The sequence below is a fragment of the Musa acuminata genome, chromosome BXJ2-10 (genome assembly GCF_036884655.1).
Source record: "Musa acuminata AAA Group cultivar baxijiao chromosome BXJ2-10, Cavendish_Baxijiao_AAA, whole genome shotgun sequence".
Classification (NCBI taxonomy): Eukaryota; Viridiplantae; Streptophyta; class Magnoliopsida; order Zingiberales; family Musaceae; genus Musa; species Musa acuminata.
Genome location: NC_088347.1, coordinates 20405448 through 20477536, shown reverse-complemented (window position 1 = coordinate 20477536; position 72089 = coordinate 20405448). Strand labels below are relative to the sequence as shown.

The 72089-nt window shown below is 40.5% G+C and overlaps 4 protein-coding genes and 1 long non-coding RNA gene across 5 annotated transcripts; 3 read left to right on the top strand and 2 right to left on the bottom strand.

Moving 5' to 3' along the window:
- Positions 1 to 11613: 11613 nt before the first annotated feature.
- LOC135624361 (polygalacturonase-like) lies at positions 11614 to 13619 on the top strand. The gene is made up of 4 exons (XM_065127875.1): positions 11614 to 12293; positions 12374 to 12663; positions 12737 to 12965; positions 13103 to 13619. Exons 1-4 carry the CDS (start codon positions 11688 to 11690, stop codon positions 13319 to 13321), a joined length of 1344 nt encoding a protein of 447 aa, XP_064983947.1. The 5' UTR covers positions 11614 to 11687; the 3' UTR covers positions 13322 to 13619.
- Positions 13620 to 24060: 10441 nt separating this feature from the next.
- Positions 24061 to 26066, top strand: LOC135624294 (polygalacturonase-like). The gene is made up of 4 exons (XM_065127750.1): positions 24061 to 24740; positions 24821 to 25110; positions 25184 to 25412; positions 25550 to 26066. The coding sequence occupies exons 1-4, from the start codon at positions 24135 to 24137 to the stop codon at positions 25766 to 25768; spliced, it is 1344 nt and encodes a 447-aa protein (XP_064983822.1). The 5' UTR covers positions 24061 to 24134; the 3' UTR covers positions 25769 to 26066.
- Positions 26067 to 53690: 27624 nt separating this feature from the next.
- On the top strand, positions 53691 to 55684 carry LOC135624300 (polygalacturonase-like). Its single transcript, XM_065127775.1, has 4 exons — positions 53691 to 54363; positions 54444 to 54733; positions 54807 to 55035; positions 55173 to 55684. Exons 1-4 carry the CDS (start codon positions 53758 to 53760, stop codon positions 55389 to 55391), a joined length of 1344 nt encoding a protein of 447 aa, XP_064983847.1. The 5' UTR covers positions 53691 to 53757; the 3' UTR covers positions 55392 to 55684.
- An 11072-nt stretch (positions 55685 to 66756) lies between these two features.
- Positions 66757 to 67974, bottom strand: LOC135624189 (uncharacterized). The gene is made up of 2 exons (XR_010491605.1): positions 67698 to 67974; positions 66757 to 67123 (listed from the first exon to the last, which is right to left on the bottom strand). It is a non-coding gene; the product is annotated as an uncharacterized LOC135624189 (long non-coding RNA).
- A 1500-nt stretch (positions 67975 to 69474) lies between these two features.
- On the bottom strand, positions 69475 to 70002 carry LOC135626038 (protein ASYMMETRIC LEAVES 2-like). Its single transcript, XM_065131228.1, has one exon. It carries the CDS (start codon positions 70000 to 70002, stop codon positions 69475 to 69477), a length of 528 nt encoding a protein of 175 aa, XP_064987300.1.
- Positions 70003 to 72089: the final 2087 nt, after the last annotated feature.

Sequence of the window (72089 nt, the reverse complement as noted above, 5' to 3'; positions counted from 1 at the left end):
GTTGTGGGTATTGCACTATCCCCTACAAAGGTCCATACAAATCTTTACAGTACAAGAGATCTTCCATTCTTGGTTTTCATATCATCTAATTATTTCTATTCAAACTAATCATGCAAGAAACATTACTGGGCTAATGTTCAAATACAAAAATTAAATCACCAAAACCCCTTTTTGCTCTGATACTAGTTGATAGGGATATAAACAAGAATAACCTTTGTATATGAACAAATACTAGAAGACCATAATACGCATCGGAATTAAATGGAAGCACAATCAAACAGAACACTAAGATATACATGGAAAACCCCTCCAATGTGATGGGTAAAAACCACGGGGCAAACTAGAGATAATCCACTATGAGAATAATGAATATACAAATCTCAATCTCTTGCCATAAACTCTAGCAATAATCTCAAGAGAACAACTGGGATACAAGGATCACGTCACTGCCCACAATATCTAAAACCTCCCCAAGTAATCACAGCAAGAGTCTACTGTAGATTTGATCTAACCTGAGATAGAACACTACTAGATGATTTAGAATAGCCTCTCTGTGTTGTCCTTGTCTTCTTCCCTTTCTTTCTCTTCCTTTTTTGTCTTGTTTTTCTCTTTTTCTTTGGAATCTCGTGGTTGTTTCCTTCTCCCACGTTGCTGTCCTATTTATGCCTTTTTCTGCCTCCAAAACGTAGCCACCACCCCCCCCTAATATTAATTAGGGTTAGGTTAAAAGGAGGGTGAGCTGTGGGCTGCCCAAGCTCACTGTGGGCCGAATTTGTGGGCTGCCAGCCCAACAGCTTGAACTGATGCCTCTTTCATAGTGCTAGTGGTGCTCTCTGCTTGGGCATTGATGCGAGTCTTTGAAGCTTACAATGTGCGAAAAAGAGCACTACTGGTCTTGATGAACAAAGCTGATTGGTTGAGGAAAATATGGTTGGTTCTAATTCCTCCATGATATATCAAAGCCATCATCACCCCTTGATCGCCCGATATATTTATCCCACCACCAACAAAAAGCTTCAAGCAAGCATCCCACCTAAAGAAAGCAAGAAAAATCTGAGAAAATTCTAAGCAAGAGAATAGCTTCAGAAAAATGCCAAGCATCCCTCTATGTTATATATGTGTTTAATATAGAATCGAAGAATAGATTGTGAAAGAGATTGAATTTTATTAGTTGAGGTAATTAGTGTTTATACAAGTTTTGATCGAGAGATTTTCGTCGATTAATCACTCAAATCACACATCAGTTATTCAAATATACGATTGATCCTTAATTATAGATTGATCGAGGATATAAGGAAGCATGGATGCTATTCAATGTGTGCCTTTGTCATGATCTTCTATCATGCTCTCGTAAGATTGAGCTTCTATGAAGGATGTTAATATTTGACCAATGAAATTGAATATCTTATGGGCGAGAGACTTTGTTGAGGAAGTCTACTAATTGAATATCTCGTGGGCGAGAGACTTTTTGATAGCACACATGTATCATGATTTATAAAAGAATGAGATGGTAAATGATGATATCATGCAAAATTGTGAATGACAATTAAGCCAAGAAAGGAACATTTCCTATGGTTTACGGAAATGTTACTTCTTTGACTTTAACATTTGGTGGCTTGTGACTTTGGGGTATACCGATTAACCAAGGAACAAAAAACCACACTAAGAGGCAAATATTATCTTCTATTCTTTTCATCACTTGTGCCACGAAACTAATGCGAGAAGATGGGCACGACAGATAAATACTAATTCATCAAGCTTTTCAACTTTTGTCAGTTCCCTTCATTTAATTTATCAGCGAGGATTTCGTTCAAAACCGAGGTTAAAACTTTAAAACCATATTCAAGACAGAGGTTTTCAACCGAGAATTACAGCAATTTGAACCAGAAATCACAAATGATATACAAAGTTTCGCAAGGTACACATCTATCTTGTTTTTTAATGTTTCAGCAGTGCTAGTATTTTAGCAGTTATTTTTCAAATCAAAAAGTTGTTTCGTGTATAATCACAAATCGTAAGTTATCACTTGTTATTTAACAAAAAAAAAAAAACTCTTAAACAGAGTTGAAGACGTACATGTCAGAATTTGATGTAAAAGGAGACGGCTGCATGCATTAATCGAGCTAATACATGGATTTCAAAAGTATCCCTTTAAACCAATATTTATAAGGCCTATCACATGTCCAGACACACGTCTCATTGCATGTGGAACACTGTTTTTGACTTGAAATAATTGTTAGAACATGCCTAGCACTCATCCTCGTCTACTACTACATAAGAAGCAAAAAAATCTAAAATGGAAACAATTAAAGGTCTACTACAGACAATTGAAAATAAAAATAAATTGTGTAACTGCTTACAATAAAAAAAAAAAGCATTAACAAGCGCTATCTATTCAGAATTACTTTTCATGGGATTTCATGGAATAATGAGGGTTCAAAAATAAATATCACAAGCCATTTTAGTAACCTATACATATGTTAGCATGTAAGCACATATAAATTGTTATGTGTCTCTGTTTATCTTTCTTTATTATAGTATATTAATTTTGTTTAGAAAAAATTTGTAGTGTAACCCTGTAACTTTATGAAATATCCTATATACCCATGTAAAATTGCATGTATTATATATATTTCTACAAAGTCAAAAACCATGTTACTGTACCACTGCCCTTGAATTACTCGGTCAGTGTGAGACTTAAAAGAGTGTTAAGGCTGGATTAATGCTGGTGAAAGAGTAGGTAACCAGTATTAAAATAACAGGAGTTAAATTGGTAAAAAAAAATGCTCCTGCATGGTGAAATGTTGACCTGTTGCAAGGTTACAACTACTTTTATCTATCGATGAAAGAGAAGAAAAACCCCGGTCAACACTAGATGACAAGGACTCAGAGTTTTATTTATATGAAAGACTAATAGTAGACCATGTGGATTATGAAATAAGCAAATAGCACCTTTGTTCCAAAATTTGATTGTCCTACTAGACGGACAAAAATATTTACATCACAACGAAGTGAACCTTCCTGCATATTTCCAATGCTTATTCCAAGATACCTAACCAGCCTCTCTATCTCTACAACATATTCTACAGCCTCAAGTCCACTCCTCATATCGGGCTTAGAGACAATCTCCAGTAAAGACACCCCTGCCCTATTCAGATCCACCTGCCAAAACAACCCCACAAAGCATTTGATATCACCATGCAAATATCATGTTAGCAAACTACAAATAGTTTAAGTATAACAAGAGAAACTGACCTGGGAATAACTCCCCATTTCTGAGTAAATTAGTTTTCCTGCATCTTCTTCCATATGAACTCTAGTTATGAAGATCCAAATCAATGAACCCTTTAATTGCTATCGGGATGTCAAATTGTGATATTTGGTATCCTTTAGGGAGAATCTTGGAGGTCATGGACAATCTGTAGTTGAGTGCAAGGCCAAGTTTCATAGCAAATTCAATGACCTTGGAGTTCAAAACTGGTAGAGTACCAGGATGTCCCATGCAGACAGGACAAACAGTAGTGTTTGGTTATGATCCATAGAGGTAAGGGCTGTTGCAGAGTGCTTTGGTAAGGGTTAATAGTTGCACATGGGTCTCTATACCAATAATAGTTTCATATCTATGAATTTTTTGTTCTACACTTGTTTTAGTTATCGTTTGTGATGGGGATATAAACAGGAATAACCTTTGTATATGAACAAATACTAGAAGACCATAATACACAGCGGAATTAAATGAAAACACAATCAAACAGAACACCAAGATATACGTGGAAAACCCCTCCAATGTGAAGGGTAAAAACCACAGGGCAAACTAGAGATAATCCACTATGAGAATAATGAATATATAAATCTCAATCTCTTGCCCTAAACCCTAGCAACAATCTCAAGAGAACAACTGGGATACAAGGATCACGTCACTGCCCACAATATCTAAAACCTCCCCAAGTAATCACAACAAGAGTCTACTATAGATTTGATCTAACCTAATATATAACACTATTAGATGATTGAGAACAGCCTCTCTGCGTTGTCCTTGTCTTCTTCCATTTCTTTCTCTTCCTTTTATGCCTTGTTTGTCTCCTTTTCTTTGGAATCTCGTGGTTGTTTCCTTCTCCCACGTTGCTGCCCTATTTATGCCTTTTTCTGCCTCCAAAACATAGCCACCACCCCCCCCTAATGTTAATTAGGGTTAGGTTAAAAGGGGGGTGAGCTGTGGGCTACCCAAGCCCACTATGGGCTGAATTTGTGGGCTGCCAGCCTAACAACCTCCCCCTTCAGCCCATAAGGGAGGATGTCCCATGACTCCTCAATGTGACGCCATGCTGACCTGTTGTAGGCATATCTCCTGTCCTTCTGAAACTGCAACTGCTTCTCTTCAAATACATCTCGAATCCTGTGGTATCTGACATCTATATGCTTTGACTTAGAATGAAATATTGGGTTTTACACAAATGAATGGCACTCTGGCTATCACAATGCACCACATACTTTTTCTATTTCAGCCCCAATTTTTGTAAGAATTCTTTCATCCATAACATTTCTTTGCATACATCTGTAGCAGCAATATATTCTGCTTCTATGGTAGAGAGAACAATACACCTTTGCAACTTGGATTGCCATGACACAGCTCCCCCTATAAAAGTAAGTACATAACCTGAAGTAGACTTTCTCGTATCTATATCTCTTGCCATATCTGCATCTGTGTAACCTGTCAACACATGTGGTCCATCTCCAAAGCTTAAACAAATCTTAGAGCTCCCTTTGAGATATTTAAAAATCCACTTCACTGCTGCCCAGTGCTCTTTGCTTGGATTTGCAAGAAATCTGCTAGTAACACCCACTGCATATGCGATGTCTGGCCTCGTACATACCATTGCATACATTAAACTTCCAACTGCTGAAGCATAAGGAACCTTCTGCATTTTCTCCTTCTCCTCATCACTCGATGGACTCTATTCTGAGCACAACTTGAAGTGACCTGTAAGAGGAGAACCAACTGGTTTTGCATTGCTCATACTGAATCTTTCCAATATCTTCTCGATATATTTCTCCTGTGACAACCAAATCTTCTTATTTTTCCTATTAAGGGAAATATGCATACCTAGTATTTGCTTTGCTGGCCCTATGTCTTTCATTGCAAAAGACTCATTCAGTTCCTTCTTTAACCTGTCAATTTTAGACATATTTTTCCCAAGAATAAGCATATCATCAACATAAACTAAGAGAATAATAAAATACTCACCAAACCATTTGATGTATACACAATAATCTAAAGCCATTTTTTGTATCCATTTTCTATCATAAATGAATCAAATTTTATGTACCACTGTCTTGGAGCTTGCTTTAGCCCATACAAGCTCTTCTTCAACTTGCAGACAAAATTATCTTTACCTTTGTCTTTGAAGCCTTTTGGTTGCTCCATATAAATTTCCTCCTCCGAATCACCATGAAGGAAAGCTGTCTTCATATCTAACTACTTAACCTCCAAGTCCTGTCTAGCAGCAATACCAAGAGCAACACGAATAGAAGACATTAAAACACCAGGAGAGAAAATCTCTTCAAAGTCAATACCTTTCTTTTGACCAAAGCCTTTCACAATCAATCTAGCTTTTTACTGCTAGTCATAGGTGCCCAGCAAGCCAATCACGTGAGTGATGGCACGTGTGACTTGATACAGAATCTTTTTGCTTATTATATTTTGGCGTATATCACTTTATAACTATTGCATAAATGCATATATAAATTGTGATGTCCTTGGATTTGTGCAATGGGAATCGGATCGTGATGAGATCACGATAATGAGATCGATTCACCTTTAAACACATATCCTAAATAATCCCGGTCATAGGTTACTCGAGAGGGACATCGTGATAACCGGATAGACAAGTGTGCTGTATACCCGTTCATATGATGGATGCAGCTAGTCTCATAGCTGCTCGTGTAGGGACACTAGGGATACAGTACAAGTGCTCATTGGAGAATGAGTTCACTGATTGATCCGCTTACGGAATGCTAGATGGTTGATGATGCCTTATTGTCAGACAGCGATTCCGTAGTCCTAGTGGTGTATCTGGTCCTTAGACTTGATACACCAAGGATGTCCTGTATGAGTGCTCCACTCTTTGATACCATACTTATAGGTTTGACTGTCCCAGATCTAGTACAGCTGGTCATTGGGAGTGGTAGTCGACCTTACTAGGGCTATTGAGTGTCGACAAAGGATCATCCACTCTCGGCGTCATGAGAGGAATATCCCATGTATTCTTGCTCAGACAAATCCCTGGCCAGGGTCATTCGGGTTGAGAGAGAAAGAGTTCTCCGGGAGAATCCGATTAGAGCGAGACTTGAGTAGAAACCGTATGGGTCTGACAGCACCATGCTCGATATATGGTCTCTAGGATATTAGATGGATGAGGGACTATAGGTACATGGTAATTGAGGACAGACAGGTCCAATGGATTGGATTCCCCTGTATCGTCTGGGGACTACAGCGTAGTGTCCTAGTACGTCCGTAGTCGATGAGTCGAGTGAATTATTATAGAGATAATAATTCACTGAGTTAGAAGGAGTTCTGACAGGTATGACTCACGGCCAACTCGATATTGGGCCTAGAGGGTCACACACATATGGTAGGCATTGCGATGAGTAGAGGTTCGGATATGAGATATCGGACGGAGCCCTTATCTTATTGGATGCAGATCCAATACCCACTAGGGAAGGACCCATTAGGGTTTTGACACAGGATCTCTATAAATAGGAGGGATTCACAGCCTCATAGGCTAGAGTCTTTGCTTGCCCTTCCTATTCTCCTCTCCCTCTCCACCTCAGAGTAGGCCTGGAGTTTTGAGGAGCGTCTTCGTAACCCTGCTGTGTGGATCACCGCTAGAGAGGAGGACGCTTGACCTCCTTCACCCTCTCCTAAGGATCTACAAGGAAACAGGGATATACGATCTCCCTAGGTAACACAATCTCTATACGCAGTTTTGTATTTTGCGGATTTTTTGCACACCAATCTTCGCACGACGACGAACATCTTTTTGGGAATCGGGGATTTTTGTTTTCTTGTTCTTCCGCTGCGCATATGATGTCGCCCCCCATGATTTCCCAACATGTACTTCGGTTGAGAACAATATTCTTGAGTCTTCAAACTAAAAACCCACTTGTTCTTCAAGGCCTTCATTCCATTTGGTAGTAGCACCAAATCATAAGTGTGGTTCTTTTGAAGAGCATCCATCTCTTCCTGCATAGCAAGTAACCATTTCTCTTTCTACTCACTTTCAACTGCTTCCTGGTAACTCTCTGGTTCACCTGCATCAGTAAGCATCACATACTCATCTGTAGAGTATCTTTTGGAAGGTTGACATTGTCTAGAAGATCTTCTCAATTGAGATTCTGTTGGAACTTGCTCTCTTACTTCTTCTTGCTCAACATGTCCTGTAGGTAGATCAATATCAAGCTCTACACTATCTTCCTGCACATCTCCCCTATCACCGTGATATACTAGAGGAATAACTGGGTCACAATCTGCTAATCCTTCTGTAGAAGTCTTGGCCGGTGTCTTATTCTTCAAATCTTCAAAGGTTTGATCCTCAAAGAAGACTACATCTCTGCTTCTAAACACCTTCTGCTTTTCTGGATCCCAAAGCCTGTAACCAAAATGATCATGTGAGTAGCCAAGAAAAATACATTGTTTAGTCTTACCATCTAGCTTGGACCTCTCATTGTCTAGAATATGTGCAAATGCGCGATAACCAAACACTCTTAAATGATTGTAGGAAACATCTTTCCCTGACCATACATGCTTGCAATATCACCATCTAGGGCTGTACATGGTGATAAGTTGATCACATCAACTGCAGTCCTCAAAGCCTCATCCCAGAACCTTTTGGGTAGCTTGGCCTGTGAAAGCATACATCTGATATTTTCCATGATGGTGCGGTTCATCCTCTCTGCAATTGCATTATGCTGAGGTGTACCAGGAACTGTCATCTCATGTTGGATCCCATACGACCTGTAATAGTCATTAAACAATCCTGTATACTCACCACCATTATCTGATCTTATGCATTTCAATTTCCTTTTTGTCTCCCTTTCAATCCTAGCATAAAACTCTTTGAAGACATTAATCACATGATCTTTAGTCTTCAAAGCATATGCCCAAACTTTTCTGAAAAAATCATCTATAAAAGTGACAAAATAAAGTGCACCACTTATACCAAGAATATTAACAGATCCACTAGAAGTTTTTGTTCTCAAAGGACCACATACATCTGTATAAACACGGTCTAAGGCATGCATTTTTCTAGACAAAGCAGCACTAGCAAATGAAACTCTATGTTGTTTACATGCTAAACAATCATTACAAGGGTTCAGATGTATACCTCTAAGGTCTGATAATACCTCTCTCTTAGAAAGAGCTTGCAGCCCCTTCTCCCTCATGTGTCCCAGTCGCCTATGCCACAACTCCATGCTGAAGCCTTTTTCTTTAGCATTTAACTGCTCACCATAAGCTTTAGCCTGCAACTTGTACAAAGTATGACATTTCTTTCCATTAGTTATAACAAGAGAACCCTTACTGATCTTCCATTGCCCTTTGTGAAATATGCTATCATAGTCTTCATCATCTATCCTTCCAACTGAAATTAGATTTAGCCTCAAGTCAACCACATGCCTCACATCTTTAAACACCAACTTGCAGCCAAGGTTAGTCTTTAAATAGATATCACCCATGCCTATGGTGTATGCTGTACCATAGTTGCCCTTCTTGACAACACCAAAGTTTCCAGACCTATATGTAGCAAAAAACTCTCTCCGTAGTGTAGCATAATAAGAAGCACATGTGTCAATCACCCACTCAAGATCCTGACACACACAAGAAAAAATATCATTAGAAGGAGATAAAATCAAATAATCACCAACGTAGTTGTGATATTATCTTTTGAATCTATAGACTCCACTTTTTTCCCTTTTTCTTGCTCTTCTTAGGTTCCTTACATTGGTTCTTGTAATGTCCTTTCTCACCACAATTATAGCAAACATATCTTTTCTTGATCTTGACTTGCTTCTACCCATGCGTGAACTGCTTCTAGACTTTGACCTTCCTCTGTTCTCTGAGATAAGTGCCTGTGAATCATTCTGAGTTGTAGCCGAACTCTTTCTTCTCAACAAACTGCTTGTTACTTGACTCATAGTGACAATACCATCTGGCGCAGAATTACTGAGGGAAACCACTTGTGTCTCCCAACTTTCTAGTAATGAACTGAGAAGTAACAACGCCTGCAACTCATCATCAAGAGACATTTTCATAGAGGATAACTGATTAGTAATATTTTGCATTTCATTCAAATGTTCAGCAATAGAAGCACCTTCTCTATATTTTAGGTTCACAAGTTTTCTGATCAAAAAAACTTTGTTGCCAGTTGTTTTTCTTTTACAGAGACTTTCCAACTTTTTCCAAAGAGAATATGCAGAAATTTCAGTAGAAACATGGTGAAAGACACTATCATCAAGCCATTTCGAATAAATCTAATTGTTTTTCGATCTAACATCTTCCACTCATCATCTGTCATAGTTGTAGGTATTGCACTATCCCCCTGCAAAGGTCCATACAAATCTTTATAGTACAAGAGATCTTCTATTCTTGGTTTCCATATCATCCAATTATTTCCATTCAAACTAATCATGCAAGAAACATTACTGGCCTAATGTTCAAATATAAAAATTAAATCACCAAAACCCCTTTTTGCTCTGATACCAGTTGATAGGGATATAAACAAGAATAACCTTTGTATATGAACAAATACTAGAAGACCATAATACGCATCGGAATTAAATGGAAGCACAATCAAACAGAACATTAAGATATACGTGGAAAACCCCTCTAATGTGAAGGGTAAAAACCATGGGGCAAACTAGAGATAATCCACTATGAGAATAATGAATATACAAATCTCAATCTCTTGCCCTAAACTCTAGCAATAATCTCAAGAGAACAACTGGGATACAAGGATCACGTCACTATCCACAATATCTAAAACCTCCCCAAATAATCATAGCAAGAGTCTACTGTAGATTTGATCTAACTTGAGATAGAACAATGCTAGATGATTTAGAATAGCCTCTCTGCGTTGTCCTTGTCTTCTTCCCTTTCTTTCTCTTCCTTTTCTGCCTTGTTTTTCTCCTTTTCTTTGGAATCTCGTGGTTGTTTCCTTCTCCCACGTTGCTGCCCTATTTATGCCTTTTTCTGCCTCCAAAACGTAGCCACCACCCCCACTAATGTTAATTAGGGTTAGGTTAAAAGGGGGGTGAGCTGTGGGCTACCCAAGCTCACTGTGGGCCGAATTTGTGGGCTGCCAGCCCAACAGCTTGAACTGATGCCTCTTTCATAGTGCTAGTGGTGCTCTCTGCTTGGGCATTGATGCGAGTCTTTGAAGCTTACAATGTGCGAAAAAGAGGACTACTAGTCCTGATGAACAAAGCTGATTGGTTGAGGAAAATATGGTTGGTTCTAATTCCTCCATGATATATCAAAGCCATCATCACCCCTTGATCGCCAGATATATTTAGCCCACCACCAACAAAAAGCTTCAAGCAAGCATCCCACCTAAAGAAAGCAAGAAAAATCCGAGAAAATTCTAAGCAAGAGAATAGCTTCAGAAAAATACCAAGCATCCCTCTATGTTATATATGTGTTTAATATAGAATCGAAGAATAGATTGTGAAAGAGATGAATTTTATTCATTGAGGTAATAAGTGTTTATACAAGTTTTGATAGAGAGATTTTCGTCGATTAATCACTCAAATCACACATTAGTTATTCAAATATACGATTGATCCTTAATTATAAATTGATCGAGGATATAAGGAAGCATGAATGCTATTCAATGTGTGCCTTTGTCATAATCTTCTATCATGCTCTCGTAAAATTGAGCTTCTATGAAGGATGTTAATATTGGACCAATGAAATTGAATATCTTATGGGCGAGAGACTTTGTTGAGGAAGTCTACTAATTGAGTATCTCGTGGGCGAGAGACTTTTTGATAGCACACATGTATCATGATTTATAAAAGAATGAGATGGTAAATGATGATATCATGCAAAATTGTGAATGACAATTAAGCCAAGAAAGGAACATTTCCTATGGTTTACGGAAATGTTACTTCTTTGACTTTAACATTTGGTGGCTTGTGACTTTGGGGTATACCGATTAACCAAGGAACAAAAAACCACACTAAGAGGCAAATATTTCGTATGGTTGACAGAAATGTTACTTCTTTGACTTTAACATCTCAAATTAATGCCGCCTTCATCTCCACTCATCTAAATTTGTCACAGTGCATGACGAGGTTCGATGCCTTTCTTATCAACCAGTTCGTGCCACTCAAACTCGATTAGCTCTTCCAACAAGAATGCAGAACCCAATCAGATGACTTGCAAGCTAAACCCGAGTTCAAGAATGGCAGCAGCAGTTGCCATCGAGATCTTGATTGCAGCAACCGAAATGGTCTCACCGTGTTCCTACCTCGGTTGACTTTCAACACCAAGTGCACATGGTATTCTTGGATTTCTTCTCCTTTGACGGATCGAAGAACCCGTTTTCTAGTGCCTACTTGTCTTCTAAAAATGCCAAACCCAAGAATCCAAAAGCAGAAATGCTAATAAAATACAGCATTCTCTCACATGCATGCACCTGAGGGAGTGTTCCCTCGTAAATCTCGGGCTGTGTTTGCTTCGTCCTTCATCCTTCAGCCACCAACACAAACACCTTCACACGAACCCTATAAATATCAGCAGTCCATTCATCAAGCTCTCCAACACCTCCACCGAGTGTATTGGTTTCAGTAGAGGCTGCGGTGCTTTCATGGCTCAGCTCAGGAGCTTCATCGTTCTCCTCCTCGTGGTCGTCTTCGACGACCTTGTGTCGTATGGGGAAGCAGCATACAACATTGCCGATTACGGCGCCAAGTCAGATGGCCGGACCGACTCGACCAAGTCGCTGCTCGCTGCATGGGAAGCGGCCTGCGGCTCGGCGGGGTCGGCCACCATGTACGTGCCGGCCGGGGACTTCTTGGTCGGCCAAGCCACCTTCGCTGGCCCATGCAGCAGCAGCAAGATCACCGTCCAGATCGACGGGACGCTCGTCTCGCCGTCCGATCTCGGAGGGGCTGGCGACTGGCTCGTGTTCCACCACGTCGAGGGCGTGTCGGTGTACGGCGGGACCGTCGACGGCCGCGGATCCTCCCTCTGGGCCTGCAAGGCCGCCGGACGTAGCTGCGCCGCCGGAGCCTCGGTGAGCTAATCATGTTACACTCGCAATCTACTTCGAATGATAAATGATAAAGATGAATCGATCGTCTTCTGCCTATGCAGTCGCTAACGTTCAGGAACTCGAAGGACATCACGATCAGCGGGCTGACATCGACGGACAGCGAGCTATACCACATCGTGATCGACGGCTGCGATGGCGTGACAGTGCAGAACGTCAAGATCACGGCACCGGGGAACAGCCCCAACACCGACGGCATCCACGTCCAAGGGTCGAGCCACGTGACGATTACCGGGGCCAGCATCAAGACCGGCGACGACTGCATCTCCGTCGGGCCCGGCACCACTAACCTGTGGATCGAACAGGTGGCGTGCGGCCCAGGCCACGGCATAAGGTAAATAAGCACTGCAAGCAGAAACCAGTGTACCATTAGCTGAGTCGAAGCTGACCTGATGCGGTGGCCACAGCATCGGGAGCCTGGGGAAGGAGTACGACGAGGAGGGGGTGGAGAACGTGACGGTGAACACGGCGGTGTTCACGGGGACGGAGAATGGGCTGCGGATAAAGACATGGGGGAGGCCGAGCCAGGGGTTCGTGAAGGGGGTGGTGTTCGAGCACGCCGTGATGCAGAACGTCCAAAACCCCATCATCATCGACCAGAACTACTGCCCCGGCGACAGAGGATGCCCCGACCAGGTGAGTTGACCATCGCTATCGCCATCGCCATCGCCATCACCTACCTCTGCATATGTTTCATCAGTTGAAGAAAAAAGGAAATAAGAGAGGAACAACGACGACATGAGTCGTGTTAAGCTAACCGTCTTTCCCCACAGAGTTCCGGCGTCAGGATCAGTGGCGTGACGTACAATGACATTCATGGATCGTCTGCATCGGAAGTGGCGGTCAACTTCGACTGCAGCGCCAGCAACCCCTGCACCGGAATCGGGTTACAGGACATCAAGCTCACCTACGGGAACACGGCGGCGGAATCATCCTGTAAGCACGCCGATGGCACCGCCTCCGGCTTCGTCGTGCCGCCAAGTTGTCTATGATGGCGAACTCCGGTTGCAGCATTACCACGCAGCTCATACATAACAGTTGTAGCACTACATGTAGACGACTCAGACACAGATGGCTACTTGGATGACATAATTTAATGCATACATCAATATATATGCTCACTTGTTCACCAAAATTACAATATCTGATGTTAAAGGAAGGCTTCAGATTAAGCAGCACAGAAAATATTCTCCTATAAAAGCAAAAAAAGCAAAAAAAAAGGAGGGTACATTAAGCTCGGATTCGGCATCTAATTGTTTCTGAAGCATACTCCTGGATCCACAGTAGAAGAAATCTGAAATTAAGGTTAAACAGTTTGCATTAAACCAATATGAGCTTGCCAAATCATCGTAAGACCTCATCAATTAGCAAGACATTAACATGTAAATTCTAAGAAAATGTATGTCGTAAGACTTCAAAAGGAAAACGTGTCGAGGCAATGCCCGGAGTAAACATCAGACTATTGTAAACATAGACCATGAAAATGCATCTGTCGATGCATTGGTCGTCTAAACATTTACAGCGCTGAGGCTTCAAAAGGAAAAAGAAGATTTTGGGCCACCATTTATACTAACAAAATAGATATAAATAGTTGATGGATGTACTCTCACCTATTTGTGGACAAAAAATGAATCAACCTCGTTGCTTTTTGTATTCTAATATATATAAATAGGAGAGGAAACATTTAATGTATTGAAGTATTTTTCATTTCAATAAAGCTTCTTCAGTAATTGTTCTTATCTTCTATTCTTTTCATCACTTGTGCCACGAAACTAATGCGAGAAGATGGGCACGACAGATAAATACTAATTCATCTAGCTTTTCAACTTTTGTCAGTTCCCTTCATTTAATTTATCAGCGAGGATTTTGTTCAAAACCGAGGTTAAAACTTTAAAACCATATTCAAGACAGAGGTTTTCAACCGAGAATTACAGCAATTTGAACCAGAAATCACAAATGATATACAAAGTTTCGCAAGGTACACATCTATCTTGTTTTTTAATGTTTCAGCAGTGCTAGTATTTTAGCAGTTATTTTTCAAATCAAAAAGTTGTTTCGTGTATAATCACAAATCGTAAGTTATCACTTGTTATTTAACAAAAAAAAAAAAAAAAACTCTTAAACAAAGTTGAAGACGTACATGTCAGAATTTGATGTAAAAGGAGATGGCTGCATGCATTAATCGAGCTAATACATGGATTTCAAAAGTATCCCTTTAAACCAATATTTATAAGGCCTATCACATGTCCAGACACACGTCTCATTGCATGTGGAACATCGTTTTTGACTTGAAATAATTGTTAGAACATGCCTAGCACTCATCCTCGTCTACTACTACATAAGAAACAAAAAAATCTAAAATGGAAACAATTAAAGGTCTACTACAGACAATTGAAAATAAAAACAAATTGTGTAACTGCTTACAATAAATAAAAAAAAGCATTAACAAGCGCTATCTGTTCAGAATTACTTTTCGTGGGATTTCATGGAATAATGAGGGTTCAAAAATAAATATCACAAGCCATTTTAGTAACCTATACATATGTTAGCATGTAAGCACATATAAATTGTTATGTGTCTCTGTTTATCTTTCTTTATTACAGTATATTAATTTTGTTTAGAAAAAATTTGTAGTGTAACCCTGTAACTTTATGAAATATCTTATATACCCATGTAAAATTGCATGTATTATATATATCCCTACAAAGTCAAAAACCATGTTACTGTACCACTGCCCTTGAATTACTCGGTCAGTGTGAGACTTAAAAGAGTGTTAAGGCTGGATTAATGCTGGTGAAAGAGTAGGTAACCAGTATTAAACTAACAGGAGTTAAATTGGCAAAAAAAAATGCTCCTGCATGGTGAAATGTTGACCTGTTGCAAGGTTACAACTACTTTTATCTACCGATGAAAGAGAAGAAAAACCCCGGTCAACACTAGATAACAAGGACTCTGTGTTTTATTTATATGAAAGACTAATAGTAGACCATGTGGATTATGAAATAAGCAAATAGCACCTTTGTTCCAAAATTTGATTGTCCTACTGGACGGACAAAAATATTTACATCACAACGAAGTGAACCTTCCTGCATATTTCCAATGCTTATTCCAAGATACCTAACCAGCCTCTCTATCTCTACAGCATATTCTACAGCCTCAAGTCCACTCCTCATATCGGGCTTAGAGACAATCTCCAGTAAAGGCACCCCTGCCCTATTCAGATCCACCTACCAAAACAGCCCCACAAAGCATTTGATATCACCATGCAAATATCATGTTAGCAAACTACAAATAGTTTAAGTATAACAAGAGAAACTGACCTGGGAATAACTCCCCATTTCTGAGTAAATTAGTTTTCCTGCATCTTCTTCCATATGAACTCTAGTTATGAAGATCCAAATCAATGAACCCTTTAATTGCTATCGGGATGTCAAATTGTGATATTTGGTATCCTTTAGGGAGAATCTTGGAGGTCATGGACAATCTGTAGTTGAGTGCAAGGCCAAGTTTCATAGCAAATTCAATGACCTTGGAGTTCAAAACTGGTAGAGTACCAGGATGTCCCATGCAGACAGGACAAACAGTAGTGTTTGGTTATGATCCATAGAGGTAAGGGCTGCTGCAGAGTGCTTTGGTAAGGGTTAATAGTTGCACATGGGTCTCTATACCAATAATAGTTTCATATCTATGAATTTTTTGTTCTACACTTGTTTTAGTTGTCGTTTGTGATGGGGATATAAACAGGAATAACCTTTGTATATGAACAAATACTAGAAGACCATAATACACAGCGAAATTAAATGAAAACACAATCAAACAAAACACCAAGATATACATGGAAAACCCCTCCAATGTGAAGGGTAAAAACCACGGGGCAAACTAGAGATAATCCACTATGAGAATAATGAATATATAAATCTCAATCTTTTGCCCTAAACCCTAGCAACAATCTCAAGAGAACAACTGGGATACAAGGATCACGTCACTGCCCACAATATCTAAAACCTCCCCAAGTAATCACAACAAGAGTCTACTATAGATTTGATCTAACCTAAGATATAACACTATTAGATGATTGAGAACAGCCTCTCTGCGTTGTCCTTGTCTTCTTCCATTTCTTTCTCTTCCTTTTCTGCCTTGTTTGTCTCCTTTTCTTTGGAATCTCGTGGTTGTTTCCTTCTCCCACGTTGCTGCCCTATTTATGCCTTTTTCTGCCTCCAAAACGTAGCCACCACCCCCCCTAATGTTAATTAGGGTTAGGTTAAAAGGGGGGTGAGCGGTGGGCTACCCAAGCCCACTATGGGCTGAATTTGTGGGCTGCCAGCCTAACAACCTCCCCCTTCAGCCCATAAGGGAGGATGTCCCATGACTCCTCAATGTGACGCCATGCCGACCTATTGTGGGCATATCTCCTGTCCTTCTTTTGGTAAAGTTTTTGTCAACATGTCTGCTCCGTTTTCATCTGTGTGAATTTTCTGAAACTGGAACTGCTTCTCTTCAAATACATTTCGAATCCTGTGGTATCTGACATCTATATGCTTTGACTTAGAATGAAACATTGGGTTTTACACAAATGGATGGCACTCTGGCTGTCAAATGCACCACATACTTTTTCTGTTTCAGCCCCAATTTTTGTAAGAATTCTTTCATCCATAACATTTCTTTGCATACATCTGTAGCAGCAATATATTCTGCTTCTATGGTAGAGAGAGCAATACACCTTTGCAACTTGGATTGCCATGACACAGCTCCCCCTACAAAAGTAAGTACATAACCTGAAGTAGACTTTCTCGTATCTATATCTCTTGCCATATCTGCATCTGTGTAACCTGTCAACACATGTGGTCCATCTCCAAAGCTTAAACAAATCTTAGAGCTCCCTTTGAGATATTTAAAAATCCACTTCACTGCTGCCCAGTGCTCTTTGCTTGGATTTGCAAGAAATCTGCTAGTAACACCCACTGCATATGCGATGTCTGGCCTCGTACATACCATTGCATATATTAAACTTCCAACTGCTGAAGCATAAGGAACCTTCTGCATTTTCTCCTTCTCCTCATCACTCGATGGACTCTATTCTGAGCACAACTTGAAGTGACCTGTAAGAGGAGAACCAACTGGTTTTGCATTGCTCATACTGAATCTTTCCAATATCTTCTCGATATATTTCTCCTGTAACAACCAAATCTTCTTATTTTTCCTATTAAGGGAAATATGCATACCTAGTATTTGCTTTGCTGGCCCTATGTCTTTCATTGCAAAAGACTCATTCAGTTCCTTCTTTAACCTGTCAATTTTAGACATATTTTTCCCAAGAATAAGCATATCATCAACATAAACTAAGAGAATAATAAAATACTCACCAAACCATTTGATGTATACACAATGATCTAAAGCCATTTTTTGTATCCATTTTCTATCATAAATGAATCAAATTTTATGTACCACTGTCTTGGAGCTTGCTTTAGCCCATACAAGCTCTTCTTCAACTTGCAGACAAAATTATCTTTACCTTTGACTTTGAAGCCTTTTGGTTGCTCCATATAAATTTCCTCCTCTGAATCACCATGAAGGAAAGCTGTCTTCACATCTAACTACTTAACCTCCAAGTCCTGTCTAGCAGCAATACCAAGAGCAACACGAATAGAAGACATTAAAACACCAGGAGAGAAAATCTCTTCAAAGTCAATACCTTTCTTTTGACCAAAGCCTTTCACAATCAATCTAGCTTTTTACTGCTAGTCATAGGTGCCCAGCAAGCCAATCACGTGATTGATGGCACGTGTGACTTGATACAGAATCTTTTTGCTTATTATATTTTGGCGTATATCACTTTATAACTATTGCATAAATGCATATATATATTGTGATGTCCTTGGATTTGTGCAATGGGAATCGGATCGTGATGAGATCACGATAATGAGATCGATTCACCTTTAAACACATATCCTAAATAATCCCGGTCATAGGTTACTCGAGAGGGACATCGTGATAACCGGATAGACTAGTGTGCTATATACCCGTTCATATGATGGATGCAGCTAGTCTCATAGCTGCTCGTGTAGGGACACTAGGGATACAGTACAGGTGCTCATTGGAGAATGAGTTCACTGATTGATCCGCTTACGGAATGCTGGATGGTTGATGATGCCTTATTGTCAGACAGCGATTCCGTAGTCCTAGTGGTGTATCTGGTCCTTAGACTTGATACACCAAGGATGTCCTGTATGAGTGCTCCACTCTTTGATACCATACTTATAGGTTTGACTGTCCCAGATCTAGTACAGCTGGTCATTGGGAGTGGTAGTCGACCTTACTAGGGCTATTGAGTGTCGACAAAGGATCATCCACTCTCGGCGTCATGAGAGGAATATCCCATGTATTCTTGCTCAGACAAATCCCTGGCCAGGGTCATTCGGGTTGAGAGAGAAAGAGTTCTCCGGGAGAATCCGATTAGAGCGAGACTTGAGTAGAAACCGTATGGGTCTGACAGCACCATGCTCGATATATGGTCTCTAGGATATTAGATGGATGAGGGACTATAGGTACATGGTAATTGAGGACAGACAGGTCCAATGGATTGGATTCCCCTGTATCGTCTGGGGACTACAGCGTAGTGGCCTAGTACGTCCGTAGTCGATGAGTCGAGTGAATTATTATAGAGATAATAATTCACTGAGTTAGAAGGAGTTCTGACAGGTATGACTCACGGCCAACTCGATATTGGGCCTAGAGGGTCACACACATATGGTAGGCATTGCGATGAGTAGAGGTTCGGATATGAGATATCCGACGGAGCCCTTATCTTATTGGATGCAGATCCAATACCCACTAGGGAAGGACCCATTAGGGTTTTGACACAGGATCTCTATAAATAGGAGGGATTCACAGCCTCATAGGCTAGAGTCTTTGCTTGCCCTTCCTATTCTCCTCTCCCTCTCCACCTCAGAGTAGGCCTGGAGTTTTGAGGAGCGTCTTCGCAACCTTGCTGTGTGGATCACCGCTAGAGAGGAGGACGCTTGACCTCCTTCACCCTCTCCTAAGGATCTGCAAGGAAACAGGGATATACGATCTCCCTAGGTAACACAATCTCTATACGCAGTTTTGTATTTTGCGGATTTTTTGCGCACCAATCTTCGCACGACGACGAACATCTTTTTGGGAATCGGGGATTTTTGTTTTCTTGTTCTTCCGCTGCGCATATGATGTCGCCCCCCATGATTTCCCAACATGTACTTCGGTTGAGAACAATATTCTTGAGTCTTCAACCTAAAAACCCACTTGTTCTTCAAGGCCTTCATTCCATTTGGTAGTAGCACCAAATCATAAGTGTGGTTCTTTTGAAGAGCATCCATCTCTTCCTGCATAGCAAGTAACCATTTCTCTTTCTACTCACTTTCAACTACTTCCTGGTAACTCTCTGGTTCACCTGCATCAGTAAGCATCACATACTCATCTGTAGAGTATCTTTTAGAAGGTTGACATTGTCTAGAAGATCTTCTCAATTGAGATTCTGTTGGAACTTGCTCTCTTACTTCTTCTTGCTCAACATGTCCTGTAGGTAGATCAATATCAAGCTCTACACTATCTTCCTGCACATCTCCCCCATCACCGTGATATACTAGAGGAATAACTGGGTCACAATCTGCTAATCCTTCTGTAGAAGTCTTGGCCGGTGTCTTATTCTTCAAATCTTCAAAGGTTTGATCCTCAAAGAAGACTACATCTCTGCTTCTAAACACCTTCTGCTTTTCTGGATCCCAAAGCCTGTAACCAAAATGATCATGTGAGTAGCCAAGAAAAATACATTGTTTAGTCTTACCATCTAGCTTGGACCTCTCATTGTCTAGAATATGTGCAAATGCGCGATAACCAAACACTCTTAAATGATTGTAGGAAACATCTTTCCCTGACCATACATGCTTGCAATATCACCATCTAGGGCTGTACATGGTGATAAGTTGATCACATCAACTGCAGTCCTCAAAGCCTCATCCCAGAACCTTTTGGGTAGCTTGGCCTGTGAAAGCATACATCTGATCTTTTCCATGATGGTGCGGTTCATCCTCTCTGCAATTGCATTATGCTGAGGTGTACCAGGAACTGTCATCTCATGTTGGATCCCATACGACCTGTAATAGTCATTAAACAATCCTGTATACTCACCACCATTATCTGATCTTATGCATTTCAATTTCCTTTTTGTCTCCCTTTCAATCCTGGCATAAAACTCTTTGAAGACATTAATCACATGATCTTTAGTCTTCAAAACATATGCCCAAACTTTTCTGAAAAAATCATCTATAAAAGTGACAAAATAAAGTGCACCACTTATACCAAGAATATTAACAGATCCACTAGAAGTTTTTGTTCTCAAAGGACCACATACATCTGTATAAACACGGTCTAAGGCATGCATTTTTCTAGACAAAGCAGCACTAGCAAATGAAACTCTATGTTGTTTACATGCTAAACAATCATTACAAGGGTTCAGATGTATACCTCTAAGGTCTGATAATACCTCTCTCTTAGAAAGAGCTTGCAGCCCCTTCTCCCTCATGTGTCCCAGTCGCCTATGCCATAACTCCATGCTGAAGCCTTTTTCTTTAGCATTTAACTGCTCACCATAAGCTTTAGCCTGCAACTTGTACAAAGTATGACATTTCTTTCCATTAGTTATAACAAGAGAACCCTTACTGATCTTCCATTGCCCTTTGTGAAATCTGCTATCATAGTCTTCATCATCTATCCTTCCAACTGAAATTAGATTTAGCCTCAAGTCAACCACATGCCTCACATCTTTAAACACCAACTTGCAGCCAAGGTTAGTCTTTAAATAGATATCACCCATGCCTATGGTGTATGCTGTACCATAGTTGCCCTTCTTGACAACACCAAAGTTTCCAGACCTATATGTAGCAAAAAACTCTCTCCGTAGTGTAGCATGATAAGAAGCACCTGTGTCAATCACCCACTCAAGATCCTGACACACACAAGAAAAAATATCATCAGAAGGAGATAAAATCAAATAATCACCAACGTAGTTGTGATATTATCTTTTGAATCTATAGACTCCACTTTTTTCCCTTTTTCTTGCTCTTCTTAGGTTCCTTACATTGGTTCTTGTAATGTCCTTTCTCACCACAATTATAGCAAAAATATCTTTTCTTGATCTTGACTTGCTTCTACCCATGCGTGAACTGCTTCTAGACTTTGACATTCCTCTATTCTCTGAGATAAGTGCCTGTGAATCATTCTGAGATGTAGCCGAACTCTTTCTTCTCAACAAACTGCTTGTTACTTGACTCATAGTGACAATACCATCTAGCGCAGAATTACTGAGGGAAACCACTAGTGTCTCCCAACTTTCTGGTAATGAACTGAGAAGTAACAACGCCTGCAACTCATCATCAAGAGACATTTTCATAGAGGATAACTGATTAGTAATATTTTGCATTTCATTCAAATGTTCAGCAATAGAAGCACCTTCTCTATATTTTAGGTTCACAAGTTTTCTGATAAAAAAAGCTTTGTTGCCAGTTGTTTTTCTTTTACAGAGACTTTCCAACTTTTTCCAAAGAGAATATGCAGAAATTTCAGTAGAAACATGGTGAAAGACACTATCATCAAGCCATTTCGAATAAATCTAATTGTTTTTCGATCTAACATCTTCCACTCATCATCTGTCATAGTTGTAGGTATTGCACTATCCCCCTGCAAAGGTCCATACAAATCTTTACAGTACAAGAGATCTTCTATTCTTGGTTTCCATATCATCCAATTATTTCCATTCAAACTAATCATGCAAGAAACATTACTGGCCCAATGTTCAAATACAAAAATTAAATCACCAAAACCCCTTTTTGCTCTGATACCAGTTGATAGGGATATAAACAAGAATAACCTTTGTATATGAACAAATACTAGAAGACCATAATACGCATCGGAATTAAATGGAAGCACGATCAAACAGAACATTAAGATATACGTGGAAAACTCCTCCAATGTGAAGGGTAAAAACCATGGGGCAAACTAGAGATAATCCACTATGAGAATAATGAATATACAAATCTCAATCTCTTGCCCTAAACTCTAGCAATAATCTCAAGAGAACAACTGGGATACAAGGATCACGTCACTATCCACAATATCTAAAACCTCCCCAAATAATCATAGCAAGAGTCTACTGTAGATTTGATCTAACTTGAGATAGAACAATGCTAGATGATTTAGAATAGCCTCTCTGCGTTGTCCTTGTCTTCTTCCCTTTCTTTCTCTTCCTTTTCTGCCTTGTTTTTCTCCTTTTCTTTGGAATCTCGTGGTTGTTTCCTTCTCCCACGTTGCTGCCCTATTTATGCCTTTTTCTGCCTCCAAAACGTAGCCACCACCCCCACTAATGTTAATTAGGGTTAGGTTAAAAGGGGGGTGAGCTGTGGGCTACCCAAGCTCACTGTGGGCCGAATTTGTGGGCTGCCAGCCCAACAGCTTGAACTGATGCCTCTTTCATAGTGCTAGTGGTGCTCTCTGCTTGGGCATTGATGCGAGTCTTTGAAGCTTACAATGTGCGAAAAAGAGGACTACTAGTCCTGATGAACAAAGCTGATTGGTTGAGGAAAATATGGTTGGTTCTAATTCCTCCATGATATATCAAAGCCATCATCACCCCTTGATCGCCAGATATATTTAGCCCACCACCAACAAAAAGCTTCAAGCAAGCATCCCACCTAAAGAAAGCAAGAAAAATCCGAGAAAATTCTAAGCAAGAGAATAGCTTCAGAAAAATACCAAGCATCCCTCTATGTTATATATGTGTTTAATATAGAATCGAAGAATAGATTGTGAAAGAGATGAATTTTATTCATTGAGGTAATAAGTGTTTATACAAGTTTTGATAGAGAGATTTTCGTCGATTAATCACTCAAATCACACATTAGTTATTCAAATATACGATTGATCCTTAATTATAAATTGATCGAGGATATAAGGAAGCATGAATGCTATTCAATGTGTGCCTTTGTCATAATCTTCTATCACGCTCTCGTAAGATTGAGCTTCTATGAAGGATGTTAATATTGGACCAATGAAATTGAATATCTTATGGGCGAGAGACTTTGTTGAGGAAGTCTACTAATTGAGTATCTCGTGGGCGAGAGACTTTTTGATAGCACACATGTATCATGATTTATAAAAGAATGAGATGGTAAATGATGATATCATGCAAAATTGTGAATGACAATTAAGCCAAGAAAGGAACATTTCCTATGGTTTACGGAAATGTTACTTCTTTGACTTTAACATTTGGTGGCTTGTGACTTTGGGGTATACCGATTAACCAAGGAACAAAAAACCACACTAAGAGGCAAATATTTCGTATGGTTGACAGAAATGTTACTTGTTTGACTTTAACATCTCAAATTAATGCCGCCTTCATCTCCACTCATCTAAATTTGTCACAGTGCATGACGAGGTTCGATGCCTTTCTTATCAACCAGTTCGTGCCACTCAAACTCGATTAGCTCTTTCAACAAGAATGCAGAACCCAATCAGATGACTTGCAAGCTAAACCCGAGTTCAAGAATGGCAGCAGCAGTTGCCATCGAGATCTTGATTGCAGCAACCGAAATGGTCTCACCGTGTTCCTACCTCGGTTGACTTTCAACACCAAGTGCACATGGTATTCTTGGATTTCTTCTCCTTTGACGGATCGAAGAACCCGTTTTCTAGTGCCTACTTGTCTTCTAAAAATGCCAAACCCAAGAATCCAAAAGCAGAAATGCTAATAAAATACAGCATTCTCTCACATGCATGCACCTGAGGGAGTGTTCCCTCGTAAATCTCGGGCTGTGTTTGCTTCGTCCTTCATCCTTCAGCCACCAACACAAACACCTTCACACGAACCCTATAAATATCAGCAGTCCATTCATCAAGCTCTCCAACACCTCCACCGAGTGTATTGGTTTCAGTAGAGGCTGCGGTGCTTTCATGGCTCAGCTCAGGAGCTTCATCGTTCTCCTCCTCGTGGTCGTCTTCGACGACCTTGTGTCGTATGGGGAAGCAGCATACAACATTGCCGATTACGGCGCCAAGTCAGATGGCCGGACCGACTCGACCAAGTCGCTGCTCGCTGCATGGGAAGCGGCCTGCGGCTCGGCGGGGTCGGCCACCATGTACGTGCCGGCCGGGGACTTCTTGGTCGGCCAAGCCACCTTCGCTGGCCCATGCAGCAGCAGCAAGATCACCGTCCAGATCGACGGGACGCTCGTCTCGCCGTCCGATCTCGGCGGGGCTGGCGACTGGCTCGTGTTCCACCACGTCGAGGGCGTGTCGGTGTACGGCGGGACCGTCGACGGCCGCGGATCCTCCCTCTGGGCCTGCAAGGCCGCCGGACGTAGCTGCGCCGCCGGAGCCTCGGTGAGCTAATCATGTTACACTCGCAATCTACTTCGAATGATAAATGATAAAGATGAATCGATCGTCTTCTGCCTATGCAGTCGCTAACGTTCAGGAACTCGAAGGACATCACGATCAGCGGGCTGACATCGACGGACAGCGAGCTATACCACATCGTGATCGACGGCTGCGATGGCGTGACAGTGCAGAACGTCAAGATCACGGCACCGGGGAACAGCCCCAACACCGACGGCATCCACGTCCAAGGGTCGAGCCACGTGACGATTACCGGGGCCAGCATCAAGACCGGCGACGACTGCATCTCCGTCGGGCCCGGCACCACTAACCTGTGGATCGAACAGGTGGCGTGCGGCCCAGGCCACGGCATAAGGTAAATAAGCACTGCAAGCAGAAACCAGTGTACCATTAGCTGAGACGAAGCTGACCTGATGCGGTGGCCACAGCATCGGGAGCCTGGGGAAGGAGTACGACGAGGAGGGGGTGGAGAACGTGACGGTGAACACGGCGGTGTTCACGGGGACGGAGAATGGGCTGCGGATAAAGACATGGGGGAGGCCGAGCCAGGGGTTCGTGAAGGGGGTGGTGTTCGAGCACGCCGTGATGCAGAACGTCCAAAACCCCATCATCATCGACCAGAACTACTGCCCCGGCGACAGAGGATGCCCCGACCAGGTGAGTTGACCATCGCTATCGCCATCGCCATCGCCATCACCTACCTCTGCATATGTTTCATCAGTTGAAGAAAAAAGGAAATAAGAGAGGAACAACGACGACATGAGTCGTGTTAAGCTAACCGTCTTTCCCCACAGAGTTCCGGCGTCAGGATCAGTGGCGTGACGTACAATGACATTCATGGATCGTCTGCATCGGAAGTGGCGGTCAACTTCGACTGCAGCGCCAGCAACCCCTGCACCGGAATCGGGTTACAGGACATCAAGCTCACCTACGGGAACACGGCGGCGGAATCATCCTGTAAGCACGCCGATGGCACCGCCTCCGGCTTCGTCGTGCCGCCAAGTTGTCTATGATGGCGAACTCCGGTTGCAGCATTACCACGCAGCTCATACATAACAGTTGTAGCACTACATGTAGACGACTCAGACACAGATGGCTACTTGGATGACATAATTTAATGCATACATCAATATATATGCTCACTTGTTCACCAAAATTACAATATCTGATGTTAAAGGAAGGCTTCAGATTAAGCAGCACAGAAAATATTCTCCTATAAAAGCAAAAAAAGCAAAAAAAAAGGAGGGTACATTAAGCTCGGATTCGGCATCTAATTGTTTCTGAAGCATACTCCTGGATCCACAGTAGAAGAAATCTGAAATTAAGGTTAAACAGTTTGCATTAAACCAATATGAGCTTACCAAATCATCGTAAGACCTCATCAATTAGCAAGACATTAACATGTAAATTCTAAGAAAATGTATGTCGTAAGGCTTCAAAAGGAAAAAGAAGATTTTGGGCCACCATTTATACTAACAAAATAGATATAAATAGTTGATGGATGTACTCTCACCTATTTGTGGACAAAAAATGAATCAACCTCGTTGCTTTTTGTATTCTAATATGTATAAATAGGAGAGGAAACATTTAATGTATTGAAGTATTTTTCATTTCAATAAAACTTCTTAAGTAATTGTTTTTATCTTTTATTCTTTTCATCATTTGTGTCACGAAACTAATGCGAGAAGATGGGCACGACAGATAAATACTAATTCATCAAGCTTTTCAACTTTTGTTAGTTCCCTTCATTTAATTTATCAACGAGGATTTTGTTCAAAACCAATGGATTTGCCTTGCCCTTAGACTCCTTCCCGGAGAAGCAGAGGTTAAAACTTTAAAACCATATTCAAAACAAAGGTTTTCAACCGACAATTACAGCAATTTGAATAAGAAAACACAAATGATATACAAAGTTTCACAAGGTACACACCTGGCCAGCAAAAAATCCTTGCAACTTGGGATTTGCAGCAAGCACTTTATCAACAAGTGCTTCTATTGCAGCTGGATCCACAAGCACTTTATTACAGTATATTAATTTTGTTTAGAAAAATTTTCTAGTGTAACCCTGTAACTTCATGAAATATCCTATATACCTATGTAAAATTGTATATATTATATATATCCCTACAAAGTCAAAAACCATGTTATTGTACCACTGCCCTTGAATTATGTTGGGCTGGCAGCCCATAGTAGGCTTGGGCAGCCCACATCCCCTTTTAACCTAACCCTAATTAACATTAGGGGGGTGTGATGGCTACGTTTTCGAGACAGAAAAAGGCATAAATAGGACAACAACGTGGGAGAAGTAAAACAGTCACGAGATTCCAAAGAAAATGAGGAAAACAAGATAGAAAAGGAAGAGAAAGAAAGGGAAGAAAACAAGGACAATGCAGAGAGGTTGTTCTCAATCATCTAGCAGTGTTCTCATCTCAGGTTAGATCAAATCTACAGTAGACTCTTGTTGTGATTACTTTGGGAGGTTTTAGATATTGTGAGTAGTGACGTGATCCTTATATCCCAGTTATTCTCTTGTGATTGTTGCTAGGGTTTAGGGTAAGAGATTGAGATTTGTATATTCATTATTCTCATAGTGGATTATCTCTAGTTTGCCCCGTGGTTTTTACCCTTCATATTGAAGGGGTTTTCCACGTATATCTTGGTGTTCTATTTGATTGTGATTCCATTTAATTCCGCTGCATATCATCGCCTTCTAGTATTTGTTCATATACAAAGGTTATTCTTGTTTATATCCCCATTAATTGGTATGAGAGCAAGGGGTTTTGGTGATTTAAATTTTGTATTTGAACATGGAGGCTAGTAATGTTTCTCGCATGATTAGTTTAAATGGAAACAATTGGATGATATGAAAACCAAGAATGGAAGATCTCTTGTATTGCAAAGATTTGTATAGACCTTTGTAGGGGGATAGTGCAAAACCTACAACGATGACAGATGATGAGTGGAAGAGGTTAGATCGAAAAACAATTAGATTTATTCGACAATGGTTTGATGATAGTGTCTTTCACCATGTTTCTACTGAAATTTCTGTATATTCTCTTTGGAAAAAATTGGAAAGTCTCTATAAAAGAAAAACAGTTAGCAACAAAGCTTTTTTAATCAAAAAAACTTGTGAACCTAAAATATAGAGAAGGTACTTCTATTGTTGAACATTTGAATGAAATGCAAAGTATTACTAATCAGTTATCCTCTATGAAAATGTCTCTTGATGATAAGTTGCAGGCATTATTACTTCTCAGTTCATTACCAGAAAGTTGGGAGACATTGGTGGTTTCCCTCAGTAATTCTGCACCAGATGGTGTTGTCACTATGAGTCAAGTAACAAGCAGTTTGTTGAATGAGGAGTTGAGAAGAAAGAGTTCGGCAACATCTTAGAATGATTCACAAGCACTTATCTCAGAGAACAGAGGAAGGTCAAAGTCTAGAAGCAATTCACGCATGGGTAGAAGCAAGTCAAGATCAAGAAAAGATATTTTTGCTATAATTGTGGTGAGAAAAGACATTACAAGAACCAATGTAAGGAACCTAAGAAGAGCAAGAAAAAGGGAAAATAAGTGGAGTCTATAGAGTCAAAAGATAATATCACAGCTACAATGCAGGCTGGTGATTATTTGATTTTATCTCCTTCTGATGATATTTTTTCTTGTGTGTGTCAGGATCTTGAGTGGGTGATTGACACAGGTGCTTCTTATCATGCTACACCACGGAGGGAGATTTTTTCTATATATAGGTCTGGAAACTTTGGTGTTGTCAAGATGGGCAACTATGGTACAGCAGACATCATAGGCATGGGTGATATCCATTTAAAGACCAACCTTGGCTGCAAGTTGGTGCTTAAGGATGTGAGGCATGTGGTTGACTTAAGGTTGAATCTAATTTCAGTTAGAAGGATAGATGATTAAGACTATGAAAGCAGATTTCACAAAGGGCAATGGAAGATCAGTAAGGGTTCTCTTGTTATAGCTAATGGAAAGAAATGTCATACTTTGTACAGGTTGCATGCTAAAGCTTATGGTGAGCAGTTAAATGCTACAGAAAAAGACTTCAGCATGGAGTTGTGGCATAGGCGACTGGGACACATGAGCGAGAAGGGGCTGCAAGCTCTTTCCAAGAGAGAAGTATTACCAAACCTCAGAGGTATACATCTGAACCCTTGTATTGATTGTTTGGCAGGTAAACAACATGGAGTTTCATTTGCTAGTGCTGCTTTGTCTAGAAAAATACATGCCTTAGACTATGTTTATACAGATGTCTGTGGTCCTTTGAGGACAAAAACTCCTTGTGGATTTGTTGATGTTCTTGGTATAAGTGGTGCACTTTATTTTGTCACTTTTATAGATGATTTTTCTAGAAAAGTTTGGGCCTATGCTTTGAAGACTAAAGATCAGGTGATTAATGTCTTCAAAGAGTTTCATGCCAGGGTTGAAAGGGAGACAGAAAGGAAATTGAAATGCATAAGATCAGATAATGGTGGTGAGTATACAGGATTGTTTAATGACTATTGCAGGTCACATGGGATCCAATATGAGATGACAGTTCTTGGTACACCTCAACATAATGCAATTGCAGAGAGAATGAACCGCACCATCATGGAAAAGATCAGATGTATGCTTTCACAAGCTAAGCTACCCAAAAGGGTTTGAGATGAGGCTTTGAAGACTGTAGTTGATGTGATCAACTTATCACCATGTACAGCCCTAGATGGTGATGTTGCAGAGCATATATGGTCAGGGAAAGATGTTTCCTATAAGCATTTGAGAGTGTTTAGTTGTTGTGCATTTGCACATGTTCCAGATAATGAGAGTTCCAAGTTGGATGGTAAGACTAAAAAATGTATTTTTCTTGGCTACTCACATTATCATTTTGGTTACAGGCTTTGGGATCCAGAAAAGTAGAAGGTGTTCAGAAGTAGAGATGTAGTCTTCTTTGAGGATCAAACATTTGAGGATTTGAAAAAGAAGGTACCAACCAAGACTTCTGCAGAAGGATTAGCAGATTGTAACCCAGTTATTCCTCCAGTATATCAGGATGATGGGGGAGATGTGCAGGAAGATAGTATAGAGCCTGATATTGATCTACCTACAGGACATGTTGAGCAAGAAGAAGTAGGAGAGCCTCTTTCTGCTCACTTTCAACTGCTTCTTGGTAACTCTCTGGTTCACCTGCATCAGTAAGCATCACATACTCATCTGTAGAGTATCTTCTGGAAGGTTGATGTTGTCTAGAAGATCTTCTCAATTGAGGTTCTGTTGGAACTTGCTCAACATGTTCTATAGGTGTTGAATCTCGGATTTTGATGATGAAGTCAATTGTCATTTGTTATCTAATCTATGTGTTGAGATAAGTGTGCAGGATTAACTACGATAAGAGTAAGACAAGCAGCAGGTGTTGCGCTGGAGTCAAGATCATGATCACGTTGGGAGTTCGAGAGTTCGACGGAAGTTCGGACGGTCGTCGGAGGTTCAGAGAGAACAGATCCGAGAAGTCCAGAAGCTTGCCAAGCGAAGCTCGTCGGAACTCGCCAAGTGGATCGTCGCAAAGTCCAGGAGTATGCCGGATGTCCGCAGAAGGATCACCGAGGGTTATCGGTTGATCGACGGAAGTTAGCCGGAAACTCGCCGGAAGAAGCGATTGACGCATCGGAGCAAAGCTGCAGAAGTTGTCTTAGAGTTAATCGTAGTTAGCATGATGATTAAGCATGAAAATGGGAGGTGATCCCATTAGCTTAATCTTGGGGCAATTGGGCCCCTGAAAAGATTCAAAGTGGGCCGAATGGAGTGAACCATTCGGACCCAGATTGCACCAGGAGGTGCAACCGCCCCAGCCAGGAGGTGCAACCGCCTGGGCTGTGGGGTTGGGAGGTGCAACCGCCCCAGCCAAGAGGTTGCACCGCCAGAGCTCAAGTTCCGAGCTCTGCCAGGCGATGCAACCACCGAGCTCAGTCTTCGAGCTCTGGCAGAGAGGTGCATCAGCCTGAGCTAAGTCTCGAGCTCTGCCAGGTGATGCATTCACCAAGCTCAGTCTTCGAGCTCTGGCAGAGAGGTGCATCAGCCTGAGCTCAGTTTCGAGCTCTCCCAGGTGATGCAACCACCGAGCTCAGATTTCGAGCTCTGCCAGGTGATGCAACCACCAAGCTCAGTCTTCGAGCTCTGCCAGGTGATGCAACCATCGAGCTCAGTCTTCGAGCTCTGGCAGAGAAGAGCAATCGGCCGAGCTCAGTCTTCGAGCTCTGCCAGGCGGTGCCACCTCTCCAGTTGAGAGGTGCAACCGCCTGATCCCAGAATTCTGGGATTTGATCGATTTGATCGTTTTGAGCTCGAATTTTGAATTGGGTTGGGGCCTATAAATACCCCACCCATTCAGCACTGAAAAGATACAGACCAATACCGAAATCTTGATCTTTTCTGTGATTCTAAGAGCTCAAAAGTGTTGTAAAGCCTTTAAGTCTCCTCCTTCTGTTCTTCAAGTTTTCAATTGTAAAGTGAGGAGAGAAAGGTCTGTAAAGGTTGTCTCCTAAGCCTGTCAAAAGGAGAGAAATTGTAAGAGGGAAGTTTGGCCTTCGCCCATTGAAGGAAGGCACCTAGTTGACGTCGGCAACCTCATCGGTGGAGGAAGCCAAAAGTGGAGTAGGTCAAGGCTGACCGAACCACTCTAAATCTCTGGTTTGCATTTATTTTCGAGCACTTTATCATTACTGCAAACCTCCCTCATCACTACTGCTCTCTGCGCTTTCACGAACAAATTCTAAGTGCTGTTCTTCCAAATCTGCATTCAGACGTAAATTCGTATTTTCATACATTACAGTTTACGTTTGCGTTTGATTCTGCAGAACTGTTTTCCGTGCTTTTACGAACGAGCTTCTTTGCAGTTTACGCTTACATTTTAATCCTATTAATAACTGCAATCTGTCCTCTATGATTTTACGAACGAGTTTCAACATTTAGACGCAAAACTGCATTCAGACGTAAATCGGCTTTCCTCACTCAATCGTCAGATTTCAGTTCACGTTTACGTCTTGATTTCAACTGCATACTGCCTTCTGCGAGTATACAAACGAGTTTCAAAGTTTAGACGTAAATCTGCGTTTAGACGTAAATCTGCGTTTAGACGTAAAACTACGTTTAGACGTAAATCTGCGTTTAGACGTAAAACTGCGTTTAGACGTAAAACTGCGTTTAGACGTAAAACTGCGTTTAGACGTAAATCTGCGTTTAGACGTAAATCTGTGTTTAGACGTAAATCTGCATTTAGACGTAAATCTGAGTTTAGACGCAAAACTGCGCTTAGACGCAAAACTGCGCTTAGACGCAAAACTGCGCTTAAACGCAATCTACGCTTAGACGCAAACTGCACTTAGATACAAACTGAGAATTTGCTTTTGCATCATAATAGTTTTTGAACGAACGCTGCTTTTGGTTTTTAAATTAATATAAGATTTCCGCTGCACTAATTCACCCCCCCCTCTTAGTGCTCTCGATCCTAACAATTGGTATCAGAGCAAGGTTAACTCTCTAAAGGATTAAAACCCAAGAGAGATGGCATACGCCGGAAACCAAGAGGGGCATTCGATTACACGTCCACCCATGTTCAGTGGAACAGACTACACTTACTGGAAGACCCGAATGAGGATCTTTCTTATTTCTATGGATTTTGAACTGTGGAATCTTGTTGAAAATGGATTTTCAAAATCTTCTCTTCCAATGATCGATTGGAACGATTTGGAGAAGAAGGCTTTCGCTCTTAATGCAAAGGCTATGAATGCCTTATTTTGCGCACTTGATAAAAACGAGTTTAATCGTGTTTCAACTTGCGAAACTGCATTTGATATTTGGCACACACTTGAAGTGACCCACGAGGGCACAAGTAGAGTGAAAGAGTCAAAAATCAATCTGTTGCTGCATTCTTTTGAACTTTTCCGAATGAAACCGAGTGAAACCATTGGCGACATGTTTACCCGTTTCACGGATATCGTCAACGGTCTAAAAGGACTCGGAAAGAGCTTTTCGGATTTTGAGCTTGTTAATAAGATACTAAGATCCCTTCCTAAGAGTTGGGATCCTAAAGTCACCGCCATTCAAGAGGCAAAAGATCTGCGAAATTTCCCTCTTGAAGAACTAATCGGGTCATTAATGACCTACGAAATGACTTGCAAAGCTCATGAAGAGCAAGAAGACATCCTTCCAAAGAACAGGAAGGATATGGCACTTAAAACTTCTGAATGCCACTTGAGAGAAAACTCAAGTGATGAGGACTGTGATGATGACTTGGCACTTTTGACAAGAAAGTTTAAAAATTCTTCAAAAGAAACAAGTTTAAAAACGATGTGAAAAATAAACTTGAACCTAAGAAGGACCAAGTGATCTGCTATGAATGTAAAAAGCCGGGACATTACAAAAGTGATTGTCCCCAAGTCAAGAAAAGAACAACAAAGAAGAAGGCGCTCCAAGCAACATGGGATGACTCGAGCGCATCTGAGGAAGAGGAATCCAACACCGAGCAAGTTGCTCATTACGCCTTTATGGCAATCGAAGAGGAGGTAACGGATTTATTAGATGCTGATTTATCTTTCGATGAATTATTAAATGCCTTCCATGATTTATTTGATGAATGCAAAGTTATAAATAGAAAATACAAGTTGCTAAAAAAGGTACATGATAATCTTACTTGTGAGTTTGATAAATTAAAAGTCGAACATCATGATAGTTTAAAGTCATGTATCAAATGTCATGATTTAGAAACTATACAAAAAGAAAACTTGCTACTTAAGGACACCTTGAAGAAATTCGAGGTTGGTAGCAAGTCATTAAACATGATCCTTATAAACAAGGGTCATGCTCCCAAAAGAAGTGGGATTGGATTTGTGAGGGGTCCTCACCGAAATCCAACTACCTTTGTAAAAGGCCCCATCTTACACGTTCAACACCAAACCAAGTGCAACTTTTGTTGCAAATCTGGACACAAGACACATTGTTGTCCATTCAAGAAAATAAGTCCAAACAAATTAATTTGGGTTCCTAAAGGAACCATGATAAACTCTATGCAACATGATAGAAAATGTAGATCTATTTATGAGGCACCCAAAAGCAAATGGGTACCTAAACATCATTCTTTCTTGTAGAAAACTAAACAATCGCAAGCTAGGAGCAAGAAATGGTACCTTGATAGTGGATGCTCAAGGCATATGACCGGAGATCCATCTCAATTCTCTAAGCTCTCTAGCATAGACGAAGGATATGTCACCTTCGGAGACAACAACAAGGGTAAAATCATTGGCAAAGGAACCATAGGTAACAAATCCAACCTCTCTATTGAAGATGTTTTACTAGTTGATGGTCTAAAACATAACCTCTTGAGCATTAGTCAATTATGTGATAAAGGATATATTATAAGATTTGAATCTAATGCCTGCATCATTGGAAAACCACACAAAAATATATCTATGATTGCATTAAAACAAAACAACGTATACACTATTGACATCAATGACTTATGTGATGAAATGTGCTTTGTCGTTATGAATGAGGATGCTTGGCTATGGCATAGAAGATTAGGTCATGCTAGCATGAAACTAATCAATCAAGTATCATCTAGAGAACTTGTAAGAGGAATTCCTCATATCAAGTTCATCAAAGATAATGTATGTGATGCTTGCCAATTAGGTAAGCAAATTAGGGGTAGCTTCAAAGCTAAGAATCAAATAAGCACCTCTAGACCCTTACAATTGATCCATATGGACTTGTTCGGACCAATCTCTACATCGAGTCTAGGAGGTAGCAAATACGCCTTTGTCATTATTGATAACTACAGCAGATATACATGGACCTACTTCTTAAAACAAAAAAATGAATGCTTTAGACATTTTACCAAGTTTTGTAAACTTGTTCAAAATGAGAAGGAATCTATGATTTCGTCAATTAGAAGTGATCACGGTGGAGAATTTCAAAACCATGACTTCCAAGAATTTTGTGAACTCAATGGATACAACCATAACTTCTCTACTCCAAGAAATCCTCAACAAAATGGGGTAGTAGAAAGAAAAAATCGAAATTTGCAAGAAATGGCAAGAACCATGTTGAATGAACATAGCCTACCCAAATATTTTTGGGTCGAAGCTGTAAACACTGCATGTTATATTTTAAATAGAGTCCTAGTAAGACCCTTACTCACCAAAACTCCCTATGAGTTATGGAATAACAAAAAACCCAATGTCTCATATTTTAAAGTCTTTGGGTGTAAGTGTTTTATCTTGAATGAAAAGGATAACTTAGGAAAATTCGATGCTAAATCTGATGAAGGAATCTTTCTTGGTTATTCTTCGGTTTCTAAAGCTTTTCGCATCTTCAATAAAAGAACCTTAATTATTGAAGAATCCATCCATGTTGTTTTCAATGAGATTTCAGAAATTAAGAAAAATGATCTTGATGATGATGTTAATTTTGACTCCTTGAATTTAAACGAAACCCCGTCTCCAACTAGCAACTTGGTTGCATCCACTTCCAAAACATCCTTACCCAAGGATTGGAAGTATATTGATGCTCATCCTAAGGAGCTAATCCTAGGAGACACATCAAAGGGGGTTCAAACACGATCTTCTTTTAAAAACTTTTGTGCCAACGCCGCTTTTCTCTCCCAAATTGAACCCAAATGTATTGATGAAGCCATGAAAGATGATTCATGGATTATCGCAATGCAAGATGAATTAAATCAATTTGAGAGAAATGAGGTGTGGACGCTTGTTCCTAGGCCAAATGACCATTTAGTAATTGGTACTAAATGGGTCTTTAGAAACAAGCAAGATGAAAATGGTATCGTGGTTAGAAACAAGGCTAGATTAGTGGCCAAAGGTTTCAACCAAGAAGAAGGTATCGATTACGAAGAAACCTTCGCACCTGTGGCTCGATTGGAAGCCATAAGGATGCTCCTTGCCTACGCTAGTTGCAATAATTTTAAGTTATTTCAAATGGATGTTAAAAGCGCTTTTTTAAATGGTTTCATTTCCGAAGAAGTTTATGTTGAACAACCTCCTGGATTTGAAAACAATGGCTACCCTAATCATGTGTTTAGATTAACTAAAGCTCTCTATGGTTTAAAACAAGCCCCAAGGGCTTGGTATGAGAGACTTAGTTCTTTTCTCATTGAAAATAATTTCATAAAAGGCAAGGTTGATACTACATTATTTATCAAGAATTTTGAAAATGATTTTCTCATTGTTCAGATTTATGTAGATGATATTATCTTTGGTTCTACAAATGAATCTCTTTGTGAATCCTTTTCGAAAACTATGAGTCATGAATTCGAAATGAGTCTAATGGGAGAGTTAACATTCTTCTTAGGCCTACAAATCAAACAACTAAGCAATGGCATCTTTATTAGTCAAACCAAATATGCTGTGAGTCTGCTAAAGAAGTTCAAAATGAATAATTCAAAAGCCATTGACACTCCTATGAGCACCTCCACTAAGTTAGAAATTGATGAGAATGGAGAAAGCTTCGATCAAAAAACCTATAGGGGTATGATAGGAAGTTTACTTTACCTCACTGCCACCAGACCAGACATCATGTTCAGTGTAGGACTTTGTGCTAGATTTCAATCAGACCCTAAGATATCTCATCTCAAAGCAGTCAAAAGAATACTCAGATATCTTAATGGAACTACCAATCTAGGATTATGGTACCCAAAATCAGAAAATTTTGAATTAACAGCTTATGCTGATGCGGACTTCGCTGGCTGTAAACTAGACAGAAAAAGCACATCAGGATCATGTCAATTTTTAGGACATGCCCTCGTATCCTGGTCATCTAAGAAACAAAACTCGGTTGCCCTATCAACAACCGAAGCTGAATACATTGCAGCAAGTGCATGCTGTGCACAAGTTGTATGGATGAAAAACACTTTAGCAGATTACAAAGTGAATCTTAAAGATATTCCCATTAAATGTGATAACACGAGTGCAATATGCTTAACTAAAAATCCTATACAACACTCAAGAACAAAACACATTGATATTAGACATCACTTTATACGAGATCATGTCACTAATCATGATGTAACCATAGAGTTTATTGATACCAAACATCAACTAGCTGATATCTTCACAAAACCCCTATGTGAAGAACAATTTGATTACATAAGAAGAGAATTAGGAATGTTGATGTGTCCGAATACTTAAACTAGTTAAAATTATTTTTCGAATGTTATTACTATTACATGCCTTGACAACGCTTGATCAAATAACATTTTGCAAATTATGTGACAAATATTTTTAACCAAATGCATGTAAAGAAGTTCATTTTTCGGGTTGTATGCTAAAAATGGGATGTTCCCGTACACTCTTATGAAAACTCTTTGGAAAATGACTTTCCTCCGTCAAGCAAAAACAATAAAGAGATATATGTGTATCATGACTTCCTTTATATGCTTGATAATGCTATCATGCTTTTTGTTGATGACAAAGGGGGAGAAACATATGAATTGATAAACATATGAATTGATAAACACTATGTCATAACTGAACTGCCATAATCATATGTCATAGTTGCAAATACTTGAGTGATGCTATAAACAATGTTATGCCATCCTTGCATCACCAAGAGATATGTGAACTTGTGCTATAGTTTGCATCATATCTTGATTTAATATTCTATAGAAAATGCAAACTTGCTAGAAAATCTCAAATGTGAGCATCATGTAAAAAGTCCTTCGTAGCTTTATATGATTACATGATGAATGGTTACAAACACTATCATACAAACTTGATGATGTATGTCATGCCTTGACATAATTCTTGAAGAGATACATCATGATGGGCATCATGATGGGAGCATTGATAAGTTTAATTGATCTAACTTATCAATACGTCACTTGAATTCTTAGGTCTTGAATTCAAGGTTGACTTATCTCAACTATGGCATATAGATAGGGGGAGTTAAGGACAACTCCTTTATCAATTGATTGTCATCATCAAAAAGGGGGAGATTGTTGAATCTCGGATTTTGATGATGAAGTCAATTGTCATTTGTTATCTAATCTATGTGTTGAGATAAGTGTGCAGGATTAACTACGATAAGAGTAAGACAAGCAGTAGGTGTTGCGCCGGAGTCAAGATCATGATCACGTTGGGAGTTCGAGAGTTCGACGGAAGTTCGGACGGTCGTCGGAGGTTCAGAGAGAACAGATCCGAGAAGTCCAGAAGCTTGCCAAGCGAAGCTCGTCGGAACTCGCCAAGTGGATCGTCGCAAAGTCCAGGAGTATGCCGGATGTCCGCAGAAGGATCACCAAGGGTTATCGGTTGATCGACGGAAGTTAGCCGGAAACTCGCCGGAAGAAGCGATTGACGCATCGGAGCAAAGCTGCAGAAGTTGTCTTAGAGTTAATCGTAGTTAGCATGATGATTAAGCATGAAAATGGGAGGTGATCCCATTAGCTTAATCTTGGGGCAATTGGGCCCCTGAAAAGATTCAAAGTGGGCCGAATGGAGTGAACCATTCGGACCCAGATTGCACCAGGAGGTGCAACCGCCCCAGCCAGGAGGTGCAACCGCCTGGGCTGTGGGGTTGGGAGGTGCAACCGCCCCAGCCAAGAGGTTGCACCGCCAGAGCTCAAGTTCCGAGCTCTGCCAGGCGATGCAACCACCGAGCTCAGTCTTCGAGCTCTGGCAGAGAGGTGCATCAGCCTGAGCTAAGTCTCGAGCTCTGCCAGGTGATGCATTCACCAAGCTCAATCTTCGAGCTCTGGCAGAGAGGTGCATCAGCCTGAGCTCAGTTTCGAGCTCTCCCAGGTGATGCAACCACCGAGCTCAGATTTCGAGCTCTGCCAGGTGATGCAACCACCAAGCTCAGTCTTCGAGCTCTGCCAGGTGATGCAACCATCGAGCTCAGTCTTCGAGCTCTGGCAGAGAAGAGCAATCGGCCGAGCTCAGTCTTCGAGCTCTGCCAGGCGGTGCCACCTCTCCAGTTGAGAGGTGCAACCGCCTGATCCCAGAATTCTGGGATTTGATCGATTTGATCGTTTTGAGCTCGAATTTTGAATTGGGTTGGGGCCTATAAATACCCCACCCATTCAGCACTGAAAAGATACAGACCAATACCGAAATCTTGATCTTTTCTGTGATTCTAAGAGCTCAAAAGTGTTGTAAAGCCTTTAAGTCTCCTCCTTCTGTTCTTCAAGTTTTCAATTGTAAAGTGAGGAGAGAAAGGTCTGTAAAGGTTGTCTCCTAAGCCTGTCAAAAGGAGAGAAATTGTAAGAGGGAAGTTTGGCCTTCGCCCATTGAAGGAAGGCACCTAGTTGACGTCGGCAACCTCATCGGTGGAGGAAGCCAAAAGTGGAGTAGGTCAAGGCTGACCGAACCACTCTAAATCTCTGGTTTGCGTTTATTTTCGAGCACTTTATCATTACTGCAAACCTCCCTCATCACTACTGCTCTCTGCGCTTTCACGAACAAATTCTAAGTGCTGTTCTTCCAAATCTGCATTCAGACGTAAATTCGTATTTTCATACATTACAGTTTACGTTTGCGTTTGATTCTGCAGAACTGTTTTCCGTGCTTTTACGAACGAGCTTCTTTGCAGTTTACGCTTACATTTTAATCCTATTAATAACTGCAATCTGTCCTCTATGATTTTACGAACGAGTTTCAACATTTAGACGCAAAACTGCATTCAGACGTAAATCGGCTTTCCTCACTCAATCGTCAGATTTCAGTTCACGTTTACGTCTTGATTTCAACTGCATACTGCCTTCTGCGAGTATACAAACGAGTTTCAAAGTTTAGACGTAAATCTGCGTTTAGACGTAAATCTGCGTTTAGACGTAAAACTACGTTTAGACGTAAATCTGCGTTTAGACGTAAAACTGCGTTTAGACGTAAAACTGCGTTTAGACGTAAAACTGCGTTTAGACGTAAATCTGCGTTTAGACGTAAATCTGCGTTTAGACGTAAATCTGCATTTAGACGTAAATCTGAGTTTAGACGCAAAACTGCGCTTAGACGCAAAACTGCGCTTAAACGCAATCTACGCTTAGACGCAAACTGCACTTAGATACAAACTGAGAATTTGCTTTTGCATCATAATAGTTTTTGAACGAACGCTGCTTTTGGTTTTTAAATTAATATAAGATTTCCGCTGCACTAATTCACCCCCCCCCTCTTAGTGCTCTCGATCCTAACAATAGGTAGATCAATATCAAGCTCTACACTATCTTCCTGCACATCTCCCCCATCACCGTGATATACTGAAGGAATAACTAGGTCACAATCTGCTAATCCTTCTGTAGAAGTCTTGGCCGGTGTCTTATTCTTCAAATCTTCAAAGGTTTGATCCTCAAAGAAGACTACATCTCTGCTTCTAAACACCTTCTGCTTTTCTGAATCCCAAAGCCTATAACCAAAATGATCATGTGAGTAGCCAAGAAAAATACATTGTTTAGTCTTACCATCCAGCTTGGACCTCTCATTGTCTGGAATATGTGCAAATGCGCGATAACCAAACACTCTTAAATGCTTGTAGGAAACATCTTTCCCTGACCATACATGCTCTGCAATATCACCATCTAGGGCTATACATGGTGATAAGTTGATCACATCAACTGCAGTCCTCAAAGCCTCATCCCAGAACCTTTTGGGTAGCTTGGCCTGTGAAAGCATACATATGATCTTTTCCATGATGGTGCGGTTCATCCTCTCTGTAATTGCATAATGCTGAGGTGTACCAGGAACTGTCATCTCATGTTGGATCCCATGCGACCTGCAATAGTCATTAAACAATCCTGTATACTCACCACCATTATCTGATCTTATGCATTTCAATTTCCTTTTTATCTCCCTTTCAACCCTAGCATAAAACTCTTTGAAGACATTAATCACATGATCTTTAGTCTTCAAAGCATAGGCCCAAACTTTTCTGAAAAAATCATCTATAAAAGTGACAAAATAAAGTGCACTACTTATACCAAGAATATTAACAGATCCACTAAAAGTTTTTATTCTCAAAGGACCACATACATCTGTATAAACACGGTCTAAGGCATGCATTTTTCTAGACAAAGCAGCACTAGCAAATGAAACTCTATGTTGTTTACCTGCTAAACAATCATTACAAGGGTTCAGATGTATACCTCTGAGGTCTGGTAATACCTCTCTCTTAGAAAGAGCTTGCAGACCCTTCTCGCTCATTTGTCCCAATCGCCTATGCCACAACTCCATGCTGAAGTCTTTTTCTGTAGTATTTAACTGCTCACCATAAGCTTAAGCCTGCAACTTGTACAAAGTAAGACATTTCCTTCCATTAGTTATAACAAGAGAACCCTTACTGATCTTCCATTGCCCTTTGTGAAATCTGCTATCATAGTCTTCATCATCTATCCTTCCAACTGAAATTAGATTCAGCCTCAAGTCACCACATGTCTCACATCTTTAAGCACCAACTTGCAGCCAAGGTTGGTCTTTAAATGTATATCACCCATGCCTATGATGTCTGCTGTACCATAGTTGCCCTTCTTGACAACACCAAAGTTTCCAGACCTATATGTAGCAAAAAACTCTCTCCGTAGTGTAGTATGATAAGAAGCACCTGTGTCAATCACCCACTCAAGATCCTGACACACACAAGAAAAAATATCATCATAAGGAGATAAAATCAAATAATCACCAGCGTAGTTATGATATTATCTTTTGAATCTATAGACTCCACTTCTTTTCCCTTTTTCTTGCTCTTCTTAGGTTCCTTACATTGGTTCTTGTAATGTCCTTTCTCACCACAATTATAGCAAAAATATCTTTTCTTGATCTTGACTTGCTTCTACCTATGCGTGAACTGCTTCTAGACTTTGGCCTTCCTCTGTTCTCTGAGATAAGTGCCTATGAATCATTCTGAGATATAGCCGAACTCTTTCTTCTCAACAAACTGCTTGTTACTTGACTCATAGTGACAATACCATCTGGCGCAGAATTACTGAGGGAAACCACCAGTGTCTCCCAACTTTCTAGTAATGAACTGAGAAGTAACAACGCCTGCAACTCATCATCAAGAGACATTTTCATAGAGGATAACTGATTAGTAATATTTTGCATTTCATTCAAATGTTCAGCAATAGAAGCACCTTCTCTATATTTTAGGTTCACAAGTTTTCTGATCAAAAAAGCTTTGTTGCCAGTTGTTTTTCTTTTACAGAGACTTTCCAACTTTTTCTAAAGAGAATATGTAGAAATTTCAGTAGAAACATGGTGAAAGACACTATCATCAAGCCATTTCGAATAAATCTAATTGTTTTTTGATCTAACATCTTCCACTCATCATCTGTCATAGTTGTGGGTATTGCACTATCCCCCTGCAAAGGTCCATACAAATCTTTACAGTACAAGAGATCTTCCATTCTTGGTTTCCATATCATCTAATTATTTCTATTCAAACTAATCATGCAAGAAACATTACTGGCCTAATGTTCAAATACAAAAATTAAATCACCAAAACCCCTTTTTGCTCTGATACTAGTTGATAGGGATATAAACAAGAATAACCTTTGTATATGAACAAATACTAGAAGACCATAATACGCATCGGAATTAAATGGAAGCACAATCAAACAGAACACTAAGATATACGTGGAAAACCCCTCCAATGTGATAGGTAAAAACCACGGGGCAAACTAGAGATAATCCACTATGAGAATAATGAATATACAAATCTCAATCTCTTGCCATAAACTCTAGCAATAATCTCAAGAGAACAACTAGGATACAAGGATCACGTCACTGCCCACAATATCTAAAACCTCCCCAAGTAATCACAGCAAGAGTCTACTGTAGATTTGATCTAACCTAAGATAGAACACTGCTAGATGATTTAGAATAGCCTCTTTGTGTTGTCCTTGTCTTTTTCCCTTTCTTTCTCTTCCTTTTTTGTCTTGTTTTTCTCCTTTTCTTTGGAATCTCGTGGTTGTTTCCTTCTCCCACGTTGCTGTCCTATTTATGCCTTTTTCTGCCTCCAAAACGTAGCCACCACCCCCCCTAATATTAATTAGGGTTAGGTTAAAAGGAGGGTGAGCTGTGGGCTGCCCAAGCTCACTGTGGGCCGAATTTGTGGGCTGCCAGCCCAACAGCTTGAACTGATGCCTCTTTCATAGTGCTAGTGGTGCTCTCTGCTTGGGCATTGATGCGAGTCTTTGAAGCTTACAATGTGCGAAAAAGAGCACTACTGGTCTTGATGAACAAAGCTGATTGGTTGAGGAAAATATGGTTGGTTCTAATTCCTCCATGATATATCAAAGCCATCATCACCCCTTGATCGCCCGATATATTTATCCCACCACCAACAAAAAGCTTCAAGCAAGCATCCCACCTAAAGAAAGCAAGAAAAATATGAGAAAATTCTAAGCAAGAGAATAGCTTCAGAAAAATGCCAAGCATCCCTCTATGTTATATATGTGTTTAATATAGAATCGAAGAATAGATTGTGAAAGAGATTGAATTTTATTAGTTGAGGTAATTAGTGTTTATACAAGTTTTGATCGAGAGATTTTCGTCGATTAATCACTCAAATCACACATCAGTTATTCAAATATACGATTGATCCTTAATTATAGATTGATCGAGGATATAAGGAAGCATGGATGCTATTCAATGTGTGCCTTTGTCATGATCTTCTATCATGCTCTCGTAAGATTGAGCTTCTATGAAGGATGTTAATATTTGACCAATGAAATTGAATATCTTATGGGCGAGAGACTTTGTTGAGGAAGTCTACTAATTGAATATCTCGTGGGCGAGAGACTTTTTGATAGCACACATGTATCATGATTTATAAAAGAATGAGATGGTAAATGATGATATCATGCAAAATTGTGAATGACAATTAAGCCAAGAAAGGAACATTTCCTATGGTTTACGGAAATGTTACTTCTTTGACTTTAACATTTGGTGGCTTGTGACTTTGGGGTATACCGATTAACCAAGGAACAAAAAACCACACTAAGAGGCAAATATTATCTTCTATTCTTTTCATCACTTGTGCCACGAAACTAATGCGAGAAGATGGGCACGACAGATAAATACTAATTCATCAAGCTTTTCAACTTTTGTCAGTTCCCTTCATTTAATTTATCAGCGAGGATTTCGTTCAAAACCGAGGTTAAAACTTTAAAACCATATTCAAGACAGAGGTTTTCAACCGAGAATTACAGCAATTTGAACCAGAAATCACAAATGATATACAAAGTTTCGCAAGGTACACATCTATCTTGTTTTTTAATGTTTCAGCAGTGCTAGTATTTTAGCAGTTATTTTTCAAATCAAAAAGTTGTTTCGTGTATAATCACAAATCGTAAGTTATCACTTGTTATTTAACAAAAAAAACTCTTAAACAGAGTTGAAGACGTACATGTCAGAATTTGATGTAAAAGGAGATGGCTGCATGCATTAATCGAGCTAATACATGGATTTCAAAAGTATCCCTTTAAACCAATATTTATAAGGCCTATCACATGTCCAGACACACGTCTCATTGCATGTGGAACACTGTTTTTGACTTGAAATAATTGTTAGAACATGCCTAGCACTCATCCTCGTCTACTACTACATAAGAAGCAAAAAAATCTAAAATGGAAACAATTAAAGGTCTACTACAGACAATTGAAAATAAAAATAAATTGTGTAACTGCTTACAATAAAAAAAAAAAAGCATTAACAAGCGCTATCTATTCAGAATTACTTTTCGTGGGATTTCATGGAATAATGAGGGTTCAAAAATAAATATCACAAGCCATTTTAGTAACCTATACATATGTTAGCATGTAAGCACATATAAATTGTTATGTGTCTCTGTTTATCTTTCTTTATTACAGTATATTAATTTTGTTTAGAAAAAATTTGTAGTGTAACCCTGTAACTTTATGAAATATCCTATATACCCATGTAAAATTGCATGTATTATATATATTTCTACAAAGTCAAAAACCATGTTACTGTACCACTGCCCTTGAATTACTCGGTCAGTGTGAGACTTAAAAGAGTGTTAAGGCTGGATTAATGCTGGTGAAAGAGTAGGTAACCAGTATTAAACTAACAGGAGTTAAATTGGTAAAAAAAAATGCTCCTGCATGGTGAAATGTTGACCTGTTGCAAGGTTACAACTACTTTTATCTATCGATGAAAGAGAAGAAAAACCCCGGTCAACACTAGATGACAAGGACTCAGAGTTTTATTTATATGAAAGACTAATAGTAGACCATGTGGATTATGAAATAAGCAAATAGCACCTTTGTTCCAAAATTTGATTGTCCTACTAGACGGACAAAAATATTTACATCACAACGAAGTGAACCTTCCTGTATATTTCCAATGCTTATTCCAAGATACCTAACCAGCCTCTCTATCTCTACAACATATTCTACAGCCTCAAGTCCACTCCTCATATCGGGCTTAGAGACAATCTCCAGTAAAGGCACCCCTGCCCTATTCAGATCCATCTGCCAAAACAACCCCACAAAGCATTTGATATCACCATGCAAATATCATGTTAGCAAACTACAAATAGTTTAAGTATAACAAGAGAAACTGACCTGGGAATAACTCCCCATTTCTGAGTAAATTAGTTTTCCTGCATCTTCTTCCATATGAACTCTAGTTATGAAGATCCAAATCAATGAACCCTTTAATTGCTATCGGGATGTCAAATTGTGATATTTGGTATCCTTTAGGGAGAATCTTGGAGGTCATGGACAATCTGTAGTTGAGTGCAAGGCCAAGTTTCATAGCAAATTCAATGACCTTGGAGTTCAAAACTGGTAGAGTACCAGGATGTCCCATGCAGACAGGACAAACAATAGTGTTTGGTTATGATCCATAGAGGTAAGGGCTGTTGCAGAGTGCTTTGGTAAGGGTTAATAGTTGCACATGGGTCTCTATACCAATAATAGTTTCATATCTATGAATTTTTTGTTCTACACTTGTTTTAGTTATCGTTTGTGATGGGGATATAAACAGGAATAACCTTTGTATATGAACAAATACTAGAAGACCATAATACACAGCGGAATTAAATGAAAACACAATCAAACAGAACACCAAGATATACGTGGAAAACCCCTCCAATGTGAAGGGTAAAAACCACAGGGCAAACTAGAGATAATCCACTATGAGAATAATGAATATATAAATCTCAATCTCTTGCCCTAAACCCTAGCAACAATCTCAAGAGAACAACTGGGATACAAGGATCACGTCACTGCCCACAATATCTAAAACCTCCCCAAGTAATCACAACAAGAGTCTACTATAGATTTGATCTAACCTAATATATAACACTATTAGATGATTGAGAACAGCCTCTCTGCGTTGTCCTTGTCTTCTTCCATTTCTTTCTCTTCCTTTTATGCCTTGTTTGTCTCCTTTTCTTTGGAATCTCGTGGTTGTTTCCTTCTCCCACGTTGCTGCCCTATTTATGCCTTTTTCTGCCTCCAAAACATAGCCACCACCCCCCCCTAATGTTAATTAGGGTTAGGTTAAAAGGGGGGTGAGCTGTGGGCTACCCAAGCCCACTATGGGCTGAATTTGTGGGCTGCCAGCCTAACAACCTCCCTCTTCAGCCCATAAGGGAGGATGTCCCATGACTCCTCAATGTGACGCCATGCCGACCTGTTGTAGGCATATCTCCTGTCCTTCTGAAACTGCAACTGCTTCTCTTCAAATACATCTCGAATCCTGTGGTATCTGACATCTATATGCTTTGACTTAGAATGAAATATTGGGTTTTACACAAATGAATGGCACTCTGGCTGTCACAATGCACCACATACTTTTTCTATTTCAGCCCCAATTTTTGTAAGAATTCTTTCATCCATAACATTTCTTTGCATACATCTGTAGCAGCAATATATTCTGCTTCTATGGTAGAGAGAACAATACACCTTTGCAACTTGGATTGCCATGACACAGCTCCCCCTACAAAAGTAAGTACATAACCTGAAGTAGACTTTCTCGTATCTATATCTCTTGCCATATCTGCATCTGTGTAACCTGTCAACACATGTGGTCCATCTCCAAAGCTTAAACAAATCTTAGAGCTCCCTTTGAGATATTTAAAAATCCACTTCACTGCTGCCCAGTGCTCTTTGCTTGGATTTGCAAGAAATCTGCTAGTAACACCCACTGCATATGCGATGTCTGGCCTCGTACATACCATTGCATACATTAAACTTCCAACTGCTGAAGCATAAGGAACCTTCTGCATTTTCTCCTTCTCCTCATCACTCGATGGACTCTATTCTGAGCACAACTTGAAGTGACCTGTAAGAGGAGAACCAACTGGTTTTGCATTGCTCATACTGAATCTTTCCAATATCTTCTCGATATATTTCTCCTGTGACAACCAAATCTTCTTATTTTTCCTATTAAGGGAAATATGCATACCTAGTATTTGCTTTGCTGGCCCTATGTCTTTCATTGCAAAAGACTCATTCAGTTCCTTCTTTAACCTGTCAATTTTAGACATATTTTTCCCAAGAATAAGCATATCATCAACATAAACTAAGAGAATAATAAAATACTCACCAAACCATTTGATGTATACACAATGATCTAAAGCCATTTTTTGTATCCATTTTCTATCATAAATGAATCAAATTTTATGTACCACTGTCTTGGAGCTTGCTTTAGCCCATACAAGCTCTTCTTCAACTTGCAGACAAAATTATCTTTACCTTTGTCTTTGAAGCTTTTTGGTTGCTCCATATAAATTTCCTCCTCCGAATCACCATGAAGGAAAGCTGTCTTCACATCTAACTACTTAACCTCCAAGTCCTGTCTAGCAGCAATACCAAGAGCAACACGAATAGAAGACATTAAAACACCAGGAGAGAAAATCTCTTCAAAGTCAATACCTTTCTTTTGACCAAAGCCTTTCATAATCAATCTAGCTTTTTACTGCTAGTCATAGGTGCCCAGCAAGCCAATCACGTGAGTGATGGCACGTGTGACTTGATATAGAATCTTTTTGCTTATTATATTTTGGCGTATATCACTTTATAACTATTACATAAATGCATATATATATTGTGATGTCCTTGGATTTGTGCAATGGGAATCGGATCGTGATGAGATCACGATAATGAGATCGATTCACCTTTAAACACATATCCTAAATAATCCCGGTCATAGGTTACTCGAGAGGGACATCGTGATAACCGGATAGACTAGTGTGCTGTATACCCGTTCATATGATGGATGCAGCTAGTCTCATAGCTGCTCGTGTAGGGACACTAGGGATACAGTACAAGTGCTCATTGGAGAATGAGTTCACTGATTGATCCGCTTACGGAATGCTGGATGGTTGATGATGCCTTATTGTCAGACAGCGATTCCGTAGTCCTAGTGGTGTATCTGGTCCTTAGACTTGATACACCAAGGATGTCCTGTATGAGTGCTCCACTCTTTGATACCATACTTATAGGTTTGACTGTCCCAGATCTAGTACAGCTGGTCATTGGGAGTGGTAGTCGACCTTACTAGGGCTATTGAGTGTCGACAAAGGATCATCCACTCTCGACGTCATGAGAGGAATATCCCATGTATTCTTGCTCAGACAAATCCCTGGCCAGGGTCATTCGGGTTGAGAGAGAAAGAGTTCTCCGGGAGAATCCGATTAGAGCGAGACTTGAGTAGAAACCGTATGGGTCTGACAGCACCATGCTCGATATATGGTCTCTAGGATATTAGATGGATGAGGGACTATAGGTACATGGTAATTGAGGACAGACAGGTCCAATGGATTGGATTCCCCTGTATCGTCTGGGGACTACAGCGTAGTGGCCTAGTACGTCCGTAGTCGATGAGTCGAGTGAATTATTATAGAGTTAATAATTCACTGAGTTAGAAGGAGTTCTGACAGGTATGACTCACGGCCAACTCGATATTGGGCCTAGAGGGTCACACACATATGGTAGGCATTGCGATGAGTAGAGGTTCGGATATGAGATATCCGACGGAGCCCTTATCTTATTGGATGCAGATCCAATACCCACTGGGGAAGGATCCATTAGGGTTTTGACACAGGATCTCTATAAATTGGAGGGATTCACAGCCTCATAGGCTAGAGTCTTTGCTTGCCCTTCCTATTCTCCTCTCCCTCTCCACCTCAGAGTAGGCCTGGAGTTTTGAGGAGCGTCTTCGCAACCCTGCTGTGTGGATCACCGCTAGAGAGGAGGACGCTTGACCTCCTTCACCCTCTCCTAAGGATCTGCAAGGAAACAGGGATATACGATCTCCCTAGGTAACACAATCTCTATACGCAGTTTTGTATTTTGCGGATTTTTTGCGCACCAATCTTCGCACGACGACGAACATCTTTTTGGGAATCGGGGATTTTTGTTTTCTTGTTCTTCCGCTGCGCATATGATGTCGCCCCCCATGATTTCCCAACATGTACTTCGGTTGAGAACAATATTCTTGAGTCTTCAACCTAAAAACTCACTTGTTCTTCAAGGCCTTCATTCCATTTGGTAGTAGCACCAAATCATAAGTGTGGTTCTTTTGAAGAGCATCCATCTCTTCCTGCATAGCAAGTAACCATTTCTCTTTCTACTCACTTTCAACTGCTTCCTGGTAACTCTCTGGTTCACCTGCATCAGTAAGCATCACATACTCATCTGTAGAGTATCTTTTGGAAGGTTGACATTGTCTAGAAGATCTTCTCAATTGAGATTCTGTTGGAACTTGCTCTCTTACTTCTTCTTGCTCAACATGTCCTGTAGGTAGATCAATATCAAGCTCTACACTATCTTCCTGCACATCTCCCCCATCACCGTGATATACTAGAGGAATAACTGGGTCACAATCTGCTAATCCTTCTGTAGAAGTCTTGGCCGGTGTCTTATTCTTCAAATCTTCAAAGGTTTGATCCTCAAAGAAGACTACATCTCTGCTTCTAAACACCTTCTGCTTTTCTGGATCCCAAAGCCTGTAACCAAAATGATCATGTGAGTAGCCAAGAAAAATACATTGTTTAGTCTTACCATCTAGCTTGGACCTCTCATTGTCTAGAATATGTGCAAATGCGCGATAACCAAACACTTTTAAATGATTGTAGGAAACATCTTTCCCTGACCATACATGCTTGCAATATCACCATCTAGGGCTGTACATGGTGATAAGTTGATCACATCAACTGCAGTCCTCAAAGCCTCATCCCAGAACCTTTTGGGTAGCTTGGCCTGTGAAAGCATACATCTGATCTTTTCCATGATGGTGCGGTTCATCCTCTCTGCAATTGCATTATGCTGAGGTGTACCAGGAACTGTCATCTCATGTTGGATCCCATACGACCTGTAATAGTCATTAAACAATCCTGTATACTCACCACCATTATCTGATCTTATGCATTTCAATTTCCTTTTTGTCTCCCTTTCAATCCTGGCATAAAACTCTTTGAAGACATTAATCACATGATCTTTAGTCTTCAAAGCATATGCCCAAACTTTTCTGAAAAAATCATCTATAAAAGTGACAAAATAAAGTGCACCACTTATACCAAGAATATTAACAGATCCACTAGAAGTTTTTGTTCTCAAAGGACCACATACATCTGTATAAACACGGTCTAAGGCATGCATTTTTCTAGACAAAGCAGCACTAGCAAATGAAACTCTATGTTGTTTACCTGCTAAACAATCATTACAAGGGTTCAGATGTATACCTCTAAGGTCTTATAATACCTCTCTCTTAGAAAGAGCTTGCAGCCACTTCTCCCTCATGTGTCCCAGTCGCCTATGCCACAACTCCATGCTGAAGCCTTTTTCTTTAGCATTTAACTGCTCACCATAAGCTTTAGCCTGCAACTTGTACAAAGTATGACATTTCTTTCCATTAGTTATAACAAGAGAACCCTTACTGATCTTCCATTGCCCTTTGTGAAATCTGCTATCATAGTCTTCATCATCTATCCTTCCAACTGAAATTAGATTTAGCCTCAAGTCAACCACATGCCTCACATCTTTAAACACCAACTTGCAGCCAAGGTTAGTCTTTAAATAGATATCACCCATGCCTATGGTGTATGCTGTACCATAGTTGCCCTTCTTGACAACACCAAAGTTTCCAGACCTATATGTAGCAAAAAACTCTCTCCGTAGTGTAGCATGATAAGAAGCACCTGTGTCAATCACCCACTCAAGATCCTGACACACACAAGAAAAAATATCATCAGAAGGAGATAAAATCAAATAATCATCAACGTAGTTGTGATATTATCTTTTGAATCTATAGACTCCACTTTTTTCCCTTTTTCTTGCTCTTCTTAGGTTCCTTACATTGGTTCTTGTAATGTCTTTTCTCACCACAATTATAGCAAAAATATCTTTTCTTGATCTTGACTTGCTTCTACCCATGCGTGAACTGCTTCTAGACTTTGACCTTCCTCTGTTCTCTGAGATAAGTGCCTGTGAATCATTCTGAGATGTAGCCGAACTCTTTCTTCTCAACAAACTGCTTGTTACTTGACTCATAGTGACAATACCATCTGGCGCAGAATTACTGAGGGAAACCACTAGTGTCTCCCAACTTTCTGGTAATGAACTGAGAAGTAACAACGCCTGCAACTCATCATCAAGAGACATTTTCATAGAGGATAACTGATTAGTAATATTTTGCATTTCATTCAAATGTTCAGCAATAGAAGCACCTTCTCTATATTTTAGGTTCACAAGTTTTCTGATCAAAAAAGCTTTGTTGCCAGTTGTTTTTCTTTTACAGAGACTTTCCAACTTTTTCCAAAGAGAATATGCAGAAATTTCAGTAGAAACATGGTGAAAGACACTATCATCAAGCCATTTCGAATAAATCTAATTGTTTTTCGATCTAACATCTTCCACTCATCATCTGTCATAGTTGTAGGTATTGCACTATCCCCCTGCAAAGGTCCATACAAATCTTTACAGTACAAGAGATCTTCTATTCTTGGTTTCCATATCATCCAATTATTTCCATTCAAACTAATCATGCAAGAAACATTACTGGCCTAATGTTCAAATACAAAAATTAAATCACCAAAACCCCTTTTTGCTCTGATACCAGTTGATAGGGATATAAACAAGAATAACCTTTGTATATAAACAAATACTAGAAGACCATAATACGCATCGGAATTAAATGGAAGCACAATCAAACAGAACATTAAGATATACGTGGAAAATCCCTCCAATCTGAAGGGTAAAAACCATGGGGCAAACTAGAGATAATCCACTATGAGAATAATGAATATACAAATCTCAATCTCTTGCCCTAAACTCTAGCAATAATCTCAAGAGAACAACTGGGATACAAGGATCACGTCACTACCCACAATATCTAAAACCTCCCCAAATAATCACAGCAAGAGTCTACTGTAGATTTGATCTAACCTGAGATAGAACAATGCTAGATGATTTAGAATAGCCTCTCTGCGTTGTCCTTGTCTTCTTCCCTTTCTTTCTCTTCCTTTTCTGCCTTGTTTTTCTCCTTTTCTTTGGAATCTCGTGGTTGTTTCCTTCTCCCACGTTGCTGCCCTATTTATGCCTTTTTCTGCCTCCAAAACGTAGCCACCACCCCCACTAATGTTAATTAGGGTTAGGTTAAAAGGGGGTGAGCTGTGGGCTACCCAAGCTCACTGTGGGCCGAATTTGTGGGCTGCCAGCCCAACAGCTTGAACTGATGCCTCTTTCATAGTGCTAGTGGTGCTCTCTGCTTGGGCATTGATGCGAGTCTTTGAAGCTTACAATGTGCGAAAAAGAGGACTACTAGTCCTGATGAACAAAGCTGATTGGTTGAGGAAAATATGGTTGGTTCTAATTCCTCCATGATATATCAAAGCCATCATCACCCCTTGATCGCCAGATATATTTAGCCCACCACCAACAAAAAGCTTCAATCAAGCATCCCACCTAAAGAAAGCAAGAAAAATCTGAGAAAATTCTAAGCAAGAGAATAGCTTCAGAAAAATACCAAGCATCCCTCTATGTTATATATGTGTTTAATATAGAATCGAAGAATAGATTGTGAAAGAGATGAATTTTATTCATTGAGGTAATAAGTGTTTATACAAGTTTTGATAGAGAGATTTTCGTCGATTAATCACTCAAATCACACATTAGTTATTCAAATATACGATTGATCCTTAATTATAAATTGATCGAGGATATAAGGAAGCATGAATGCTATTCAATGTGTGCCTTTGTCATAATCTTCTATCATGCTCTCGTAAGATTGAGCTTCTATGAAGGATGTTAATATTGGACGAATGAAATTGAATATCTTATGGGCGAGAGACTTTGTTGAGGAAGTCTACTAATTGAGTATCTCGTGGGCGAGAGACTTTTTGATAGCACACATGTATCATGATTTATAAAAGAATGAGATGGTAAATGATGATATCATGCAAAATTGTGAATGACAATTAAGCCAAGAAAGGAACATTTCCTATGGTTTACGGAAATGTTACTTCTTTGACTTTAACATTTGGTGGCTTGTGACTTTGGGGTATACCGATTAACCAAGGAACAAAAAACCACACTAAGAGGCAAATATTTCGTATGGTTGACAGAAATGTTACTTCTTTGACTTTAACATCTCAAATTAATGCCGCCTTCATCTCCACTCATCTAAATTTGTCACAGTGCATGACGAGGTTCGATGCCTTTCTTATCAACCAGTTCGTGCCACTCAAACTCGATTAGCTCTTCCAACAAGAATGCAGAACCCAATCAGATGACTTGCAAGCTAAACCCGAGTTCAAGAATGGCAGCAGCAGTTGCCATCGAGATCTTGATTGCAGCAACCGAAATGGTCTCACCGTGTTCCTACCTCGGTTGACTTTCAACACCAAGTGCACATGGTATTCTTGGATTTCTTCTCCTTTGACGGATCGAAGAACCCGTTTTCTAGTGCCTACTTGTCTTCTAAAAATGCCAAACCCAAGAATCCAAAAGCAGAAATGCTAATAAAATACAGCATTCTCTCACATGCATGCACCTGAGGGAGTGTTCCCTCGTAAATCTCGGGCTGTGTTTGCTTCGTCCTTCATCCTTCAGCCACCAACACAAACACCTTCACACGAACCCTATAAATATCAGCAGTCCATTCATCAAGCTCTCCAACACCTCCACCGAGTGTATTGGTTTCAGTAGAGGCTGCGGTGCTTTCATGGCTCAGCTCAGGAGCTTCATCGTTCTCCTCCTCGTGGTCGTCTTCGACGACCTTGTGTCGTATGGGGAAGCAGCATACAACATTGCCGATTACGGCGCCAAGTCAGATGGCCGGACCGACTCGACCAAGTCGCTGCTCGCTGCATGGGAAGCGGCCTGCGGCTCGGCGGGGTCGGCCACCATGTACGTGCCGGCCGGGGACTTCTTGGTCGGCCAAGCCACCTTCGCTGGCCCATGCAGCAGCAGCAAGATCACCGTCCAGATCGACGGGACGCTCGTCTCGCCGTCCGATCTCGGCGGGGCTGGCGACTGGCTCGTGTTCCACCACGTCGAGGGCGTGTCGGTGTACGGCGGGACCGTCGACGGCCGCGGATCCTCCCTCTGGGCCTGCAAGGCCGCCGGACGTAGCTGCGCCGCCGGAGCCTCGGTGAGCTAATCATGTTACACTCGCAATCTACTTCGAATGATAAATGATAAAGATGAATCGATCGTCTTCTGCCTATGCAGTCGCTAACGTTCAGGAACTCGAAGGACATCACGATCAGCGGGCTGACATCGACGGACAGCGAGCTATACCACATCGTGATCGACGGCTGCGATGGCGTGACAGTGCAGAACGTCAAGATCACGGCACCGGGGAACAGCCCCAACACCGACGGCATCCACGTCCAAGGGTCGAGCCACGTGACGATTACCGGGGCCAGCATCAAGACCGGCGACGACTGCATCTCCGTCGGGCCCGGCACCACTAACCTGTGGATCGAACAGGTGGCGTGCGGCCCAGGCCACGGCATAAGGTAAATAAGCACTGCAAGCAGAAACCAGTGTACCATTAGCTGAGTCGAAGCTGACCTGATGCGGTGGCCACAGCATCGGGAGCCTGGGGAAGGAGTACGACGAGGAGGGGGTGGAGAACGTGACGGTGAACACGGCGGTGTTCACGGGGACGGAGAATGGGCTGCGGATAAAGACATGGGGGAGGCCGAGCCAGGGGTTCGTGAAGGGGGTGGTGTTCGAGCACGCCGTGATGCAGAACGTCCAAAACCCCATCATCATCGACCAGAACTACTGCCCCGGCGACAGAGGATGCCCCGACCAGGTGAGTTGACCATCGCTATCGCCATCGCCATCGCCATCACCTACCTCTGCATATGTTTCATCAGTTGAAGAAAAAAGGAAATAAGAGAGGAACAACGACGACATGAGTCGTGTTAAGCTAACCGTCTTTCCCCACAGAGTTCCGGCGTCAGGATCAGTGGCGTGACGTACAATGACATTCATGGATCGTCTGCATCGGAAGTGGCGGTCAACTTCGACTGCAGCGCCAGCAACCCCTGCACCGGAATCGGGTTACAGGACATCAAGCTCACCTACGGGAACACGGCGGCGGAATCATCCTGTAAGCACGCCGATGGCACCGCCTCCGGCTTCGTCGTGCCGCCAAGTTGTCTATGATGGCGAACTCCGGTTGCAGCATTACCACGCAGCTCATACATAACAGTTGTAGCACTACATGTAGACGACTCAGACACAGATGGCTACTTGGATGACATAATTTAATGCATACATCAATATATATGCTCACTTGTTCACCAAAATTACAATATCTGATGTTAAAGGAAGGCTTCAGATTAAGCAGCACAGAAAATATTCTCCTATAAAAGCAAAAAAAGCAAAAAAAAAGGAGGGTACATTAAGCTCGGATTCGGCATCTAATTGTTTCTGAAGCATACTCCTGGATCCACAGTAGAAGAAATCTGAAATTAAGGTTAAACAGTTTGCATTAAACCAATATGAGCTTGCCAAATCATCGTAAGACCTCATCAATTAGCAAGACATTAACATGTAAATTCTAAGAAAATGTATGTCGTAAGACTTCAAAAGGAAAACGTGTCGAGGCAATGCCCGGAGTAAACATCAGACTATTGTAAACATAGACCATGAAAATGCATCTGTCGATGCATTGGTCGTCTAAACATTTACAGCGCTGAGGCTTCAAAAGGAAAAAGAAGATTTTGGGCCACCATTTATACTAACAAAATAGATATAAATAGTTGATGGATGTACTCTCACCTATTTGTGGACAAAAAATGAATCAACCTCGTTGCTTTTTGTATTCTAAAATGTATAAATAGGAGAGGAAACATTTAATGTATTGAAGTATTTTTCATTTCAATAAAGCTTCTTCAGTAATTGTTCTTATCTTCTATTCTTTTCATCACTTGTGCCACGAAACTAATGCGAGAAGATGGGCACGACAGATAAATACTAATTCATCTAGCTTTTCAACTTTTGTCAGTTCCCTTCATTTAATTTATCAGCGAAGATTTTGTTCAAAACCGAGGTTAAAACTTTAAAACCATATTCAAGACAGAGGTTTTCAACCGAGAATTACAGCAATTTGAACCAGAAATCACAAATGATATACAAAGTTTCGCAAGGTACACATCTATCTTGTTTTTTAATGTTTCAGCAGTGCTAGTATTTTAGCAGTTATTTTTCAAATCAAAAAGTTGTTTCGTGTATAATCACAAATCGTAAGTTATCACTTGTTATTTAACAAAAAAAAAAAAAAACTCTTAAACAAAGTTGAAGACGTACATGTCAGAATTTGATGTAAAAGGAGATGGCTGCATGCATTAATCGAGCTAATACATGGATTTCAAAAGTATCCCTTTAAACCAATATTTATAAGGCCTATCACATGTCCAGACACACGTCTCATCATGTGGAACATCGTTTTTGATTTGAAATAATTGTTAGAACATGCCTAGCACTCATCCTCGTCTACTACTACATAAGAAACAAAAAAATCTAAAATGGAAACAATTAAAGGTCTACTACAGACAATTGAAAATAAAAACAAATTGTGTAACTGCTTACAATAAATAAAAAAAAGCATTAACAAGCGCTATCTGTTCAGAATTACTTTTCGTGGGATTTCATAGAATAATGAGGGTTCAAAAATAAATATCACAAGCCATTTTAGTAACCTATACATATGTTAGCATGTAAGCACATATAAATTGTTATGTGTCTCTATTTATCTTTCTTTATTACCGTATATTAATTTTGTTTAGAAAAATTTTCTAGTGTAACCCTGTAACTTTATGAAATATCCTATATACCCATGTAAAATTGCATGTATTATATATATCCCTACAAAGTCAAAAACCATGTTACTGTACCACTGCTCTTGAATTACTCGGTCAGTGTGAGACTTAAAAGAGTGTTAAGGCTGGATTAATGCTGGTGAAAGAGTAGGTAACCAGTATTAAACTAACAGGAGTTAAATTGGCAAAAAAAAATGCTCCTGCATGGTGAAATGTTGACCTGTTGCAAGGTTACAACTACTTTTATCTACCGATGAAAGAGAAGAAAAACCCCGGTCAACACTAGATGACAAGGACTCTGTGTTTTATTTATATGAAAGACTAATAGTAGACCATGTGGATTATGAAATAAGCAAATAGCACCTTTGTTCCAAAATTTGATTGTCCTACTAGACGGACAAAAATATTTACATCACAACGAAGTGAACCTTCCTGCATATTTCCAATGCTTATTCCAAGATACCTAACCAGCCTCTCTATCTCTACAACATATTCTACAGCCTCAAGTCCACTCCTCATATCGGGCTTAGAGACAATCTCCAGTAAAGGCACCCCTGCCCTATTCAGATCCACCTGCCAAAACAACCTGAGAATAACTCCCCATTTCTGAGTAAATTAGTTTTCCTGCATCTTCTTCCATATGAACTCTAGTTATGAAGATCCAAATCAATGAACCCTTTAATTGCTATTGGGATGTCAAATTGTGATATTTTGTATCCTTTAGGGAGAATCTTGGAGGTCATGGACATTCTGTAGTTGAGTGCAAGGCCAAGTTTCATAGCAAATTCAATGACCTTGGAGTTCAAAACTGGTAGAGTACCAGGATGTCCCATGCAGACAGGACAAACAGTAGTGTTCGGTTATGATCCATAGAGGTAAGGGCTGCTGCAGAGTGCTTTGGTAAGGGTTAATAGTTGCACATGGGTCTCTATACCAATAATAGTTTCATATCTATGATTTTTTTGTTCTACACTTGTTTTAGTTGTCGTTTGTGATGGGGATATAAACAGGAATAACCTTTGTATATGAACAAATATTAGAAGACCATAATACACAGCGGAATTAAATAGAAACACAATCAAACAAAACACCAAGATATACGTGGAAAACCCCTCCAATGTGAAGGGTAAAAACCACGGGGCAAATTAGAGATAATCCACTATGAGAATAATGAATATATAAATCTCAATCTCTTGCCCTAAACCCTAGCAACAATCTCAAGAGAACAACTGGGATACAAGGATCACGTCACTGCCCACAATATCTAAAACCTCCCCAAATAATCACAACAAGAGTCTACTATAGATTTGATCTAACCTAAGATATAACACTATTAGATGATTGAGAACAGCCTCGTTGTCCTTGTCTTCTTCCATTTCTTTCTCTTCCTTTTTTGCCTTGTTTGTCTCCTTTTCTTTGGAATCTCGTGGTTGTTTCCTTCTCCCACGTTGCTGCCCTATTTATGCCTTTTTCTGCCTCCAAAACGTAGCCATCACCCCCCCTAATGTTAATTAGGGTTAGGTTAAAAGGGGGGTGAGCTGTGGGCTACCCAAGCCCACTATGGGCTGAATTTGTGGGCTGCCAGCCTAACAACCTCCCCCTTCAGCCCATAAGGGAGGATGTCTCATGACTCCTCAATGTGACGCCATGCCGACCTGTTGTGGGCATATCTCCTGTCCTTCTTTTGGTAAAGTTTTTGTCAACATGTCTGCTCCGTTTTCATCTGTGTGAATTTTCTGAAACTGCAACTGCTTCTCTTCAAATACATTTCGAATCCTGTGGTATCTGACATCTATATGCTTTGACTTAGAATGAAACATTGGGTTTTACACAAATGGATGGCACTCTGGCTATCACAATGCACCACATACTTTTTCTGTTTCAGCCCCAATTTTTGTAAGAATTCTTTCACCCATAACATTTCTTTGCATACATCTGTAGCAGCAATATATTCTGCTTCTATGGTAGAGAGAGCAATACACCTTTGCAACTTGGATTGCCATGACACAGCTCCCCCTACAAAAGTAAGTACATAACCTGAAGTAGACTTTCTCGTATCTATATCTCTTGCCATATCTGCATCTGTGTAACCTGTCAACACATGTGGTCCATCTCCAAAGCTTAAACAAATCTTAGAGCTCCCTTTGAGATATTTAAAAATCCACTTCACTACTGCCCAGTGCTCTTTGCTTGGATTTGCAAGAAATCTGCTAGTAACACCCACTGCATATGCGATGTCTGGCCTCGTACATACCATTGCATATATTAAACTTCCAACTGCTGAAGCATAAGGAACCTTCTGCATTTTCTCCTTCTCCTCATCACTCGATGGACTCTATTCTGAGCACAACTTGAAGTGACCTGTAAGAGGAGAACCAACTGGTTTTGCATTGCTCATACTGAATCTTTCCAATATCTTCTCGATATATTTCTCCTGTGACAACCAAATCTTCTTATTTTTCCTATTAAGGGAAATATGCATACCTAGTATTTGCTTTGCTGGCCCTATGTCTTTCATTGCAAAAGACTCATTCAGTTCCTTCTTTAACCTGTCAATTTTAGACATATTTTTCCCAAGAATAAGCATATCATCAACATAAACTAAGAGAATAATAAAATACTCACCAAACCATTTGATGTATACACAATGATCTAAAGCCATTTTTTGTATCCATTTTCTATCATAAATGAATCAAACTTTATGTACCACTGTCTTGGAGCTTGCTTTAGCCCATACAAGCTCTTCTTCAACTTGCAGACAAAATTATCTTTACCTTTGACTTTGAAGCCTTTTGGTTGCTCCATATAAATTTCCTCCTCCGAATCACCATGAAGGAAAGTTGTCTTCACATCTAACTACTTAACCTCCAAGTCCTGTCTAGCAGCAATACCAAGATCAACACGAATAGAAGACATTAAAACACCAGGAGAGAAAATCTCTTCAAAGTCAATACCTTTCTTTTGACCAAAGCTTTTCACAATCAATCTAGCTTTTTACTGCTAGTCATAGGTGCCCAGCAAGCCAATCACGTGAGTGATGGCACGTGTGACTTGATACAGAATCTTTTTGCTTATTATATTTTGGCGTATATCACTTTATAACTATTGCATAAATGCATATATATATTGTGATGTCCTTGGATTTGTGCAATGGGAATCGGATCGTGATGAGATCACGATAATGAGATCGATTCACCTTTAAACACATATCCTAAATAATCCCGGTCATAGGTTACTCGAGAGGGACATCGTGATAACCGGATAGACTAGTGTGCTGTATACCCGTTCATATGATGGATGCAGCTAGTCTCATAGCTGCTCGTGTAGGGACACTATGGATACAGTACAGGTGCTCATTGGAGAATGAGTTCACTGATTGATCCGCTTACGGAATGCTGGATGGTTGATGATGCCTTATTGTCAGATAGCGATTCCGTAGTCCTAGTGGTGTATCTGGTCCTTAGACTTGATACACCAAGGATGTCCTGTATGAGTGCTCCACTCTTTGATACCATACTTATAGGTTTGACTGTCCCAGATCTAGTACAGCTGGTCATTGGGAGTGGTAGTCGACCTTACGAGGGCTATTGAGTGTCGACAAAGGATCATCCACTCTCGGCGTCATGAGAGGAATATCCCATGTATTCTTGCTCAGACAAATCCCTGGCCAAGGTCATTCGGGTTGAGAGAGAAAGAGTTCTCCGGGAGAATCCGATTAGAGCGAGACTTGAGTAGAAACCGTATGGGTCTGACAGCACCATGCTCGATATACGGTCTCTGAGATATTAGATGGATGAGGGACTATAGGTACATGGTAATTGAGGACAGACAGGTCCAATGGATTGGATTCCCCTGTATCGTCTGGGGACTACAGCGTAGTGGCCTAGTACGTCCGTAGTCGATGAGTCGAGTGAATTATTACAGAGATAATAATTCACTGAGTTATAAGGAGTTCTGACAGGTATGACTCACGGCCAACTCGATATTGGGCCTAGAGGGTCACACACATATGGTAGGCATTGCGATGAGTAGAGGTTCGGATATGAGATATCCGACGGAGCCCTTGTCTTATTGGATGCAGATCCAATACCCACTAGGGAAGGACCCATTAGGGTTTTGACATAGGATCTCTATAAATAGGAGGGATTCACAGCCTCATAGGCTAGAGTCTTTGCTTGCCCTTCCTATTCTCCTCTCCCTCTCCACCTCAGAGTAGGCCTGGAGTTTTGAGGAGCGTCTTCGCAACCCTGCTGTGTGGATCACCGCTAGAGAGGAGGACGCTTGACCTCCTTCACCCTCTCCTAAGGATCTGCAAGGAAACAGGGATATACGATCTCCCTAGGTAACACAATCTCTATACGCAGTTTTGTGTTTTGCGGATTTTTTGCGCACCAATATTCGCACGACGACGAACATCTTTTTGGGAATCAGGGATTTTTGTTTTCTTGTTCTTCCGCTGCGCTATGATGGCGAACTCCGGTTGCAGCATTACCACGCAGCTCATACATAACAGTTGTAGCACTACATGTAGACGACTCAGACACAGATGGCTACTTGGATGACATAATTTAATGCATACATCAATATATATGCTCACTTGTTCACCAAAATTACAATATCTGATGTTAAAGGAAGGCTTCAGATTAAGCAGCACAGAAAATATTCTCCTATAAAAGCATAAAAAGCAAAAAAAAAGGAGGGTACATTAAGCTCGGATTCGGCATCTAATTGTTTCTGAAGCATACTCCTGGATCCACAGTAGAAGAAATCTGAAATTAAGGTTAAACAGTTTGCATTAAACCAATATGAGCTTGCCAAATCATCGTAAGACCTCATAAATTAGCAAGACATTAACATGTAAATTCTAAGAAAATGCATGTCGTAAGACTTCAAAAGGAAAACGTGTTGAGGCAATGCCCGGAGTGAACATCAGACTATTGTAAACATAGACCATGAAAATACATCTGTCGATGCATTGGTCATCTAAACATTTACAGCGCTGAGGCTTCAAAAGGAAAAAGAAGATTTTGGGCCACCATTTATACTAACAAAATAGATATAAATAGTTGATGGATGTACTCTCACCTATTTGTGGACAAAAAATGAATCAACCTCGTTGCTTTTTGTATTCTAATATGTATAAATAGGAGAGAAAATATTTAATATATTGAAGCATTTTTTATTTCAATAAAGCTTCTTCAGTAATTGTTATTATCTTCTATTCTTTTCATCACTTGTGTCACGAAAATAATGCGAGAAGATGGGCACGACAGATAAATACTAATTCATCAACCTTTTTAACTTTTGTCAGTTCCCTTCATTTAATTTATCAATGAGGATTTTGTTCAAAACCAATGGATTTGCCTTGCCCTTGGACTCCTTCTCGGAGAAGTTAAAACTTTAAAACCATATTCAAAACAAAAGTTTTCAACCGACAATTACAGCAATTTGAATAAGAAAACACAAATGATATATAAAGTTTCCACACACCTGACCAGCAAAAAATCCTTGCAACTTGGTTTTTCCACCACGATATTGTTGAAGTTGCTTGGGATTTGCAGCAAGCACTTTATCAACAAGTGCTTCTATTGCAGTTGGATCTACAAGCACTTTATTACAGTATATTAATTTTGTTTAGAAAAATTTTCTAGTGTAATCCTGTAACTTCATGAAATATCCTATATACCCATGTAAAATTGTATATATTATATATATCCCTACAAAGTCAAAAACCATGTTACTATACCACTGCCCTTGAATTATGTTGGACTGGCAGCCCACAGATTCAGCCCATAGTAGGCTTGGGCAGCCCACACCCCCTCTTAACCTAACCCTAATTAACATTAGGGGGGTGTGATGGCTACGTTTTCGAGACAGAAAAAGGCATAAATAGGACAGCAACGTGAGAGAAGTAAAACAGCCACGAGATTCCAAAGAAAATGAGAAAAACAAGATAGAAAAGGAAGAGAAAGAAAGGGAAGAAGACGAGGACAATGCAGAAAGGTTGTTCTCAATCATCTAGTAGTGTTCTCATCTCAGGTTAGATCAAATCTACAGTAGACTCTTGTTGTGATTACTTGGGGAGGTTTTAGATATTGTGGGCAGTGACGTGATCCTTGTATCCCAGTTATTCTCTTGTGATTGTTGCTAGGGTTTAGGGTAAGAGATTGAGATTTGTATATTCATTATTCTCAAAGTGGATTATCTCTAGTTTGTCCTATGGTTTTTACCCTTTATATTGAAGGAGTTTTCCACGTATATCTTGGTGTTCTATTTGATTGTGGTTCCATTTAATTCCGCTGCATATCATGATCTTCTAGTATTTGTTCATATACAAAGGTTATTCTTGTTTATATCCCCATTAATTGGTATGAGAGCAAGGGGTTTTGGTGATTTAAATTTTGTATTTGAATATGGAGGCTAGTAATGTTTCTCGCATGATTAGTTTAAATGGAAACAATTGGATGATATGGAAACCAAGAATGGAAGATCTCTTGTATTGCAAAGATTTGTATGGACATTTGTAGGGGGATAGTGCAAAACCCACAACGATGACAGATGATGAGTCGAAGATGTTAGATCGAAAAACAATTAGATTTATTCGACAGTGGCTTGATGATAGTGTCTTTCACCATGTTTCTACTGAAATTTCTGTATATTCTCTTTGGAAAAAGTTGGAAAGTCTCTACAAAAGAAAAACAGTTAGCAACAAAGCTTTTTTGATCAAAAAACTTGTGAACCTAAAATATAGAGAAGGTGCTTCTATTGCTGAACATTTGAATGAAATGCAAAGTATTACTAATCAGTTATCCTCTATGAAAATATCTCTTGATGATAAGTTGCAGGCATTGTTACTTCTCAGTTCATTACTAGAAAGTTGGGAGACATTGGTGGTTTCCCTCAGTAATTCTGCACCAGATGGTGTTGTCACTATGAGTCAAGTAACAAGCAGTTTGTTGAATGAGGAGTTGTGAAGAAAGAGTTCGGCAACATCTCGGAATGATTCACAAGCACTTATCTCAGAGAACAGAGGAAGGTCAAAGTCTAGAAGCAGTTCACGCATGGGTAGAAGCAAGTCAAGATCAAGAAAAGATATTTTTGCTATAATTGTGGTGAGAAAAGACATTACAAGAACCAATGTAAGGAACGTGATAATATCACAGCTAATATCAAAAGATATTTGATTTTATCTACAATGTGTCAAAAGATAATATCACAGCTACAATGTAGGCCGGTGATTATTTGATTTTATCTCCTTCTGAAGATATTTTTTCTTGTGTGTGTCAGGATCTTGAGTGGGTGATTAACACAGGTGCTTCTTATCATGCTACACCACGGAGGGAGTTTTTTTCTATATATAGGTCTGAAAACTTTGGTGTTGTCAAGATGGGAAACTATGGTACAGCAGACATCATAGGCATGGGTGATATCCATTTAAAGACCAACCTTGGCTGCAAGTTGGTGCTTAAGGATGTGAGGCATGTGGTTGACTTGAGACTGAATCTAATTTCAGTTAGAAAGATAGATGATGAAGACTATGAAAGCAGATTTCACAAAGGGCAATGGAAGATCAGTAAGGATTCTCTTGTTATAGCTAATGGAAAGAAATGTCATACTTTATACAGGTTACATGCTAAAGCTTATGGTGAGCAGTTAAATGCTACAGAAAAAGACTTCAGCATGGAGTTGTGGCATAGGCGACTGGGACACATGAGCGAGAAGGGGCTGCAAGCTCTTTCCAAGAGAGAAGTATTACCAAACCTCAGAGGTATACATCTGAACCCTTGTATTGATTGTTTGGCAGGTAAACAACATAGAGTTTCATTTGCTAGTGCTGCTTTATCTAGAAAAATGCATGCCTTAGATCATGTTTATACAGATGTATGTGGTCCTTTGAGGACAAAAACTCCTTATGGATTTGTTGATGTTCTTGGTATAAGTGGTGCACTTTATTTTGTCACTTTTATAGATGATTTTTCCAGAAAAGTTTGGGCATATTCTTTGAAGACTAAAGATCAGGTGATTAATGTCTTCAAAGAGTTTCATGCTAGGGTTGAAAGGGAGACATAAAGGAAATTGAAATGCATAAGATCAGATAATGGTGGTGAGTATACATGATTGTTTAATGACTATTGCAGGTCACATGGGATCCAATATGAGATGACAGTTCTTGGTATACCTCAACATAATGCAATTGCAAAGAGAATGAATCGCACCATCATGGAAAAGATCAGATGTATGCTTTCACAAGCTAAGCTACCTAAAAGGGTTTGGGATGAGGCTTTGAGGACTGTAGTTGATGTGATCAACTTATCACCATGTATAGCCCTAAATGGTGATGTTGCAGAGCATATATATGGTCAGGGAAAGATGTTTCCTACAAGCATTTAAGAGTGTTTAGTTGTCGTGCATTTGCACATGTTCCAGATAATGAGAGTTCCAAGCTGGATGGTAAGACTAAAGAATGTATTTTTCTTGGCTACTCACATTATCATTTTGGTTACAGGCTTTGGGATCTAGAAAAGTAGAAGGTGTTCAGAAGTAGAGATGTAGTCTTCTTTGAGGATCAAACCTTTGAGGATTTGAAGAAGAAGGTACCAACCAAGACTTCTGCAGAAGGATTAGCAGATTGTAACCCAGTTATTCCTCCAGTATATCAGGATGATGGGGGAGATGTGCAGGAAGATAGGGGAGATGTGCAGGAAGATAGTATAGAGCCTGATATTGATCTACCTACAGGACATGTTGAGCAAGAAGAAGTAGGAGAGTAAGTTCCCGCATAACCTCAGTTGAGAAGATCTTCTAGACAACGTCAACCTTCCAGAAGATACTCTACAGATGAGTATGTGATGCTTACTGATGCAGGTGAACCAGAGAGTTACCAAGAAGCAGTTGAAAGTGAGCAGAAAGAGAAGTGGTTACTTGCTATGCAGGAAGAGATGGATGCTTTTCAGAAGAACCACACTTATGATTTGGTACTGCTACCAAATGGAATGAAGACCCTACCAAAAGAAAGGCAGGAGATATGCCGACAATTGGTTGGCATGACTTCACATTGAGGAGTCATGTGACAACCTCCCTTATGGGCTGAAGGGGGGAGGTTGTTGGGTTGCAGCCCACAGATTCAGCCCATAGTAGGCTTGGGCAGCCCACAGCCCACACCCCCTCTTAACCTAACCCTAATTAAAATTAGGAGGGTGTGGTGGCTACGTTTTGGAGGCAGGCATAAATAGGACAGCAACGTGGGAGAAGTAAAACAACTATGAGATTCCAAAGAAAAGGAGGAAAACAAGGTAGAAAATAAAGAGAAAGAAAGGGAAGAAGACATGGACAACATAGAGAGACTGTTTGTGTTCTCATCTCAAGTTGGATCAAATCTACAGTAAACTCTTGCTATGATTACTTGGGGAGGTTTTAGATATTGTGGACAGTGACGTGATCATTGTATCCCAATTATTCTCTTGTGATTGTTGCTAGGGTTTAGGACAAGAGATTGAGATTTATATATTCATTATTCTCATAGTGGATTATCTCTAGTTTGCCCCGTAGTTTTTACCCTTCACGTTGAAGGAGTTTTCCACGTATATCTTGGTGTTCTATTTGATTGTGGTTTTATTTAATTCTACTGCGTATTATGATCTTCTAGTATTTGGTTCATACACAAAGGTTATTCCTCCTGTTTATATCCCAATCAAATTACTCGGTCAGACTTAAAAGAGTGTTAAGACTAGATTAACGCTGGTGAAAGAGTAGGTAACCAGTATTAAACTAACAGGAGTTAAATTGACAAAAAAAAATGCTTCTGCATTTTTTGTTCTACACTTGTTTTAGTTGTCGCTTGAATTGATGCCTCTTTCAGAGTGCTAGTGGTGCTCTCTGCTTGAGCATTAATGCGAGTCTTTGAAACTTGCAATGTGCGAAAAAAAGCACTACTGTCCGGATGAACAAAGCTGATTGGTTGAGGAAAATATGGTTGGTTCTAATTCCTCCATGACATATCAAAGCCATCATCACCCTTGATCGCCAGATATATTTATCCCACCACCAACAAAAAGCTTCAAGCAAGCATCCCACCTAAAGAAAGCAAGAAAAATATGAGAAAATTCTAAGCAAGAGAATAGCTTCGGAACAAAAAGGTACTCAAGTTGATTATGCAGTTCATAACTAACAAACTCTTATGATATATATACGCACAATGTCTGAGGCAATAACCAATTATGTTAAGTATGATCTATAAGGTTCAAAAATATATAACTTAAAATTCATATAATTATAATATATTCAGTGTATTCATCAAAATAGCAGAAAATGAACAACATAAAAAAAAACATTGTCTACAAAATTAGAATCTGATGTGCTCAATAATGATTGAAGTGATTAATTTATATTATCAATACTCAGATAACTGCATTCAAAATTGTTTGTTACGATACTTACACCATTGATCAACTCAAAAGATATTTCATGCTGTTAAAACAGATAATTTAGGAACAGAAACCCTAAAACCCTAAAACTGTATGCAGCAATCTCTCCTCCCTTACACTATAAGATCAACAAAAACATGATGAAATAAACTGCAAAATACTTTCTCCTCCCTTACACTATAAGATCAACAATAACATGATGAAATAAACTGCAAAATACTTGCTTTGTTTGATCTTTGATCACCGCACTCCTATTCCTGGCGGTTTTCGTAACCCTTGTCGGCGGTGAAGCACGAAAGAGGGGCCGGATAAGGGCGGTCTTGTACGACGACAACCTGTTGCTGCAAGGTCAGTTCGAGCGAGGCGTTACCTCCTGCAGAAGTTCCCGTAAGATTCGTGCTTTCCACCACCTAGTCCAGCTGCCGCCGCCGCCCGATAGCCGCGGGGTCAGGAGGAAGAAAGGAACGTGGTGCCTCTTCGTGCGGCTACACCCAAATCGGGATGGATAATACATTTCGAAATATTGGGGCGGAAATTGAAGCATTTTTATAGTGAAAATTACGGGTCGGATTTTGGCCTTGGACCCAAACCCGATTTGGTCGTCTCCCCAGGGGCCCGCGGCGCGAGTGCGGGTGGGACTTGGCTTGGGTGAACCGGTTGCAACGTTTGGGTTCAACTCAAGTCGAGTTAATTTCAATTACTCTCCTCTTTCAAGAATACCTTGCATCTAAGAATCGAAGATGTTTCATTTGAAGGGTTCTCATCTATCTGCCTTCGCTGACTGCACTTCCTAATGCACCAGGGATTTATGCTAATCGTGTGAACTTTATACATCATTATTGTTCCATTGGCATGCAAGAAGATAGACCACATGGAAATAGATACCAAAACCAAGAGGATAAGAATGGGCCCATGAAAAGTTCAGCCGTGTCATCATTTGTTGTGGCATGTCATCGTGACATTGGCATGCTGTGTTTTGACTAGGTTTTGAATCTACAGAGATCGAGGGAGGGAGGAATTGCACTATTCCTGCTTTGTATTCTGATGGCAGGATGGGTTGGGTGATGGCTTAAATGCTCTCTCTCTCTCTCTCTCTAGGCCATTCGAGTTCGGTTTACTGGTCCTTTTATTGATGGCTCACCTCCCTTTCACAGTGAAGGAGAGTTCAACTGTTGAGTTAGGTCTTCTGCTATCCTCCGCAGCATTCCTTTTGCCTCCTCCTATGCGTCAGCATTCATACACTTGAACTATTGGACTGAGAATGGTCAACTACAAAAGTGGGGTTTCAATCTCAGAGGCTTCCACATTAATGCTCTCAGCTTTACCTTTCTGCACCTTTGGAGTTCCGACAGCAGAAGTTTCAGACTCACAGGGCAGTGCTGTAAATGAAGATTGAATCACAATACAGCAGAAGTTTCTGCACCTTTTATGAGGATTGAATCATGATGACCGTGTTTTCTCTTCCTGCTTGAAGAGATGTCATGATTATTCTCTTCTTTTATGGTCATCAGATTCAGAAGTAGAAGAGCTGCAAAGCCAAGAGAAGCTATATATATGTGCTACTTCACTGCAGTGTAATGCACGAAGGAAACCCAAAAGAATTTAGAGAAGGATGGCCATTAAATAACTTGCAACCAATAAGTACTCATATCAGAGTGTGTATTAAAAGCTGAATAGTAAAGCTGGTGAACTCATACAATGAAGTCTACGGGAACTACAGAAACCACAACTGCTGCATGACTTCAACACAAGAAGAGGACGAGAAATCCGAGAGTCATTATCTCCCTCTATATATGTTTATATCTCATTATCTCCAGCAATTAGCCATTCTCCAAATCTTAACCTGAAGTGCAGAGAAAGCAGAGATGGATCAGCAGAAAAGGCAGCATTTGGCATGCATGAGATCCACGTACCTGCGTGCATGAACGGGTCCTCTGTTAAAAGTTATATGATCTCAGATGATCGTGAAGAAAGATAGGTGTATGATACACAGTTGGTCTCTTACAGAGGTTTAATGGCTGGGCTATCGTCGCCGCTGGCCGTGCTTGGCTTCTTGACGCTAGCAAGTCCGGTGTCGTATGATCCATCGGCGGCCAGCTTCGCTGCCGGATCTTCTTCGTAGTGCCTCGGAATCGTAAGATCGTTGACATCGATGAGCCCATGCCCGGTGGCGGCGGACTGGTACTTGGAGAGCTCGGACATGGCGGCGGACAGGTCGACACGGAGCTGGCGAAGCTGGCGCTGGAGGAGGGAGATGACGCCGACGCAGCCGTAGACGGGATCGCGGAGGCGCATGTCGGCCTCGTAGGCGAGGGAGTTGACGGCGTCCTCGCGTTGGTAAGGGTGCAGCTCATTGAGCAGCTTCGTGACGTTGCTGGCCCCGAACACCCGGTGCACGTGCACGAACTTTTGCGGCTGGTCCGGCGGGAAGTAGGGGGCGAACACGCACTCCGGCTGGCACTTTCGCCGCAGGAACTTGCAGGCCGCGCATGGAGATGCTACTGCAGCCGCTGCCGCCGCCGATACCATCTCACGCACAGCTGACACAGGAAGACAAGCATAAAAGACTAATGCCAGAAAGAACTGCTCCCTCTGAATACATAATGAACTCTAAAAGCGTAAGCTAAGGACGTGATTCCAGTCGAAGGAGTAGTGATTAGTTGTAGACCAACTAAGATGCATCTAATGGCCTCCTTCTTGGAGCTTGTTTCACCTGCACAGCAGAAAAGAGGAGGCAAATGGGAAACCTTATTCCTCGCTTGTTCGACTCTCGCCCTCGATGCCGAAGTCAAGGCAGCAGAAGAGGGCAAACGGAAGCTGAGAGGAGGGAGAGGAGTTGGAAGATTTGTGAACGAAGGGATGGTTGAGGAAGAAGAGAATGGCAGCAAATTTAAAGACAGCTTATGTCGTGATTTAACTACGTGTGACATGAGAGAGAGAGAGAGAGAGAGGAATGAGCATGTCGTGATATGACCTCTTTGGCTGGTCCCCCGCGGGCGGGTCTCTTCTTTCTCGGCTGAGCAGGTAAGACCCACCAAGCTCCGACCACTAATAGGGCAGAGAGGATGGGTCCCAACGGACACGTGGGACAAAAAATGGTGTTCGATATCTCCGTGCCGAACTTGTTTTGGAGGACAGACGGCATAATCGCGGGAATACCGTCGACTCACTCGAGTCAGATGAACATTTAATGCCATGATGGTCACAACTTATACGTACCCAATAAAGTTTCCATCTACCAACAAAAGTCATTTTTTTAAGATATTTCATATCTAGATTTTTAATGTTTACCTTTTATTTTTCTTGGTTTGATTCAGAAAAAAACACAAATTAATATATGCAATGCAATTATAATAGTATATATTAATTTGGGGAAATCAAAATACAAATTCCTTCCCCGACTTCCCCTCCGTCTCCCTCTTCAAAATAAAATAATATTCGATATGTCAATAAGCACAAGGTGGTGACAATGGAAAACAAAGTTTAAAGCTACTACACAAATCCAATAGTTCGATGGAAATGCAGGTTCATTTTCTGTTTTTCTGAAGGGAGGAAAACAGAAATTCACAGTGCCTTTCGATGGAAATAATATTCGATATATTAATTGTTGCTTGCAGTAAACTCTAGCTCTAAATTATGCCTTATGATACCATTAGAAATTCACAGTGCCTTTCCATGCAGGGATAGCAAGATATTTACTTGTCCAATTACATGAAGTAATTGCTCATTCAGTTATCAAGATATAACCAACAAGATGTTGTTGGCAATTCTGACAATTACTTAGATGGTAAAAGGCATAATTATCCTTGACCACTTCAAAAGAACAAAGTCCATCAACAGAAGCATTAGATCAAATATTAGGTAGACATGTACTTAGATGGTATTCACTTGCCTTAATGTCCTGATATACTTCGAGCCTAGGCTAAGTCACGATCGATGCCATACCATGTCACAGCCAAGTTAGCAAGAGAAGCACCCCCACTGAGCCAGCAACCATATCAAGATGCCACTCAGTATGTCCCATCCCGGTAAGCTCGGGACAACACCGCATGGCGTCGTTCTGCATGTCGCGGGATGGCGACCGCACAAAGGTACCATCTCACCCCTCGAGGATCGATCGTCGAGCCAAATCCACGTACGATCGACCCTCGTACAGCAGTATAAAAGTCCCTGGCCGGCATCCGGCCATGGAGGAGAAAAAAGGGAGGCAGAAAGTAGAACCCCACACTGACTTACTTGTCGAGGGGCCACAGTCGATAACGACCTGGCAGGGCCTTCTGTGCAGGAAAATGGTAATGTTTGAGGCGAGGCCATCCCGATCGATAGAGGTGTCCTTCCTCCCAACGCCCCAATTAGCATCCCGACGAAAAGACGTTAATTTTATGGCACCAACACACCGACTAAAGGGCTTGACCGACTCCAGCATCCCGCTAAGCCGACCAAAGACTCCCGACATTGTTCCGTGGACTGGGTCGTGCTGACTCATTAGCCACGGCACATTAGTTCATCAATATTTTTGGCACTAGAAGGAAGGTCATGTCGTAGGAGAATCACGTAGGATCTCTCCCCGAGGGAGAACCATCAGCCGATCACCCCTCTGTCAGGCCAGGAGATCA

Excerpts from the sequence above, each read along its gene's own strand:
- LOC135624300 (XM_065127775.1), top strand. The coding sequence starts at position 53,758 with ATGCACCTGAGGGAGTGTTCCCTCGTAAATCTCGGGCTGTGTTTGCTT. Across the intron at positions 54,364-54,443 it reads GCTGCGCCGCCGGAGCCTCG|TCGCTAACGTTCAGGAACTC; the intron begins GTGAGCTAATCA and ends CTGCCTATGCAG. Across the intron at positions 54,734-54,806 it reads GGCCCAGGCCACGGCATAAG|CATCGGGAGCCTGGGGAAGG; the intron begins GTAAATAAGCAC and ends CGGTGGCCACAG.
- LOC135624361 (XM_065127875.1), top strand. The coding sequence starts at position 11,688 with ATGCACCTGAGGGAGTGTTCCCTCGTAAATCTCGGGCTGTGTTTGCTT. Across the intron at positions 12,294-12,373 it reads GCTGCGCCGCCGGAGCCTCG|TCGCTAACGTTCAGGAACTC; the intron begins GTGAGCTAATCA and ends CTGCCTATGCAG. Across the intron at positions 12,664-12,736 it reads GGCCCAGGCCACGGCATAAG|CATCGGGAGCCTGGGGAAGG; the intron begins GTAAATAAGCAC and ends CGGTGGCCACAG.
- LOC135624294 (XM_065127750.1), top strand. The coding sequence starts at position 24,135 with ATGCACCTGAGGGAGTGTTCCCTCGTAAATCTCGGGCTGTGTTTGCTT. Across the intron at positions 24,741-24,820 it reads GCTGCGCCGCCGGAGCCTCG|TCGCTAACGTTCAGGAACTC; the intron begins GTGAGCTAATCA and ends CTGCCTATGCAG. Across the intron at positions 25,111-25,183 it reads GGCCCAGGCCACGGCATAAG|CATCGGGAGCCTGGGGAAGG; the intron begins GTAAATAAGCAC and ends CGGTGGCCACAG.
- LOC135626038 (XM_065131228.1), bottom strand. The coding sequence starts at position 70,002 with ATGGTATCGGCGGCGGCAGCGGCTGCAGTAGCATCTCCATGCGCGGCC.